At 35.8% G+C, this 72,089-nt stretch overlaps 4 protein-coding genes across 4 annotated transcripts; 2 read left to right on the top strand and 2 right to left on the bottom strand.

The window, feature by feature from the left end:
* Window positions 1-10,630: 10,630 nt before the first annotated feature.
* LOC131930372 (frizzled-4) lies at window positions 10,631-14,825 on the bottom strand. Its single transcript, XM_059286831.1, has one exon. It carries the CDS (start codon window positions 14,369-14,371, stop codon window positions 12,536-12,538), a length of 1,836 nt encoding a protein of 611 aa, XP_059142814.1. The 5' UTR covers window positions 14,372-14,825; the 3' UTR covers window positions 10,631-12,535.
* A 5,189-nt stretch (window positions 14,826-20,014) lies between these two features.
* LOC131930371 (testis-expressed protein 11) lies at window positions 20,015-32,776 on the bottom strand. The gene is made up of 30 exons (XM_059286830.1): window positions 32,547-32,776; window positions 32,245-32,372; window positions 31,510-31,634; window positions 31,188-31,272; window positions 30,215-30,294; window positions 29,121-29,151; window positions 28,713-28,762; window positions 28,349-28,477; window positions 27,750-27,830; window positions 27,449-27,586; window positions 27,212-27,307; window positions 26,612-26,693; window positions 26,440-26,521; window positions 26,076-26,227; window positions 25,822-25,907; window positions 25,586-25,726; window positions 25,358-25,460; window positions 24,961-25,055; window positions 24,264-24,394; window positions 24,070-24,101; window positions 23,710-23,796; window positions 23,320-23,390; window positions 22,714-22,833; window positions 22,487-22,568; window positions 21,645-21,797; window positions 21,366-21,474; window positions 21,136-21,235; window positions 20,872-20,942; window positions 20,648-20,741; window positions 20,015-20,110 (listed from the first exon to the last, which is right to left on the bottom strand). Exons 2-30 carry the CDS (start codon window positions 32,288-32,290, stop codon window positions 20,045-20,047), a joined length of 2,718 nt encoding a protein of 905 aa, XP_059142813.1. The 5' UTR covers window positions 32,291-32,372; window positions 32,547-32,776; the 3' UTR covers window positions 20,015-20,044.
* A 544-nt stretch (window positions 32,777-33,320) lies between these two features.
* On the top strand, window positions 33,321-37,316 carry LOC131930374 (uncharacterized). The gene is made up of 8 exons (XM_059286833.1): window positions 33,321-33,427; window positions 34,625-34,816; window positions 35,293-35,353; window positions 35,472-35,739; window positions 36,201-36,340; window positions 36,610-36,634; window positions 36,812-36,836; window positions 37,208-37,316. The coding sequence occupies exons 3-8, from the start codon at window positions 35,321-35,323 to the stop codon at window positions 37,314-37,316; spliced, it is 600 nt and encodes a 199-aa protein (XP_059142816.1). The 5' UTR covers window positions 33,321-33,427; window positions 34,625-34,816; window positions 35,293-35,320.
* A 971-nt stretch (window positions 37,317-38,287) lies between these two features.
* LOC131930373 (forkhead box protein O) lies at window positions 38,288-48,147 on the top strand. The gene is made up of 2 exons (XM_059286832.1): window positions 38,288-38,925; window positions 41,133-48,147. The coding sequence occupies exons 1-2, from the start codon at window positions 38,557-38,559 to the stop codon at window positions 42,579-42,581; spliced, it is 1,818 nt and encodes a 605-aa protein (XP_059142815.1). The 5' UTR covers window positions 38,288-38,556; the 3' UTR covers window positions 42,582-48,147.
* Window positions 48,148-72,089: the final 23,942 nt, after the last annotated feature.

Raw genomic sequence — 72,089 nt, forward strand, 5'->3', positions numbered from 1 at the left:
ATTTTAATAGCTGCGGTGCATGCAAAAAAGAAAAAAGTAGGAAAAAAAATAACAGAACACTACCTTGTTTAGCCTACAGGTGGGAAAAAGTAGCTGAAGTATAAAGGGATTTAGTATCCAGAGTTTCAAAATTCAGGTGTATGGAGCTTCTAGTGAAAAACTAAACGAAACTAAAAAAAGTTTAGTTTTACCTTACTCTCATTTATAATAACTGTAAGCTTTACTATTGTAAACTAAGAAAAGAGTCAACCTAATTAGAAATGGAATGCAAGTTTGAAAAAATTGTTTTTACCTGATGGATTACATAATGCAGAGTAATAGAGACACGCAATCTACGAATTATCGCCTTAAAAACAAGTATACTAGGTGAGAATGACGATTACACACTTGAGTTTACAGCGGACATAGAGTGATTGTCATTACAATATAAACAGCAACAGTTACAATTCTTCCATGAAGAAAAGTAAAAATAAATCTAACCATACTCTAACAGCGGTACCACAAAAAATGTGAAGACAATACATAGCATAAAATACAATGCATTTAAAATCAAATTTTGAAGAAAAGTTTGTACTTTCCAAATAGCAACGACTACAATAGAAAATTATACTGTAATCGAAATGGTTTCTTTATCAGCTTAAGAGCTGCAAGTGGGAAAGTATCTTTTAAAGAGAGCGTACAAAAAAATCTTTCGACACAATACTGCATCGGCAACATATTACCAAAAAAAAAAACATGTACAAAAACGCGAATTATTTACAGGCCAGCGAGGAGGTAAGACTGTCATTTCATGTCTACTAGCTGAAAGAACAAAATGGTGGTACAACATGAAATGGAAAAAAAACATCGAATTAAAAAATATCATTTCAAAGATCGTATGGTGCTAAGCTGGTAACAACCACACAGTGGTGGTACTATGGGACTGGGAGAAACTGGATTTATAAAGCATTAAACATGTTACAATCAAATCAAACATCCACACATAGTATTTAACTTTTCTACAACAATCCAAAAGCCTTTTTTTCTCAAAAAAATAGTGGGATTTAGAAAACTTCCTAAAATAATCTTTTTTCTTGTGGTTGTTCATTGTATTATTTTTTTTTTAAGGTTACTTAAAATAATATTCCATTCTCCTTCATTACAACTATACATTTATAAACACACATGTAACATGTATGTATATCACAGAAAATACCAGAGACCAATCCTAACAACTACAAAAACTAAAGATAGTCTTTAAAAGCCCCCTCCCCCCCCCCCCCCCTTTAATTTCAATTCTTTAACTTTGCCTTAATGTCTCCATATTTGATCAAGATACCAAACTATCATAAGGATTCAATTGGTTTTAAAATAAAAATATTCTTTAATTACAATTTTACCAACTTTAGTGCTAAAATAATTCATAGGGCTTAAATTTTTAACATTAACATTCTAGGATTGAATTAAAAACATGTTTGATCACCAGCTTAAAAATGCATTATCTCTGTTTAAGTTATCCAAGGGTTCAACAACATGAATTTAAAAAATTGACAACCTCACCAGTTGTAAACACTATACAACATACACTAAAAATAATACACAATAATGGTATGGGCGATACTTTTTAACTAACAATAACATCTCACCTGTATGATAATATATAGTAAGAATCTTTAATCACAGTAAGACTTTTTTTTAAAATGCATTAATATGGACTAGACCCTAATTTACCATTTACTTTCTACAGCTTATACAATGTCAAAGCCCTAGACGTAGACATATTGCAATAGATAAAATCGACAGAAAAATACTCAATGCCCGGATGGACCAACAACAAGGGATATCAAGCGGTAGATAGTAAGGAATATTTTGTGACCTTATAAAAAAGAATACAAAAAGAAAAGTAATTCCTGACCTGGATTTTAAATACATGAATTGAAAATATGTAGTGTGGTAATACTTTGATTATTCAGAACAATAAAATGTTTAAAATGTTTAATAAAAATGCTTACAAAGATTCAGTTTTTCAAGGGTATTAAAAGTAAACGGGAAAATGTAAGACATTATTTTTATGTTGCTAATAAAATTATGACTAAATCATGAAGCTGGTGGTTAGCATGCTAACAATAACATTAACCTTAACTAGACCACCCATTTCAGGCCCACCCACCCCCTTAGTTAAATTCATAACAATAACATGACAAATAACTACTTGTTAATCTACCCATTGCAAATAACTAAGAAAGTATTTACCATGGTTAAATACAAACAATAGCGAAAACAATGTTAAGTCTTAGTCAATATCAATGGGAGCTGAGGTCCTATTTAATGTAGGTGTGTTCAGCTAAAGGGAGAGAAACCCTAAACTTTTCACCACATGCCCTTGGCTGGAGTGGAAACAGTGTGTTGTTCTCGTATGCCAACACACACACGGCTAATTAGCACAGGAAACGTTAATTGTGTAGCCACTGTATGTACAGCGCCAGTAGGTAGATGGAAGTTTAGAGGTGGGGGGGGGGGGGGGTGAGTCTAGAGAATGAAGATTACTTTTTTAAAGTTTAGAATTAGAAGGAAGCGTGGGGGGGGGGGGGGGAGAGATCTAGAGCTTCAATATTATTTAGGTTTAGAAAATTAAGTCTTAACGAGGTAGGGACTCTGTAGAATTTTGGTGAATGATTTGTGTCAGATAAAAATTGAGTAAACAAAAAGTACACATGTCAGTCACTGAAATGTGCTGTGGGCAGCTAAAACATATGCTGATGTTGATTAAGTTTCAATGAAAATAACAGAATTATAACTAAGACGACCCCAACAAAATAAGAAAGTAATCAAAGTTTCGACCCCCGGGTCTTCGTCAAAGAAAAAAAAAATATTTTAAAATTAACTTTAGCTTGTATTCATAGATCATAAAGAAAGGGTAATTAAAAAATTTAAATATCATTAAAATTAATCTTTAATTATTTTCACGAAAGTAGGTCGAAAAATAAGTTGTGTTTTGCTTCTCTCTTACGGCTTTAGATAGACATATATAATCATGTTTCGTTTTAAAGTAGGGCCTCATAGCTTTTCAGAGTAGAAAAGTAAAAAAAAAAATGGCAGTCGTAAGCTTTCACTTTTAAACACATAAACCACTGCAATGTGTAAATAATTATGAGCGGACGACGCTAGCATTCCCCAGCTGTCACACTGGTTGTACAAAAGAAACGTCTTGCAGCCGAGAGCCACCAACCCGGCCATTGTAGGTTTTTTTTTTATTGTTCTTGTTATGCCTACTGGGCGCTGTATAATCCTAATATATAAAAGCCCAATGTGCGCACATCTCTCTCTCTCTCTCTCTCTTTCTCTGTCCGCAAAAAATTTTCGCCGGACATCACGTCAGAATCGGCAGCGATATATGGAGAACTTTTTACGGACTTTTGTTGAAAATAATATGTTAGATGTTTTAAATGTATAACCACAATTTTACTTAAAGAAGAAAAATAAAAATTAAAGGCGTATTCGAATGTAGAGAAACAGTATTATTTATGCAACCGGAAAAGCATTAATATATGTGAAAAAGAACGCATAAAACTGTGACGTCGCTATTGCTTATACATTAACTAATGACGTCATCTGCTGTGTTTTGAATGAAAAGAAATGAACTATTTCATTCAAATTTGATTTAGATCTACGTACACTATGAAATGTATACAATACAATTTTTCCGGCCTAAACTCATAAAATTTATTTTATTTATTTGGATTCTAGATCTAGAGATTCTAGATCTAGACTAAATCTAAATCTAAATCTACGCAATAACTAGATCTAGACGTAGACGCTAAGATCTAGATTTAGACTCTAACTTCTCTAAAATCAATTCCAAAAATAAATTTCTATATTAGGACTAAACTATTTCAAGACTTATTTATTTTATACAAAATCTTTGTTTGGAACTGGCTAATTTGGGATAAAAAATTAATTTGAAAGAATAGGCATATTCGCGTAAGTTAAGATTTTAAAATACGTGTTTCATTCTCCGTATTTTATAAGTTGCCTAAATAGCGGAGATGTTAGTGTACATTAAACCACGCAGGTGGTGCGGGTTCGAGACACAGTAAGTCAACTTGGTTAATGTATTATTTTTTATTATGCTCGGGCTAAACTTAAAAAAAAAAATTCTTTTAGAAATCTAGATCTAGATCTAGATTGTCGGGTGTCCGATAGGGCACTTCCCGGCGCCGCAGGCGCTTCAAATTTGGCATGATCTTGCCTTGATGCGACAGAACACGGGGGCCGGTTGGCCGAAAAGTCTACGATGTGGGGGTCAAAACTGACCTCGACTGACCGGTACCTTATATGAGCTATAAATCGAAAAAAAATGTCCACGGAGGAACCTCTTCATAACTCTTGAGGTCGTAGACCGACCTTCGGGCGAATTAATTAAGCATTCAAATTCTCAATGTTTTCGAAAGCCTAAGCGAAGCTGGGCAGCATGCCTAGTAATAGTAAGAAAAGGGGTATTGCAGCCCGGGCGGCCATTTTTTTTTAAAAATAAATCTTGCTGTTTAGAGATTAGTTCGGTGTAATACATTGATAAAGAATTATCGAGCTGAACTAGTTGTGAATGGAAGTATTTAATGCTATGAATGGGAAAATTACGATAAGCATTTGTAATTACTGTTTTTTAATATAGAGCCTGTGCAAGCTTGTTTCAAGATTGTTCCTTAGTGATAACAATTACTGTTAAATACTAAATTACTTGGACGATGACAGACATTTGGACACAGCAAGTGTATAGGAAAGAAAAATGGGAGACGGTGGCGAATTAAATTTACATTAGAAGACGAAAATAAGGGCGGTATATAAAGGCTATCGTCAAATGCATGTCACGTACCAAACGGTGTCCCAGTTATGGAAACAACAGCCAGTTACCGTCCCTTACTGGGGGATCCGTTGGGGGATCTTTCTTAGCTGAGCTATTAATACAAATTCTTAAACTCTGGGTCGGAGGAACATAGGGTTTCTAACATAAGCTTTACTTTCCCTCTCTAAAATAATAGTTATTTGCACTCTAAAATAATGTTTTCGATCCCTCTCTAAATATGTTTGATTTCACTTTCTAAAAAAAGTCTTTACTATCCCTCTCTAGAATGATCATTACTTTCACTCTTTACTCGTAAAATAATCTTTACTTCGACGCTCTAAAATAACCTTTACTTTCTATCCTTACGTTTGTTTTGTTTCAGTATTGGGTACGTCCTCAATAATATATTTTCCGCGAACATTTGACTCAAGAAAACAACTGTTAATTCGTTTTCAACAAGAATTTTTTTTTCTTTTTATGTAAACAAACCCCCCCCCCCCCCCCCCCCCCACCCACCCCACCAATGCTATGTTTATAGTGCCTACCATCAGCCGTGTGGTTTCGCCATTATGCAGAGATAGATGTACTGGCACAGGAAACCGCATTAATAGCAAACTAACGAGAGCGTCTGGGAGCAAGGAATGGGCAAAAGCGGGCCGCGCACCTTTCTGTCTCGTTAATGATGCATGTCTACAAACTGCGGTCATAAAATTAACGCAAGCATATCTTTTCACGTTAATCTCGTAAAGCGGGTCCGAAATTACCTGAATACAATAAGAAATTACACAGTAATCATGGGGGTTTGGTGAAAGGAGTACAGTACGTTCTCGTCTTTTTTTTTTTTAGTGTGTGTAGGAAAAGGAGCTTGATGGTTTGAATTAAATATGCTGATTATTTTAAGCGGGTGTGCGTGAGTGAAGGAGAGATGCAGAATTTTTTAAATGTGTAATTGAAAAAAATGGCACAGGTGTGTTAAATTGCTTTCACCGTGAAGAAGGTAAAACGAAGCTGAAGTTGTTCTAGCCTACATTTAAAATTAAGTAATTAATTACCTCAGACTACGGGACTGTGGGAGATATTTTTTTAATCGTATTTTCATACTGGTCCTTAGAAAATAAATTGTTTTATAATTGTAAGAGATATTAATTTTAGTTTGAAAAATGATTTATTCCAAAACTACAATTGATAAGAATTCTTTTTATGTTAAAATCTGTATTAAAAAACACTGCTCAAAGAGTGAAATAGGTGGTTTGTGTTTTGGCAGGGATGACTAGAATATTGTTGACATACAATCACCCAAATGTAAACAAAAGAGACGGCGATGCATGTGAGTAAGTATGGGTTGTGCTGACTGCATATTGGAAGACGTGAGTTGGTGAAGGAGGGTGTGTGTCTGCATCTTGGAAGACGGAAACACCTGTGGGCGGGGGTGACTGTGGTGGGATGAGAAAGGGTTAACGCAATATTGAATAAAAGACGTGGATTATTACGATATTGAAAGAGGATAGGTTTGTTACGATATTGATTGAAAAAAGTGGTTTGTTATAATATTGAAGGTGGGTGTGGGGCATTGAAACTGGGGATTCAATATGACAGGAAGGCGTTGAAGGGAATTACAGCTTTTCAGAAGTAGTGTGTGTGGCGGGGGAGGGGTGGTTAATGCAATACATATGGAGGGTGTGTGTGTGGGGGGGGGGGGGGGTACTGCAATACAAGGAAGTCTTGTCTTACCACGGAAACGAGTTTCCCCAATGTGTGTACACCTGGTGGCCTCCCAACGGTGTGCTGCCACGAGGACCCAGGCAAAGGTCAACAATTCGGACCTACTCTAACCTATGTTCAAATCTAACACTCTAAACGTTGATAATAATAAAAAAAAGGCCCCAAAGAGAAATCGACCGGTACACGGTTTAGCAAACAGGGATAAACAAACGCCGGCAACACAGCAAAGGTAGATTAAAACGCCACGTTTAATCATTGATAATAAAACTGTGCATTAACCCAGGCTTAGAAACACCTGCGTTGCAGAGCAGTTTGGGTTTTTTTTACTGCTGGATTGGGGTAGATATTTTTTCCTTTGTTAATCGCTGTGTGCTTTAAAATATAACAATGTGTTATGCTCCGTTTAAGTTAAATTGTATTTGTCTTCCCGTATAATGCATGTAGGCTTATACGATATCTAAAGAGAAAAAAAATGCATAAGGTAGCTAATTTAAATGATTTTTCGATGAGGAAAAGGGGAATAAAACGATTAATATTCGTCCGTTTAAGGCGATCACTATGAACTGCTGTTTGGTCTATTGGTTTTTTGACTAACCGAATAATACATACTCATTTATCAGCTGGTTTCGAAATAGGGGCTGTTTTGATAGATCAACGCTTTTGTTTTTTTTTTCTTTTTTTAAAATGGCAGATAATAATAATAGGAAGGGTGAGTACTAAGTTGTGATATAGGGAGTGATAAAAAACACCCTCCTCCCTCCATCACAAAAAAAAAAGCTTGACATTTTTTACGGGAGACAAACTCACGAAGCGTGACCAATGACAATCACATGCGTTCACCCTCCATAAAAAAAAACTCCCGCGTGTGGAAGAAACCTACAATTAAGGAATAAACTTCCTATATTGTGAGAAGCTCTAATAAAACGTTGGCCGATAACAGGAAGTCGAGTGCGCCGCCTAATCTAACAATCAGGGGGAAAAAACTGCTGAAGCTGGGGGGAAGGAGTGGAGGGAGGCCTAGCAGGAGAAGCCATGCAGGGGAGACCATTCCGTGTTTAGTCCCAGGAAAACAACTCACACACAGAAACATTCGTTCTAACATGATGCACAGTTGTGGTGCTCAAATAAAGGGACGGAATCGATGTGTAGGGGGTGGGGAAGGTTGGAGTAGTAGCAGTGAACCCGGCGTGTCGTGTGGTTGGCCTGCGTGAAGTTACTCTAATATGTTTTTTTGCCAGCCGACCCATGTAAACCGCCTGACTGACCTTTTCTTATGCCCTGCCATAAACAAGTCTATGGCATGGCTATATTTAAGCTATAAAAATAATTGTATCCTTTAAAAAATATATGCCACTAGATTAAATTTAAATCCTTGGGGGAGGGGAGTGGGGTAACTTTATCTTATTTTTTTTACTGACACCACAAGCTAAGGAAGCTAACACACACATTTTTTTTTTTTGCACGAATAGAATATATGTGTAAGCCAAGTAGGATTAAGTCCCTCCTTCCACAATGTTGCGTCTCCGGCCATACATAACGCGAAATACAGGAAATCAAGACATGTTTGGGAAAACATTTCTCCCTTCAACTGAAAGATCCATAAAACAGCAGCGGGAAGTCCCGCAACAGCGCGCAAGGGCCACGGCCACTACAAATCTACCAGCATTATCAGAGAGACTGGCGTGCTGGGGGAAGTTGGCTAGGCTTTCCTTAAATTTAACAGGAGACTAGGCCTGTGTACCTGTCCAAGCCCGATGCTTTATAGTATAATTGTTGCCAGGTTGTTTCTGTTTCTTTTTTCTTTCTCGTTTATAGGTTCAAAGGTTAGATCCCCGTGTAATTTAGAGGAACTATTAATTAAGCTCGTTCCTGTCTAAAATAGTTGGCTAAATAAACATAAATAACATGTTGAATACCCCATGGAATTAAGTTAGTTATGGCTATAAATTATGTTAATCCCTTAGATAAACTGTACATATGTAATTAGATGATGGTCGAAAGCTAGCTTAAATTAATATAGAAAAAATGAATGGACAACGATGATACAATTAGCATAGGACACCTGTTTGTGAAAGTCAGTGGAGACTGCTGTTTTGTTCAGTTGTGTGTGTGTGTGTGTGTGTGTGTTCTGCAAATAATTCGTCAAAGAATTTAAAGTTATCTAATTTCGTTATATAAGCTATAAGCCATCTAATCTAATGAGTGGAGCGAATTAAAAAAATCTATCTAAAAAAAATCTATCTAAGAAAAGTTACGAGCAATTCAGTCATTGTATTTCGAGTAAGCCTACCTCACTAAATAACGCACGCCTATAAGTTATGATCGATCGCCAACTGGAATCAGGATCGCAGTGTGAATGACTGAGCTATTTAAAATTACTGTAGCTTCTGCTGTGCCAGAAATGGTTTCATAATATACCGGTTCTGATGGGGGAAAAATAAGACAAAGGCATTGATTTTTTCTTCGGCAAGGATGACGAAATGACTGAACCAAGACGATGAATGGGGGGAAAAAAAGTAAGTTGTATATTTCTTCGAAGACTAAATATAAACCCCCCCCCCCCTCCCTCCCCCTCCCTACACATATACAACCCCCCCCCCCCCCCCACACACACACCTTTATCCTAACGTGTCGAGCAGTGCAGGATTTGGACGACGTAATGCGACTAAGTACTTTGCACAGCTATTCCGAACGGTATCGATTTTACTTGTAAAATATAGTTAGGAAACGATCAGGCTCGCATAGCGATCTCAAACATGGCCCAACGTCCCACTGCGGCCCCTACACCGCGGCTATCAGTTGTGTAACCGTTGTGTGATAAGCGGATTTCTCACCATCGACCCGTGGGGGGGAGAGGGGAGGGAGAGTGGGACAGGAGGGAGGGGAAATAACCCGTTATGTCAATGAATGTCAATATTAGTAACGCGGACAGAACATGGAAAGAATGGATGCTTAAACCCACCGTTTGACTAAGAGCAGAGAAGGGGAGAAAAAAAAACAACCCAATATTCAATAAGGCTTTCTCGAGTCGATATTTATAGCCAGCGTAGCATTGGTAAACGTATTTACATTAGAGAGAAATAGCACGCCGAATCTACTGCCAATAAGCTTCAACGAATTCGTCATTGCTTCTAGTGCATACCTCTGTTGAAGTATGTATAGAGGGGTGGGTGGGGGGAGGTATTCGTCAGAATTTTGCTGGAAGAAAAACTAGCGTTTTGTTTACAAAAGATTTTTTTCTTTTTTACAGAAGTGTGAGGTTCATATAGTGCTTACGCCTTCGAATAACACGCATTGGTGGTTCCACTATAATGAAAAGGTTAGACGTTTCGCCTCGCGCCTGTAAAATCATTTTCTATACATCTGGCCAAGCCAAGAACCGTAATGCTGCACAATACTTTTCTAACTCTAATCTGGACTTCCACCGCCTCACCCCCTCCGCGAGGTTGAGTTTTTTTTACCCTCTTTAAAAAATGTGAGCCTGGCATGTCATATTTTTTTCTTCTCCCCCCTCTACCTTCCAAATAATGCCAAACGCACCTCGCTCCCTGGTGAGAGAGAAGGCACAGGGATGTAACCCGCGACCAGACGTATTACATCAATGTCACACTGAAATAAACCATCATAATACTATCTCCCTTTAACTTTAACATACAGTTGGGGTGAATCTGGAAAAAAGAAGCCATTTAAAAAAAAAGAACCCCCCCCCCCCCCCCCAAAAAAAAAAAAAAGAAAACAACGAACTGTAAAACAAATATGACCAACAGTTGTGAATAAAAGACAAGATAGGCTGTGGAGGAATGAAAGAAACTAAGGACGAATATGTAGAAGCAGGTAAAGGTTACTGAAGATAACATACAGCTGATAGATATTTTCCTTCTTTTCGTTTGTCTGTTGTGCAGGAAGATGTGGAGCTTTAGAGATTTCGTTGGGGATAAAAATATCCCGAGTATAAGATATAGACGTATAACATGATGCTCGTCTATGTATGCTAAAAATAAACACACACACATATATATATATATATATATATATATATATATATATATATATATATATATATATATATATATATATATATACCGGTGTCTTGGAGTGTGTACGGTGTCCAACACATATAAAGAGCATGTCTATCTTGCGAAAGCAAAATAAGAAAACGGGTAAAAAGACCTGAAATCAAGCAAGACTCGGGAATAAAAGTCAGCCTTAAAACCCAGAAGGCACAAGAGTTTGACATTCTTATCGCGAACACAGTAGATAGTTTGTGATTGTTGCAGGGAGAGAGGAGGGGGGTAAAAAAACAGAAAGCATTCTGGGTAACGAATCTCTCTTCTGCCCTCTCTGACAGACGGGTGATTTATGATAACTCAGTTCACCAGCGTACATGCCTGGCTTGCTATACGAATTCTTAACTGGATTTGTAATGCTAAAAAAAGAACCCCACCCCTCCCTATGTTTCCTTTTATTTTTTTATTTTAAACTTAACGCATTAAAAAAACGTAAACTGTTTCAGTTTAAATTTAAGAATGAAATTTCGTATGCACTAAACTTAATATAACTTATCTATGTTTTTAGATACCGTCATTCAATACTATGATGGTTGTTTCCTGAAGTGTTGTGTACTACGGTAGATCAGGTGACTCAACAACAACGTATACCATTACGGGACGATTACGTCAACAAAGATCACCAACCTAGCTGCAGCGATTTCACCACCGAGTGCTACCACAAATAACCCGGGATGGGGATCAATAGTAATTAGTACAACTAGTCATAAGCCGTAACACTATTTCCCACTGGGCAATAAAATCATGGCAATTCTTAACAAGCATCAGGACCGAGGGAGGTGAGGTTGGATTGGATTAACAGAGATAAACAGCTGCCCCTAGTACGCTGAGTGTAGCTAATTCTTAAGCAATGAAATCTGTAGAAATGAAATCTGAATAATGATTTATGTATAAGGTTGGGGGTGGAGGGAATGGGGGGGGGGGATGGTTTCTCCACTTAAAAGTAAACTTAAGACTAATAACCCATTCATTACCAGAACTGTTCTCGTTAAGAACTACAGTAGTTTAAGAAGTGTCTGATAATGTATTTATACTCCCTATAAAAAGCCAGCCACATGGGTTTATATCTAGATCTAGGAGAGGAAATACGAGAAGGCAAAAAGTCTGCCGCCTGATAACATTATGCCTTAGGAGTTTGATGAATCGCTCGCCTTGACGATCTTCCAAAATAAACATGCCAGACGGGGCCGACCTAGTAAGGGGCGAGAGAGCAGTTTGGCTTTGTGTTGTTTTATAGATGGGAGATAATAAGGCGATGGGAGAGGTCGAATAGCAACGGAGGGGAAATCTTTACGAGGTGAGTTAGTTTACGGAGAAGGAGGGCGGGTGGTGGGAGGAAAGGGGAGACAGGTGTGTTGGGTGAAATTATGTTCAATAGCTTACAGTCACGCCAAATGTTTAATACAGTTTACCGATTTAAAACAAAAAAGAATTAAAACCCGGTCGATTTAGTAGCATGAAGAAGAGAGGGAGGAAAAAAAGCGGTTTTACCTAAGTGTGTCAGGGAGTGCAAAAGGTGGTCCAATAACAACACGGAGGTAAGCCATAAAACACGATTATCTTTCCTGGCTGAATGTCTGGGGGAACACACGAACAATGCGTACAATACCCGGTGTGTTAGACGCTACGGGTATTACGTGCCATTACGCGTCTCGGGCCGATTCTGCAGTGGTGTAATTTTTATGGGTTTAAAAGTAGGAGGCTACGACCTGCCGCTTCTGAACACAACTAATTTTAGACCTACGTTTAATTTTAGAATACAAAAACCCACTAAATATCAGCGAGTTGGGGTTTTCTGTTTCTACTATTTAAATATCAAGCCATCTGTACAACGAGTTCCCTGAATAGTTGTGAAAAAAATACATTAAATACATTATCTACAAAAATAAAAAAAAGACATCACAAACTTACAACGTTAAATATTTTACACAATAGTTTCACTGTCTGATTTCCCTCGTTTTGATTTCTCTGACCTGATAGCCCTGGATGAAGACGCACTTCCGGCCTTGGCGGGCACCTGGTGGTACTGATGCACCGGTACAGTGTACTCAATACTTTTCCTGTCTCTTCTAGGACCGAACACTTTTTTGATCTGAGTCCTCCACGAGCCCAGGGTCTTGGTGGACCAGACCCAGATGCCGCTGGTGATGCCGACCACCAGTGACATGAACAGTTTGAGCATGTAGATTTCAATGTTGGGCGAGGATTTCGATCGGATGGAATACCAGTCCTCCCTGGACGAATACTCGTACAGTAGACAGCCTATCACACACGCGGCCGGCACTGTGTACAATACTGAAAAAATCCCGATCCTCACCATCAAAGCCTCGATCTTGTCCTCTCTCCCGGGGGTCGCACTGCTGTTACTGGCCGTGGTTTTGTCCGAGGAGCGGGTGGATTTCTTGACGGAACGGAAAAGGGAAATAAAACCGGCGACTAGGAAAGACACCCCGACTACGAGGTAGACGAGAAGGGGCGCTATGGCGAATCCCATGAGAGTGGTGGTGTTTTGGTTGCCGACGTAGCAAATTCCGGTGAGTTCATCGGCGTCGACGTCTCTCATGACCAGTATGACGATTGTTTGGATGGCGGGAAGGGCCCAAGCAGCAAGATGGAAATAACTGCTGTGTACTTGAATGGCCTCGTGGCTCCATTTAAGCCCCGCCGCCAGGAACCACGTGAAGGTGAGTACTACCCACCACAGAGCGCTGGCAGTGCCGAAGAAGTACAGCAACAAGAAAACAATAGCACAGTCTGTGTTCTCAAGACCCTCTTGGATGAGAATGCTTTGGCTGCTTTGGCTTTCGTTGTCGCAAGCGATGTCGTCCCGGCCTGCGATGAGGCGAACGATGTACGCGATGCTGTAAATGTTGTAGCACATTGCCATCAGAATGATCGGACGCTCCGGGTACCGGAATCGCTGGGAATCAATGAGAAACGTTAGAATAGTGAAGAGAGTGGAGAGGAAGCAAAGACCGGCCCAAACGGCCATCCACACATTGGCGAAGTATTTGTTGTCATCTGTGAATGCGTCGTTCTCCTTGCAGAGAAGAGCGCAGCGGTCCGTTCTGTTGATGTAGGTATACTTCGTGGGGTTTCTGTACCCTAGATGTACACAAGGCTTGTAGTTCTGTTTAGGATTATCAAAGGGTTTAGTGTTGCCGCTATTCGATGATGGATTTCCCGCAATAGAAGGCGGTTTTGGAAATGGCTCGGTGGTTGGTTCCGGGCGATTGGGCCGACGGTAGGGTGGAACTGTGTGGGTGTCTTGTTCGTCATTAGGTCCCTCCATGCACATGTGTTCGTGGTTGTTTTCAACAGGAAACTTTGAGCAGTTCAAAGCGTCAGGCCAAGGATACCCGAATTCATGAAGAACCGGCTGACAACGGTCGCGGACGCTCTCACATAACGGCCTGCAGGGGCCGATGGTGTGCAGGACTTTCTCCGTGCACATGGGGACGTAGACGGAACACAAGAAGAACCTCAAACGGCTCGAACAGCCGTACTGAATCAACGGCGTGAAAGTCTGGAGCAACAGTATCGCATCCTCTTGGTGGTTGTGGTCGACTAAGTTGGGCATACCCGTAACATTGTAACCTAAGCCCTGGCAGATGATGGACCGGATAGGCTCACACGTCCGAACCGACTCGGACGAATGAGTGAAGTTAAATACAGATAAAAATATGAGCAGTGATATAACAAGTATGTGCTTACTGTGCATCTGGTGGTTGCGAGTTACGCAACAAACACGTAGAGCCATTGTAATGTAGCTGTGTGTTTTAATAGTAAGAACTATATCTAGATTCTATTAGGCGCGTTGTTTTCAGACAAAGAGTTGTAGCAAAACTTGATGTTTATAAGATCATTTCTACATTGATGATGAGAAAAACGTGAGCTACCTGACATCACTATGTGAGCAGTCAGAAATCAGATATCAACACAATGTGCACATCCTACACAACAAGTGCAGCTGAGTTACCGCATTATCGAAACACACTTCGGCCGTCGTTGTGTTATCACAATCACTTTCCATCGCGTATTGAAACTTGTTCAATAATCACTAGCACAGAAGTACCGAATTCACATACACTTGGTGTAAATACAACTAAAAGTTTATCCAGTTTTCTACAGCTCTCACGTTGTTGATAAATCGTGGGCTGGAGAAGAAATACAGTCACTGGCACAAGCAACGTTTCAGACCCCTCTTGCTTTGTGCCGGGTAATCACGAAACTGGTGGTAGTGTTTTGGTTCTCGCGTACAAAACATTCAAACTCTCGCGAGGTCTAGTCCCGTTCACACGCACCGCGTCCAATCGGCTGGCCGCTATTTCCCTCGCTCCTCCCTTCGCCTTGATTACCCGCGCAGTGGGAGTACGCATCAATCATTCTCGTTTGCTTGTCAATCAAATAGCGGTGTCCATTTCCCACCGGGCCTTAACCAGACGGGAAAGTAATAATGGTGCTATTCATTCCCCAGTTTTTTTGGTCCCCGACGGCCTTTTCACCAACAGTATGCAAAGGTCTAATCTGAATGGCACTTGATGTGATTGATATAATTGTGAGAACAATATCCAAACAAATTCAGAAACCAGTGTCCCCCCAAACACCTAAAGAAACCAAAGCAATGCGGAAACTCAAGAAAAAGTCCTCTGAGACTTCTGGGCTGCCAAACCTGAACTAAGGCATGGGCTTGCTACAAAATACACCTTTTTTTCTTTCATTCAATGTCCTGCTTTCTTTCACACAACCTTAAGCCCTCTGTGTGAAATCGGCGTCTGCACCAGTGAAAACATTCACCTGCAACAAACCAGAACTAAAACGTCCATAGTATGGAACAAAGTGCTTTTAAATAGGGCTTCTTTCATATGCGTTGCCACTGAGCGAATGTGCGTTTAACTACCCTACAGCTATAAATTCGAGATTTGATCTTCTTGCAAATGATCCATTTGACAATATAACCAACATCGGTCTGAATAAAATGCTCATAATTATACGGCTCAAAAATTGCACCGTTTCCATTTTAAGCATGTTATGTCTTCCTCTCTACAAAACTTATTTACCGAAATTAATTTATTGCCAAGAAATGCAGTGGTAAGTTTTAAGGACTACCCTACACAAAGCAGGTCTCGGCTTAACAATCTTCAAAGTAAACAAACTCAACTTTGCCTATGCGACACAGGGGCATGTTATATGATAACTTTATACTTGTTTAAATGTTTATTTGTAGACAAGGTATGTTTTTATTAAAACGGTAATTTACTTTAAGCCAAAAGACTCAAACACACGGCTACAAATAGGCCTACACCTTTTGGCCTGCTAATAAACAATCAGCATACCTGTTATCGATCAAGCCGTTTGCCTAATTATTATAGTTTGGCTAGTGCCTTTTTATTAATATTTTAAATATGTTGTTTGTTTTTTTGTTTTTTTTGGGGGGGGGGGGGCGGGGCGGCGCAACATATGCTTGAGAAGGTAAAGATATGTGAACGCTTTGCTACACATTAAGCGTTGTACAAGATTTCAATTTAATTTAGCCAAGACAACTTTTCTCTTATAGCTATACTTATTAGAGCCTAATTCGATTGTGTCTACATGCCTCATAACAATCTCCAGTTGAGACATGAAGTCAAAACCTTTAAACACTTGTTTTTAGACACTGTGTTATGTTATGCTTACATAAAACACATTATTATTCAGAAAGAAGCTTCACAACGGGAGTGGATACGACACACTTTTAGAAAACTACAAAGGATCACCATTAACACGCACTAGAGCTAGAATGAAACCAACATGACATATGATGGTCTGAAAACTCATATAAACAGGGTATCGTATGAGCGAGTTACATTCAATTTGGTTGGAAAGATCACGCGGTGGCTGGTGGCTACTTATGAAGCAAGCAATTATGTTCTTTTTTTTTATAAAGTAAATGCTTAATAACCATACAGGTAACTATTAATAAATTAATTTCACTGCTACAAGTTAGTTTTTCTCAAACGAAATTCTATGAAAATATTTATAGCAGTTCATGGACACAGGAGCGATGTGGTTGAACGATAGCGATAATGGCATATCGAATATCAGTATTTAAAAAAATCAGGAGTCTGTATATAGTGTTAGATTATCCCTGAGGAGACTACTAGAAAGGGGCCTATATACAGGGATGGTGTTTATTAAGTATCTGCCCTATTGATAATCTAGTCTTAAATGATTTTTTTCTTCTTCAGACACGGTAGCGTGGTATATGTCTGTGGGATCGGAGCTGTTTTCATTGTTACTAACAGAAAGAATATCAATGGGGATACAATAGACTGTGAGCACATCACAAATGTCTAAGGATTTTAAAACTGTTTCAGTGAGTTAACGCATGCTTAATATGTAGTGTTTACAGTGGCGGGGATGAAGGAGGATGGGGCATTGAATAGGGGAAACACAAAATTCACTATTTGTACATGAGAATAAAAAAAATTCTTATTACCACATTGTATAGGCTCAGTTCTATTACACAATTGTAATAATTTTAAACAATACTAGGTATTGTTATGTGTCCGTTCACGTAACGTATGGTGACACACGAACTGTAAACCGGTTGCTTTATGGTATAAGGTATGAATGGACAATAGCTCGTGTCATGTTAGGGATTTCCTTGTGTGACTGTTTCAAACGTTATACGTTTCTACTCAGCTTTCTCACGCGGTTACCAAATGTTACAAGCTATTGCATGCAGAATATAATACAAACTTTTCAGTCCCATCGTAGCTAGGCCACTGCTTATATGGTTTTCTTTGTGAGATGGGTACACGTACTAGATTATTCGTTTTCTCATGCTTTGCTTTATAAGGCAGCTACAAATTGTAATTCTTTCGCAAGGTTTTCTTTGTGTAGTGGGTACAGAATGTACACGCTTTATAAAAAATGTTAGAATTTTTTTACATAGCTTTTCTAGTCAGTTACAAAAAAAAAACTGCAGGATTTGCGTGGGGTGGTGTAATACCTTAGCCAACCTAGTTTTTAAAAAAAAAAAAAACACAACACGCAAAACATCAAAGCATGGGACAAATTCCAGCACAACGACTAGCGGAAAATCACCTAGATGCGAATCCTGAGATTAGAGGCCAGGCAGAATTCGCGTAAAAAAGAATTAGCCCTATATAGCAGCTTGTGAAGAAAACAAGGACGCGCCTACCCCCGTCAAAGATTTCGGCACTGGACCGTGACGGGGTTAGCCTGAATTCTGGTTGTCAACGATAACAATGGTGTCAAGGGTGGAAGTGGGGTATTGAGTATCCGTATCAGGTGAAACGGTATAGCCAGGGGCCTTTATTTAGGTACGCGACCGGGACAAACCTATTCACCAGGAAAAACTCCAACAGCTACAAAGTTCCTGTGCGTGTATCATGTTCAAAAAGTTTTTAAGAGGGGAAATTTTTTTTTTATTGCATATTAAGAAACCCTCTGGGAGTAGAAGTATTCCATTATTTAAAAACAACTTTAGACTACCTCTTCAAGCACAACTGTTTAATAATTTTACTACAAAAGGTCAAAAATAATCAAATGATTTTTTTTCTTAAATGTCAATAGAAAGTGGAAATAAAAAAAAAATCCCATTTAGCGAAAACTAAAAGTATAAACGTTGCACTGCCGAATAACAAACTATTTGAGTTTTTAAGAATATTGTTCTTGTTTAATTAAACTTTTGTCGCATTTCGTGGATAACTTCTAGAAGTTCTAGGCATCGTTGTGATATACTAGGAGCAGACATTGCATAACCCCTAAGGATTAGAGTTAGAATGATGCATGTAGACACGAGTTCATCATTGAATCCACACACTGGACATATGACACATAACAGGCGTAAGTAAACTAGGCGAGAGGCTTTGTGCTGGACAAATGATATCGGCATTGGAAACGTAGTGAACTTTTCTTCGTCTGTCTCACTAAACCATCGAGCCAGAAGATTTTTTTTTTTAAATTCTTAACATTAAAATTGCAGCATGATGTCTTATCTTTCGAGACTACTAATGCCTACACCATTTAGACATAGTAAAAGTATCAAATTTAAATATTTTCTTCCCTGTTCTTGAATGCTTCGCACCAGTTACAAATCGCTTTTTTTTGTTGTTGTTAAAAAGAAAGGCAATACAAAGTATTCGCCTATCAAGCACATTTTAAAAGCAAGAGAATAAACTGTAGTCGGAATGAACAGGGATTTTAAATAGTTAATAGAGAAGATAAGATCGCGATATTTATCGGAGGATGTCGAATTGCTGTTGTTCCAAACAGTTGAGTTGAAGTATAACATCCACAAGATAGAGACAAAGGCTTGATTGTTTTAGTACTGTAACAATGGCGACGTGACAAAGCGGCTTACGCTGTCCGCCGCGGGGGGCTCGGTAACATTAACAATAGAGGAGCGCCCGTTCGGTGCAAGTGAATAGATTTATTACACGAGAATGAGTACGACTCAATGACTATACAAACTAATTCAACCTGCCATCTATTTGGTTAGAAGGAGAGGAAATATTTTTGTATTACCCAACTCGATGAGTGGGGGAACAGGCGAATAGTTAACAAAAGCCCTATTGTCATTCGCTGTTTCTAATTTCAATTGTGACGTATCACAAAAGAAGTGTCGACACGTAAATAGGTCCCAGTCAATGGGGATTAACATGTAATTTTAAAACGTACAGTGACATTTATAGCCAACATCCTGCTTCACAAAAGCTTGATAACCGTAACAGCTTTCTCTTAACTTTAACACGGCGCCATGAAGATTAAATAATTATTATCTAAGATGCTAATACGGCATTCCCCCAGAGGGAGAAGAAACACAATAAGGGATGTTGAGTAAAAAACTGTAACTGAGCTTGTTCATGTAGCAGCCGTGGGATCGTGGGACTGTAATTGATTTAAAAATTAAATTGGTGTCCTATTACCAAGGAGCAAACTGAAGTTAATCAACAGATAATAGGCTTTTATGAATAGGGAAAAACTCTAAACGGTGTCATTAAATAATTTACTTTCAGGTATTTTTAAAAGGGTACAAAATTTCGTAGACAGTTTAACCGAACCTATGATGTACCCAAAATGTTAGTCAAATAGTCGATATAAGGGACGTAACTTGGGAATAATAAAATACATTGAGCAAAGTATAATTATCTTCCCTTAGAAAAAAACAAGAATTATGTCCGATTGTGTTATCGAGGTAGGACTATCTAATTTTCACATGTATATAATAACTGCCACAGTTTAATGTAAATATTTTGGGAAGTGAATTATTTTTAAACCTGGTATATTACAAATACTCAATTTTAAAAAATCATAAAAAATCCATTGAAAATAATCAAATTCTTTATTTATTTTTTTAACAATTTAAATTGTAATTTAACTAAAAACAATTTTTTTTTAATAAGACAAGGAAAGATACTTGGATTTATTCTTCGACTCCTCCAGAATGGCTTTCAAGTCGAGTTAGAAGTTCACCATACAGTGACATCATCTAAAATAGGATATTTGCCCCTAAAATATCACCTAATGGCTTATAGTATGGAGATCTAGAAGATGTGATGGGCAGACATAAATGGAGACCAATCACATACTTTAAGTGAGCTGAGTTACAAACTACTAATACAATGTCATTTGTAATTTACAAAATTAAAACAGCAAGTTTATAACTACCACATATTCACATATAATGCAGAGCGTAGAGGATAAATTGGTCACCCCCATTTGTTATGATAGTGGAAGTTAATTTGAACAATTGTTTTTAGATTTAAATTAAAACAGTTATGGGGATGGCACATGCATATTTTCAATTGAAAAAAAAAGTTATCAAATAATATAAACAATAAGATCAATAAAAAAATTAAAAATGTGATTTTTATTTAATTTAACTTACTTAATTTTTTATATATTTTCTAAACTGACAAATAGGAGAGAAAATAAGTAGGCATGTATTTTAAATGAAGTGTAAGGTTTTTTTTTACGTCTAGTCAGAAGTAGACTGTATTTTGGAAAAAAAATTGTATTTTCTTACCTGTTCCTCATATTCCTCTTTTGTGGATGATAAATATTTCAAAAGTCTTACACTTAAACTGCACCACTGTTCCGCCTCAGTAAATTTGCAACAGCTGAAACAGATTTTTAGATCATATTGACTTACAATCACATATAATATACATCAGTGAGGTATTTTGTAAGTGTTTTAAGAGGAAGACTATAGATTACTTGTTTACTGATACCACACAGTGTTATACTAACTTGTAATACTGTAATCCATAATTCCATGACTTTGTCATCAGCCATACTATTTCTATTTCAGGATAACAACCCTGAGGATATTTTTAGAAATAGTTAAAAATGATACTGAAGAAAACAAAAGGCAAGAGAAACTTAAGAGACCTTATTGATCATCAAGATGTAGTTGAGATAAAACAAGATTTTTGTAATGCATTTCATTTTTAAAAGTAAAAGATTTTTAAAAATATTTTCTTACATATCAATCATTACTGTTACATTCAGTACCTTAGCTTTTTCTATAACATCAAACGTTTCTTTTAAATAAGTTAATGCCTCTTCTTCATTTTCTTTCATTGCCAGTTCAATAAGGCTGCGTAAATCTGCACTATAAATAAATATTAAAAGCTTAGTGCAATATGAAAGTTTTAAATTTTACAAAAACTCTTATAGGTCATATTAATAAAAATTCTGTTCAGTTACAAGCAAATGCATATCAATAAAATTGATTTCCTTACCTACATTTTGAGTAATCAGGCTTTTCTGAAGTAAGGTGCATTCTGATAGAAACCTTGAGAGCTTTCACACACAGCTTGATATTATTGGCAGGAGAATCCATTGCAAGGGCTAAAATAAGAGGCCTGAACATTCAGCTTATATTTACAGTTAAAAATTCAGTCCTCACTCAAGTTTATTCATTAGTGTAAACAGATATTGAACAACATATCTATTTAAGCTGGAGTATCATAGTGCATACAAATTCAAATCACAAAGTAACTTATAATGTTTTAGATGACCTGCAAGAGTGTGGAAAAGCTTTGGATCTGGATTAGGACACAGCAATGCTCTTTCTAACACAGACTCTGCTTTTGGATCATTTAATTTTGTGAGTGCTTCAAATTCATATATTATCAAAAATTTGTCAGCAGCTGATGAGCTTTGTAGAAGACCTACATTAATAAAAATGGTTATATTTGAAAGTATATAAGTTACTTTCAGTTATTTTTTTTTTGTTACAGATATTATTAATTAAAAAAGAATAACAACATTGATGAATAAAATCAATCACTATAAGATTAGACAAATTAACTTTAAAATGTAAACTTTAAAATTTCCATTCTAAATTATAATGTTATGATATTTTAGTAAGTGCAAGAATACAAAGAATCTACATTTTATAAGTTGTAGATTTACATGTTTTAAAGTGGCATCTTTATTAAGAAATTTATATTTTAATAAGTATCTTTAAGGAACTTATTGGACATTTGAAGGTTGGGCTGTTTCTAAGCTGCGCAAAAAGAATTCCACAGAATTACCCATGGTATCTTATGACTGCTAACCCGAAAGTCTCAATGTCAGATTCCAGGCTTGAGTATGTATTACATCACTGAGTCCATCCAGCTCTGATGGGTACCTGATTCACATCAGGCAAACAAAAGCAGTTGGGCATAGTGATGACTTGTATGCCAAGGTCAATTAAACAAATGAACTCTACTTTATATGCCCCATATGTCTTAAGCACAAATGGGAAAAGATTATGACCACATCTATCAAATTCACTGTAGATTCACTGAAGCCTGAAAAGTGTTTAAACTGATAAATAGCATTAAATCTCTACTAATATATCATATTTAATTACCTTGTGCCCAAATGGAGTTTTTAGTTCTTCTTTCTTCTTGCTTATACTCTTCAATATGCAATAAAACCTCCTCAAGAAAATCCTAAGGATAATGCATTAAAAATGTAATCTATGACAGCAAATGGAAATAAAATGAAAATGGTATTTTTAAAATTGTGAAGTACTTACATTTCATTTTATTACGGAAATAATAAAAATGTTAGAATTTTTAAAAATGTATCACTTACAGTTTGTTGTGGTTTGTTGTCCTCGTCTCTTGATAATGTTAGACAAGCTGCACAAGCCATTAGCAAACAATGTTGTTTACGATTATGATTGGCAATATCAGCTGAACATAATGTTAGAAGCTGAAATAAAATTAAGGACAGGATAATCCCACTTGAAAGCCATATGATAGATAAAGACAAGGCATTGATTTTTTTAGATTAGAAGGATGCATAATTTTTCTTTTATGGTGAAGGTAAGAAAATTATTATAAGTGTGCTTAAGCAAATTTTTAATTGTAACTTTAAACAGTTAAATTATTAACTGTCTTTTAAAGATGCTCAAGCTAAAGGGATAATGAAACATTGGAATTAAAATCAGTAACTCCTTAAACAAAATAAAGCAACAACAGAGATGCAGCTATTCTTAAGGAAACAGAATGATATAAAAAAAAACTAACTTAAATAAAATAAGAACTGTACTAATAAAAAATTTGCTTGGATAGACATTATTCCCATTTTTTGCTTGCAAGAGACAAATACAAGAAAGAACTCATAACTGTAGTCCTACTATTCTCATCTATGTTGATAAAAAATTTATCTAAAAAATATGTATAATAGGAAAATCACCTGAAAACAGAGAATAAAAAGCTCTTTCATTTGAGACAAGTTATCTTTGGCATTCAAGGCCAAATTCCAAGCTGTAGAATATTTGAAGAATATATAAGAATAATTAGCTTTATGTTGTATTTAAACTAGTTTAATATATAAATAATTAATTTAAGCTAGTGTAACATGCAATAAAATAAATTTGATGTGTACCATAACAGATTTTGTTTAGCTGAGTATTTTAATTATTCTTTAGCTATTTGTTATTCTGCCTGAATGTTTGCATAAACTGAGAACACTTAATGTAATACCCATGCAGCTAATATAACACTGAAATTAATGTATTTTCTTCTACATGGGATTTTAAGCTAAAATAAATTGACATTTCTTATATAAGTACTCATTAATTACCAATTTTCATAAACCAAGAAGCTTCCTCCTGAACTTCTGCTGAGACTATGTCCCCCTTATTTTGAGCTACTACAAGTCTGTTATAAGCTAAAACATTATTTTGAAAGTAAATGTTAACTACATGAATATTTAAATGCTTATATTAAATTACAACAGGGTAAGCAAAGTGTTTTTTTGATTTGCAACATATTCAGTTTGAAAATAAATGGGGTTTTCGTTTAACAGAAAACCTGGTTATTTCAGTAAACACAGAAAGCCATTATTATGTAAAGGAATTATTTAAAGTTTAATAAATGAGGGATATTCAAATTAATGTTTTCAAAACATTTTTATAATACTACTAAAAATAATGCTACTAACCTGTTCTAATATGACCAACTGCATTCTTAATACTGTGTAGATTGTTATAAATTATGTTACAAATAAATGGTGGAATAAAATTGAACTGTTCAACTTACTAAATAAATTGGCATTTTTACATGCATAAAACATGATTTGTGGTTTTAATTATTCAATAATTAAAGTTTGTTTAACACCAAAATGTAGTTATCTACCTTTGTTTTCCATCCATCTGTGTAACAAGTAGTCGCAGAAGACATCTTAAAGCAGTTATTACTACTTTATGATCAACACTGTGAGCTATTAGACTCTCTAGAGCTGGTATAGCTAACTCAAGTTTTTCTTGCTGAAAATTTAAGGTTTAAACTCACAGAATTTTGTAATCTAATATGACAACATTGAAAAGAATGTTTAAATGATATTATTATAGCATACATTTTTTGAGTATGTATGTATGTGTATATGCATTTTTATAACAAATAGTACATATGAGAAATTGTTTTATAACACATTTTCTAAAATTAGAAAACCACAATTAGTAGTAATCGTAAGCAATGGTTTTGTTAAAATAATGTTCATATTATAGATTTAGTTCAATTTATTCTTTAGGTTAGTAAAACAGTATTGATGTGATGGTGTGATCAACTGGTAGAGCTCAACTCCTAACACTTAAGTCTCGAGTTTGGATCCTGGACTAAAATCTGTAAGGCGTCCTGAGTTCACTTAGCTCTGTTGAGTACCTGACTCATGTCAGGGAAATAAAGACTACTAGATATAGAACTGAACATTTTCCCTTCATATGCCAAAATCAAACGAACTGATGTACTCTACTTTATCTGGCCTACTGATCAGAAAGGGTAACATTAAATTTGAAAACAGTAATATAAAGATTAAGGCTGTATTAAAGATTACCTCTAATGCATTATGGGCAGCTAGACATATAATATTTGAATCTTCATTTTTGTTCTTTGATACACACTCAACAAGTTTATTTAAACTTGCCATAGCTAAATAACAATAGATAAATAGTATTTGTAAGTTGTTATCATTAAAGTAAATAAGTTATGAAATAATACTAACGCTTTATGTTAAAGAAAATTATTTAATTTTGTTTGATGGTTTTTCTTTTACAAAGACTGTCATCACTAAAGCAGCTTTCAAGTAAATAAAATGTGAACCTTAGTCAGTTCCATGAGTTTATGAAGAGGGAGTAATTTATCAAGCAGTTTCAATTTTATAATAAAAAAAATTGGGTAGTAGAATTCAAGGGTTAGATAAAAAGTATAAAAAAATAAAATAAAAGTGTAACTTTTTGTCAAGTCATCCATCTCCAAAGAAATTTTGAACATTAAGAAGTAAGTATGAGCATTATCTGGTTCACATCTCTCTGACAACTCAATAGCTGAAAAAGCCTTAAAACAAGAACAATATGATTAGCAATGTCTGAACAATAACAATAGTTTAAACAAAACTCTCTTGGAGGTCTAAGAGAAGAAAACAGTAGAATGTATTACTAAAAGCTGAAATGATTTACAACCTTAGAGGTTTCCCCTAGATGAAGGTAGCATGTGGCCAAATTTCTCTGCAGCTTTCCAAGATTTGGTTCACTTTGAGACATGGATGGGTAAAGACTGAGAGAATAATTATACCACACAACAGCTTCAGCAAAATTATTATTCTGTGAGAAATAAGTTAGCAGAAAAAGTTCCAATAAAAGACTAAAATTATTTTTTTATAACTAATTTACTTAGGAAATATAAACAGATTGTTTACCTCATACAACTGTGCTGCTTTTGCCCAAAATAGTATATGAAGGCGTTTAACAGTGGCTCCATCATACCTATGCCCAGAATTATGGGCTGCGTAAAATATGTACAGTTTTATTGTACTGAAGTTACACTGATTACTGATAAATTGCAAACTAAAACTTAAATCATTAACAACAATACAAACTTCGTAATTTTTTATTAATTTATTTATTTAATACCTATTTAAAAAACTAGGAGTAAAAAATAGTGTATGTCTACCTATTATACATTCTTCTGTGAATGCTTTAGCTTTATCTGTATTAGACTCTTTTAGGAATAAATCCATCATTGTTACAACAAGCGTCCCAACATCTGGCTTCATCTCAAACTTTGCAATTATGGTTTGTCTTAAATCAAATGCAGCACCCTCACTAGGAAAGAAAACATTAAAAAATTCAGTTGTTAGCCAACATCCGATTTTATTTTAAAAATTGAAAATCAATGCTATTTTAAAAATGTAATTATATTTTTAAAAGTTTAACAACAGCTTTAATGGGAATGTATTCAGAATTGAAACTTTTGAAGAATGGTGAAGAATTAAGCCTACTCCTAAAAAATCATTAATAAAATACAAAAACCACACCTAGGTTGCTTTTTTTCAAGCTGCAAAGCGTTGAGTAATAAATCCATATTAGAATCTGGATGATTCAAAAGGTCATTCAATGCTGAAAAATGTAGATTTAGTTAATTTTTTTCACTCTCATTTGAGTTACAAGTAACTTGAAAAGATCTAAAAACAGGTAAAAATTTGATACCTTGCTTGATGGTTTGTAATGAGCTTTGGGTAAGCAGAAGCAACTGAAACTTTAAGTAAATACCAGCAACATGGGAATCCTCCTAGAAAATATTTTCTGATGCATGTCTATGGTTTACTAATAAAAACAATATTAATTTTTTTAAATGAAATAAGGATAATAAACAAGACACTCTATTTGGCTACTGGAACATAAATTTAAAGCATGATCTCATGAAATGTAGCTTGAGAAATCGCACATTTTAATACAATAAGCATCACTGACATTTTCTAAACTACATTATTCATTTTCTTTAATGTTATTTATTAGTAATTAAATGGAACTTGGTCAACAAAGTTCTGAAACTGCAGTCTTGTCTCTCACATAAGTATAATTTTATAACATGAAAGATGAAAAGCAGTACTGCTGATTAGTGATTCAATTGAAAAATAATAAATAATAACATTAGGCCCTTATAAGAACACAGAATTAATAAGGAGTTTATCGTAAATTTAATATATGTACAAGATCAACAACCAATTGAACACTCCACAGCATATATAAAAACACTATTACTTAAACCAAAGTAATCTCAGTATTATAATGATTTGAAAAGCATACTTTATTAGCTAATTCTATTGCAATTAGAGCATTGTCCTGCCATCCTTCACCACCCCACTCCATATAACAGTTTGCTAATAACCGTAAAGTCTGAGCCTGCAAATATAATAAAAAAATATTTCATTATATCCAATGTATATTTGCATGTTTAATTTTAATTAATAAAGTTTAACAGACAGTGATCTTCATTCACATATTCAGTTAAATATTAACTTAGTTTAAAAAATATATTTCTACCTGCATTTGTTTGCTTATGTTTGTAGCATCCTTTCCCAAATTGTAACTTTCTCTAATCCAAGTAATGCTCATTTCAAAGAGTCTTTCCTGGTAACAGTCAACTCCAAAATTATAACTGAGTTTGCTCAAATACCCTGCCTATATCAAATTTAAAAAACAATTTAAAATTTGAACACTAAAATATCTTAAAAGTTTTTTTTCATCTTTTAGTTTAAAAAAAAATAAAGTAGGCAAATTCTAACTTAATTTAAGAAAAAAAAACTAAATTAATTAAAAGATAATTTTTTTTTTTAAATTTCACCTCATCAGGAAATTGTGTTAACATTTCCTCTGCTTTTTCAAAAAGGAAGAAAGCTTCTTTGTGTTGAGACTGTAAAACTCTCTGAAATTTGTTCTCACAAAGTCAAACTTTTAAAAAAAGCCATCATGCCATATATCTTAAGAAGTAGAGTAAATTACTCTGACCTTTAAAATTTTAGAAAAAAATGTTATTAAACTAACAACAGATTAGTTTCTAAGAACACTGATTTTTAAAGTTGCAAAAAATCACTTTTCAACCTAAATTAAATGTATTGCTTTTTAAGTTTATCAGCATGCCTGTAGATATGGCCTGCTTATTATCATAAAAAATTATGAAATCTGTAATGTAAAACCAGACTGAACAAGTATTTCATTTGGAGCTCTTTATTTTCTAATGAAAAGTTGTGTCTACTAAATTAATATATTTTTTTTTAAATAGCTCATTATAAGACACAATAGTGTGCCTACAAACAAATGTACTTTTTTAATGTAGAAACTTTTAACACTGTTAACTCCCCTTCATAAGCAAACTAAAATAATACCACATAGCCAAATGATTAATACATAGGACCATTTGACAGTTACACATTATATTATTACCATTTCAACTTTAAGGCACTGGTAACAAAAATAGTCTTTATCCAGGTCATGTTTTTCTTTTTCAACTACACCAGAGAAAAGTAATGCATTTTTCTTTTCAATCAAAATGTGCTGTAGTTTCTCAAATAACTTAAAAATGAAAAAAGTATATATGGCAATTAAAACAAAACAAACTCTATCTATGCAAGAACTTAGACATTTTTTACCAATAAATTATAAATATTTTAAAGAAAACATTTTGCATTCTGTATATATTTGAAGCTCTTTGAAATCATACTAAACTAAAGTCTATATAACAAATTGCAACATTTATAAAACATACAAATAAACTGATTAAAAATAAAATTATTATTTATAAACATACCAAATTAAAAGTATTTAGAACTTTGTCTGCCATATCTATTTCCTTACAATCTATACTCAAAAGAAGAATCATACATTGGCATTTAACAAAAGATACTTTACTCTACTTAATAAGTACAAAGTTAAAATACTGGAATATTGTCTAAAAGAGACCATGCAGTTTTTTGTTATGAAAAAAAATCCTGCTAAATTAACTAGTAAAGCTGATATCATTTTGTTTGTTTAATGTGTTGAAAATGCCACAAAGAATTACTAAACATAATATTAAATTTATAAAACAAGTTGAACTACTATTAACACAAAGATACATTTTTTAAGCTTTCAAATAAAACATGACTTAAGTATGTATGTGTACAGAAGCAAATAATACTTTCAACCATTCTTAGGGTATATTTTGATAGCATATTACCTATCCAAGCTCTGGCTGTTTTCAGTGCCATCTAAAAATAAAACATACAATACATATTATTTCAAAGATTCTTTTAAAAACAGAACACAGATTATTATAGTATCTTTTAAAAAATCAGGAAAAATAATAATCATTAAAAAAGTTTTAAAAAACCCACGTTTTCTGATTGAACTAAAAAGTAGAAAATAAATGCTATACATCACAATAATGCAAGCGATCACTCTACTATAAGCGATGAAAAACGTGGGGCGCCGAAGTAAAAGTTATATTACTATTGATTAGATAATACTATTGACTTTTATTAGGGAGCTTGTAGAGAGTCAACAGTATTAGAAACTGTAAGAAAATCACGGCGCCCCACGTTTTTCATCGCTTATAGTAGAGTGATCGCTTGCATTATTGTGATGTATAGCATTTATTTTCTACTTTTTAGTTCAATCAGAAAACGTGGGTTTTTTAAAACTTTTTTAATGATTATTATTTTCTACTTTTTAGTCTTTGTCTGTTTGTTTGCATTGAAATCTTGCTATCGATTTTATCTTTTCACTTTTTTTTGGGTAAACGAAGACAACTCGTAAAAAGACAACTCGTAAAAAACACGTTGTGTGAATACGTTACTGACTAGAACACATAGATTTGAACCCGTGTCGAGTGGGTTAGCAATCGTGTGCCCAACCACTCGACCATATCGTCTCCCCCATACTGGCCACCAGTTGTTACGTTCTGGTTGTTTGTAGACAAACACCGCGTGACAAATACTCAGTAAGCAAAAAGAGGGAGAGTACCGAACCTTGTTTTCATCAAATTACAGTTACTGGGTTATGTCCCTTTTTCCCCACGTTTTTTGTACAATTATATAGGGGTATAACATGATCAATAAAATGTTTCCATGGATCAATTTAGTAATAATAACAGTTGAATATTCTATTGTCATCCGAAACAAAGCTTCCCTGAAAATTTCAGCGCGCTAGCTAACTGGGAAGTGCCCGAAATTTCGATCGCAAGATTTGATTGGAAAAACAAACAAACAAACAGAGGCGAAAGCAAGTTAAAGAAAACGTGGGAAAATAGGCCTAAATACCAAGAAAACTTACAACTATTTGCTTCTTTAGGTCCCTTACATCAGTAGTTGACTCACTTACAAAGGATATAACTTGAAAAGAGATCTGACGCACTGAAACAATGTTTGATTATTCATGTAAAATTAAAAACGTTACAAACATTATATTATTATTTATTTATTTTATAGCAATTTTATTGTACAAAAATTATTCAGATAGGTCATAAGGTATGTGTACCTCCACCACATTTTAAGTATTTTGCACCACTTACAATTTTGAGATAAGCATAAAATATTAAGAGAGGGTCTTAGAAATGAATTTGGAGTTCCAATTTGTTTCCAATTAAAATATTCTTTGTACTATCACACTAAATATGAAAATACAATAAAATGTTTGAGAATCTACATTAAATCTACTATAGCTAAATGCCTATTGGTTTAATTCTTAAAATGTTATTCATAGTTGAAGTTGAAATGAAAAACATCATACTTTACTGCTAACAAAATAACTAAAAAATTACTCTGATGTGTGAAATTACTCAGCTCATGGTGGAGTGTTATGTCCAGGGACAGACAGGTTTACTAAATAGAGGGAGCTTCTGGTGCAAATAATTGAGGGACGGCTTGGTCTAGTGGTAGAGGGCTAGGTTGCTGACCCAAAAGTCTTAAGTTGGAATCCGGGTTCAAGTCAGCAGAACCTCAGTGAGTCCACCCAGCTCGGATGGGTACCTAACTCTTGTTAGGGAAAGAAAAGGCGGCTGGGCATAGTGCTGACCACACAATCCTTTTATATGCCGAGGTCCCTGAACTCTACTTTATCTGCCCCATGTGTCCTGGCCTGGAATAAACGGGTAAAGATGATGATGATCCATATAACTATCTAAAAAATGTTTACATTTGAGACTTGCCACTGGTCTTACGTGGAGCTGTGCACTCACTGCTCCACTCTGACTATTTTTCTATGTCACATATATTATATATGATAATTTAATAACAATACCACTCACTCTTTGCAAAAGCATGTATTTGAACATTTTTTTTTGCATTAAGAACAACTGCTTTATTCCATAGTTTTGTTGCATAATGCTCTAACTGCAAAAAAAAAAAATCAGTTGGCATTTAATGTGAAAGATACTTTAAAAAATTGTGATAAGACATTATTTTAATTAAGCTAACCAGAAGTTCTGATTTCATATCAAGTAGCTTTTTCTTTCTTTGAAATTATTTTTACCTTGAAACCCACTGATCTAAAATTCATATTGGTAAAAAGAATATGTTAAACTATGTTAAGGTTATTACATAAAACTATATAAACAAAAACTGATAAACCTCAGTTCTCTCCTGTAAATCAAGACAAAGGATGTTTTTCAGAGAATTCGATAGCTGTAAAGCTTTTTCCAGTGAACTTGTCAAGGTAGATTCCATTTTATCATTGCAAATATCTTTTAACATGGCTGTAAGTAACATCAGAAAGAAAAAATGATAAAAATCACTTTGGGCTTAACAAAAATATTAACATGCAAACAAATTTAATTAGGCAAAGCAAGCTTTAAGTAGATTTAATTAAAGATTTCTTTTTTCTTCCTCTCCTTTGTTCTTAATTGTTTTGTTGGACACAATTAAGTATTACATGTCAACACGTTATGCGACATGGCCTGTTGACTCTATTTCAGCCTGCTTTTCTTTCTTGATTTCCTTCCGCAGCTTTTGTCCACCCAGAAACAAAATACAAGGCAGCAGTTGTTTGATTTGGAAGTTTTCAATTCTAGATCTAGATTATGTCCTTAGCGATTGAGCCTCATCTGCCCAGTGGTTTGAAATCTGTTTAGCAGCCATGACTATGCCAACCCCTAACTAAAAAATTTAATTTAATTATCCTATCACTGCAAAATTTTTACACATTATAATATAATTCTACACTTAGATCTAAGATTCTAAAAGTGATAGTCTGTATCTTACTATCTATTCTAACAGCTAGATTCTCTTAATATTTTATTTTTTGTTTTAGTTAAAATAATTAAAGCAATTTTTTAGCTTTTAAGTTTTTCCACTAGATCTACGTACCAATAAGTTGTGATGACGATCTCTCATTAAACAAAGAAGTATCCATGACTGTCAACTTGCTTCTTAAAACCTAAAAAAACTGTAGATCTAGATCTAGTTGTAGAGTAGAATGTAGAACTTTGCCTTTTCTGAAAGTTTTTATAGATCACAATAATTAACAAATTCATTATATTTATTAGATCTAGATTCTAGATCTGGAGTCTAGATCTAGATACTGATAGATCTAGATCTAGATCTAAATCTATATCATTAAAAAATCATGTCTATCTAGATTCTAGATCTAGATCAACACTGCAACTTACTAACTAAACTAAAACTGCTGAGTGCTGAAAGTAGTGAAATGATGACTGATGTAATGTTGATGTTGGTTGGGTTAAAACATTTTTTATTCATAATTGCCACAAATGGAAAATAATGGACCATTATTACTGGCCTGATAGATCTAATAATGGTCTAAATCAGGGGTCTCCAAACTACGGCCCGCGGGCCGGATGCGGCCCGCAAGGTCCTCTCATCCGGCCCGCGGAGATCTTTTTGTCCACGGAAAGAAACGTTTGTTGGAGTTGACTGAGGAACTTTGCCCAGAAAAATCACGACATGACTGGAAGAAACTGGCCCCCGAACTGAAATTTGATAGTTAATGCGGCCCTCGGACTGAAAAGTTTGGAGACCCCTGGTCTAAATAATGACCAATCAAAGTTTTTACTTTAAAACGTGATAGGCCCTAAGGCAAAAATTGTCAAGGCTAGGGTAACTTGTTGGACATAGCAGAAGAAACTTTTAAAAGTAAGGCTAGCAGACGATATTCTATAAAATATTGCCAGGTGTTACAAAGATTTACTAGCCTAGTATAAAAAATATAAAGGGATTTTTGTAAAAAAAAAACTATCTACTAAATATCAATTATAAAACTAGCCCTAAATTAAAACATTAATAGAAGTCGAGATGCTATTTATAAATTTTCAATATTTGTGTTGATAGCATTTTTTTTCCATTAATAGCTTTATTTTATTTTTTTAATCAAATTACACTCTGGCCACAATCGCAAAAATCGACCACGAAGAAAACAGCTGTGTTGTAGTTGTAGGCCTGTTGATTGTTCGATTATACTTTGATGTACAATCTACTGAATCTAGATTTCTAGATCTAGATCTAGTTCTGGATTCTAGGGCTAGGATATTTAGTAATTTACTACTAGATCTAGATCTAGACTCTACTTTAATTAATTTATGTTGTCCTAAACTAAATAATAAATAATAATATTGTTAGGCCTAAATGACAAATGTAACTTATATTTATTATTTATAATACTTTACTAACTTAAGAGTTTAAGAGTTACTGCAATAGAAACAATAATAATAATAATAATATTATAATAAATAGTAGATCTATAATCTATACTATAGATAGATCTGGATTCTAGTAATAAAAATTTAATAGTAGATCTAGTTTGAATAATATTTACATCATTTTACACTTTTTCTGTTTCCAGAGTTTCTTCCAGGGATCTCTTCGGGAGGGGGGGGGGGGGGCAAAGCCCGGAAATTTTTTTATCGCCCCCCCCTCCCCCCCGAACGAAATGAAATTTATATAATTTATATAGAAGATATATACTTTTAACAGTGTCCGCCCCCCCCCCCCCCCCGAAGAAAGTCTACCGCCCCCCCCCCCCCCCAAATTCCAAGTGCCCCCCCCCCCCCCCGGAGAAAAAAGTCTGGAAGAAACACTGGCTGTTTCTCTTAGTCTTGCTTGTCTTAATATTAATTTAATACATAATTAGGCCTCTAATTATAATTTATTATAATAATAATATTACTATTATTAAAAATAAAATTAGATGTATTAGTGTATAGAATTTTAGATCTAGAAGATTAAGCTAATTAGTAGTTGATCTAAATTATTGTAAATAGATCTAGTAGCTAGTACTTACTAGATTTTAGAACTGTGGTAGATAGAGGCAGGCCTAAAACTAGATCTACTTAGTAGTACTTACCTTTTTCAGGAACCGAACCCCACTAGTAATCACTAGTTTCATTGCTATTGCCTAGTCGCCGAACCTTTCTTAATAATAACAATATTAAACTATTATAGTTCTATCTTGTAATAGTTATAGCATAGGGCCTATTATTATGAATATTCTTAATTATATAAACTAAGTGACTACTCGGAAAAAGATTTTGCAGCAGAAAATACAAAACTCAATAGTTCTTCACATGCGCTGTGATTTTAATAGCTGCACTAGGGTTAGGGTTAGTGATAGCATTAGGGTTAGGGGTGTACAGTTTGTAAATGCACGCATGCTCAGTACCATTGAAAACATCGCCGCGAATGAAGGTGGTAGTTACTCTCCATTTTGTGACAATTACCTTTTCCGATTCAGGCCTAAAACATATGCAACAGATGAAATAGAGTTCATCTGTTTCACAGAACTTGTGCGATTCAGGAACCAATCTTAGCTGGGTGGACTCAAGGTCGTCTTAATCCTGGGATTTGAATCTCTTGACTTCCGGGTTAGCAGTTGTGAGCTCGACCATTTGTTGATCGCTCCATTCCATTTTTTTGTGAGATTAAAGTGGGGGTAAATTTTTAGCTTAAAAAGATTCATGTCATTTATGGCATTTTAAATTACACTTTGGAATTTAATGATCTTTAGGGAAGAGACCAATTAAATAGTAGCCTATTCAAGACCTTAGGCTAGATCAGGGGTCGGCAACCTTTTGAAGCTGAAGAGCCAAAAGTTACAATTTTCAAAATTTCCCTGGTTTTAAAGAGCCACTAACATTTTTTTTTATTTTAAATATTTTATTTTTTTATTAAGATTATTAGTATTTGTTCAAAGAGCTGGAGAGCCGCATCTTGATATCAAAAGAGCCGCATGCGGCTCATGAGCTGCAGGTTGCCGACCCCTGGGCTAGATCATAAATACTTGTATGGTCAGCCATGTAGATTCAGAGACATACTGTGGACTCAAGGTGCTAAACTAAAAAAGCTTTTGGTAAACTGAAATTGTCTGTTTGTTTTTTCAAAACCATCATTTATATATTTTAGATTAAATTCCATTCAGAAGTTTGATGTCATGCTACCACCTACACAAAATCAATCAAGTAAGGTTAGTTTTACCTTTTTCTTTAAATACACTGCATTTAAAATATTTTGAATGTACTGTTATATTAAAGTGCCTTTGTGCAACAGTCTAATAAAAAGTTGGCATTGTTAATCTCATTTAGACAGATTTGGTTGTCAGCTGTGTCAACAATGAGATTCTGACACCCGAAGATGTAACCTCAGAGAGTATGACCAGCGCCTACAGTGATATAGGATATGGTGGGAGTGAAGAGGGTTATCTCCCTGATTGCTATCAGGTTGAGCTGGAAGGAACACAGACAAGTCAGGGTGTTCTATCACTTGAGAACATTTCCCCTGATGATGCTAGTACTGTAATTTCATCAGATGACTTGGAGGAATATGGATTTAATCCTATACTGTGTCAGTTTGGTAAGACAGAGATAAGTCTCTACCTCACACTAATTGTTCTCAATTTTTCATTGAGTTTTCTCATAAAAAACACAACTTAATTTTACACCACACAATTCCTCAATACAATTTTTATTAAATTATACATCAATGTCATGTGACACAGTACTAGGTTACTGTTGGAGAAAAGTAAGGTTCATTTAAAATTTGTACCTGCATGAATTGTGTTTTACTAGTTAAAAATGAAATAAATGGTACATTTTAATGTGGCTGCACATTTGCCCACTTATTACAGTTATACTTTAGCCATCATTGTGCAGTGTTTTAAGTAATTTATCAACAAATCTTGTCATTTTCCTGTATCAAAGTATGTTTTCCCTAACTATAACGATCAAACAAAATAGTATTGATGCAGTAGCAGCTTGTATGCCTACTTTACAGTTTTAAAAACATATTAATTAACATGTATGTATTTTTTTTAGATGAATACTTTAGAAAAAAGCTAGACTCAGAGTTGCAAACATTCCAAGAAAGTATGCACGCAATGTTATCAGAGCAACAGATACACATACAGAGAATCATGCAGTCAGCAGCCACTTATTCTACTGGTGAACTATATGAGGTAATCTGTAGCATTAGTTATTGCATGTACCCATCTTTAATCATTACCTGACCATTGTTTTTTAAAGAACAGAAGCTGCTGGTTTTAAATAGCTAGGTTCAACTTAAGCCTTCCATTGCATCTGGGTTTGAATTAAATGTTCCTATACAGTTGTAGACCATACCTTGGCTAGTAAAACCAACATATTTTCTTATAACATGTGTAATTACACCTAGAACATTCATTTTTACTGTTGATTATTAATTATTTTTCTATCTTTTCATTTAAAGAACAATTATTCAAGAATTCCAAATTGTAAGTATAACATGTTACGTTTTTTGATAGTCTTTAAATAGAAATAGTAGAAATATGACATACATAAGACATTGTTTGGTCTGTACTAAGACATGCTTTTATCAGTTATTGTCAAGCACAAGTTTTGTGTGAAAGTCTGCTAACATTGTAACAATAATTTTTTCTTATTATTTTAAGATGAGATGAAGAGTTCTCTAATTAAGTAAGTAGTTTTTTAATTACGATTTTTAAAAATTTTCTTGCTTTTCTTACTTTTATCCTTTTTTTTTGTTTTTTAAAAAAATGTGGTTTTGGGGTTCCTTTGTCAACTGTGAATTTAGGAGTAAATGTTGCAATTTGTTTTTTACTCTCCATTATTTTAGAGCCTCACCTTAAACATGTTATTAGTTTTCATTATGGAAAAAGTGGAACTAAAGGATTATCAATACTTTTATTAAAATTCAATTTCTGGAATTAAATACTGCCATCAGTTGTAGATTACATAAGTATCACTTTTTAATGCTGATTCAGTAATAAAGAAAAATTGAAATGTAATATAAACTAAATCTTCACAGAATTACTATTTTATTTCAGCTGTTCTTGTCAAGATTCTGGAAACAAAGCCAAAACTAGTTTAATGCTGGAACTCTTGTCTCTCTCCTGTCAACTTGGTGCTCTTTTGAGCTTACCCAAGTTCTCCTAAAATAATGTGCAAATGTTTTAAAGGGGGTAACTTTATTAAACATTGTTGCGTTACTGTACTTTTTAAAATGGATATTTGAGTTTTAGGACACAAAAATAATTTTTTAAACATACTAGGTTAATGTAAATGAATCAATGTAAATATTGTTAAGCTATCCATTTAAACACATATTGTAATACACTAGAAAAGTTAATTTATTTCTAATACAAATGATATTAACTGTTATATTTGAACATATTCTATAAAAAATAATAAAACATTAATTCATGTATTTGTGGATTGTCATAAGTATTATTTGTTAATGCCTTTATCGATTTATTTTTTAGGCATATCCCAATCACCACCGGTGTTTTTAGTCATTGAACATAGTTATTTTATAAGGGAAGTAATCCATGACTGACGATTAAAAAGATTGTTTTATTTTGTTATCGTTCTTGATTTGTTCCATTTTACAAATCAACCTTTATAATTTTAATAGAAGAGTATGTGCGCTTATCTTTAGTTCATACCATAGTTATAAAAAAAAGGAGGCTTGATGTTTAAAAAATGAATACATGTTTATCAAAAGAATATAACGCTGTATAGTATTCAAGCTATAATAAAGAAAAACAACAAAAAATAGAGCTCCTATATTGTATTATTTATAGGCCAGTTTAAGTTTAACGTTTCGTGTTCTGTACAGACTAACCAACAGCTTGTATTATCAAGATTATAGATCTATATTAATTGTTAATTATCTCATCAATAATTTTCATACGTGTTACATTGGCTAATATTACTTTAAAATTAACTCTTATTACAGCGAAACCCATAGATCTAATACTTTTTATAATAGGTCCCCATGTATATTTTGTTTAAACAATAACCTCGTCAGAACCCCATATTGTACGGAAGTTTTCATTTCGACTGCGCAACAAACCACTGCGCACGTGCGTGCGCCAGTGGCACATGTCTATGCAAATCACCCGTGACAACAAATAACGTCATACGCGAAGGTGCTCTCACTGCTTTTAGTAGTAGTGCAGTTGTACGGGATGCACACGTATTAGCCGTAACTGCTTTATTTCTTACACAAGCTAAGTATGTGAGTGGTACACATAATTTCTGGATCATTATTACCGTGCAAGTGTTGTTTCAGTATTGGATATTTCATTTTGATTAGTGGTGTTACAACTTTAAAACCAAACTGTCATTGCTAGTGAAAGTCTTTGCCGAGGCAAAAGGATACGAGGGCCTCAAAATGGACGCAAATAATGAAATAGAAATTGATTTCGACCCAAACTTTGAACCCCAAACAAGAGCTCGTTCTAATACATGGCCCCTGAGACCTTCTCGGGAATTAGAATCCCAGAGCAGTCCTGGGGCAGATGATGGATGTAACGGAATAGACCAACATAACGGTGCTAAAGATCCTCTCGGATTAACTGCTAAGAAAAGCGGCTCCCGTAGAAATGCTTGGGGAAACTTGTCATATGCCGACCTTATTACAAAAGCAATTCAAAGTTCCCCCGAAAAACGATTGACACTATCACAAATATATGACTGGATGGTTCAGAACGTGCCGTATTTCAAAGACAAGGGGGATAGCACCAGTTCTGCTGGATGGAAGGTTTGCATTTTTTTCTTGCACTTTTTAGACTAGACATTATTCATAGACTAAATGGGGGGGGGCACTGTTAATAGTAGATCTATACTATATAGGCCTATATTTTCTATAGGGCCTATAAATTCCATCTCGTTGGGGGGGGGGCTGGAAGAAGCTGGCCTAAGCCTATCTAAAATATTTAATATTTTAGGATCTTGTTTAGTTGCCCTCACAATGTCAATGTGACAATCATCACCTAATGTTGGTCTTTTGGTTATGGTACTAATCAATAGGACCTAACTTAATAATTTAACAAATTATTACCAGTGTTCACTGGACCTCTTATCTCTTAACAGCAAAGTTATCAACAGCATTTTATTTTAGTAAATTATGAGGACAATAATGCCTTTTCACTCACATAACTAATACATCTAGTATCTAATATATAGATCTATACTAGATCTATATAGAGATCTAAGCCTATTCTCACTCATAATTTAATTGGGCCTTTTATACATATTGTTACTAGATCTAAATCTAGTTACCCCGCTATTAATTTTGATTATTTAGACTATTGGTCTGGTGTATTCATATTGGTAGGCCTATAAAAGGCTCTATCTTCTCTTCAATAAAAAAAAAATCCATGAAACACAAGACCTAGAGTTACATAAGATCTATTTTCTAGATCTATTATTAAGTTGTTATAGCTTAACGTAAAACAAAAATGTATCAGGCAAGTCATTTTACTGGTCTTGGTCTTAATATCTCCTTTACTGCTCTAGTGGTTAGGTTACAATGTAGATACACTGCTATTGGCTAACTATAGTATTGAAACCATTAATTTGGTTTATAATCTAGATTTGGTATTGTGAGAACATTTTTGGTGTAAAACTACAGTTATAGTAGTAAAATAGTTCTTAAAATCAGGATGCTGATTTCTGGTTGTTTGAGATGGCAATGTTGCTCTGTTTACCCATTATTGAAATATGTTATTATACTAAGTTAATGTAATGCCTGCTGCGCCTTTATTAGAATCAAATGTTCCTCTACAAATAATGCTTCAATGCTTAAACGTTGCATGCATGCCCTGTATTAGATCTAAGTTGTATCTTATTTGAATTAACTCAATTGTTGGTATCCTCAATCCCTACTCAGGTTTCAAATTAGACCTATTTATAATTATTAATGGTTTAAGGTTAGGCACGTTTTCTGCATCTTCAGACTTGTTTTTAATTTTTAAAATGTATAAATAATTAAAAGGAATACGTTTAAACCTCTTTGCAGGATTTCATCATATAGAGATCTATGTACTTTAATTCAAAGTTTGAATAGTTTTATTATATTTTATTTGGCAGTATAGGTGCTTGATTTATTTTTAGCTTGTTAGGTGTACTATATGAAAACAGGGATGGGGCACAGAACCAACTTGTACTATTAGCAGGGGTTACAGCATAAGGTTTTGGCCCCTTGCCAAAGCTAAACCTGTCACTCTGTGCAGAAGTGGGTCATGGTGAATGTTCATTTTTAATCAGATTAAGATAGTCAGCTTTTATGTTTGCATTGAGTTTGCTACTTACTAAATGTTTGATCAGCCTATAGTTAGGAAAAGAGCTCTTAACATTTGTAATTAATGTAACGCCCTACTGGTATTGTGAATGCAATACATATTGATTTTTGTTAAAGTACAGAGGCATATTCTATTTTTGGGTATGGAAATGAAGTGAGGCTCAGGAAGGGGTTTCTTTTTCATCTTAGCTGTGTAATCTGAATTAAGTTTTTGGTGCTATGCCTGCTTTTTTTTTATAAAGATTGTTATTTACTTAGTTTGTAATCAACATCACATCTAGTTATAGTTAAGAGCATTTTATTGGATGATGAATAATATAGTTCTTTCATAGCAACAATTATTAGGCATTTTCAAGTTTTAGTATTTTTCCATGTAAACTTTAAAGTATAGGAGATGTGAATTCATTGTCAAGGGTTATCATATATGTTCAGTAAATTATTGTTTGATAATAAACCATAAAGTCTAAAGGTACCCATAAATATTACTTACTGTTGCAATGTCTAGTGTGTATATCTTGGCAGTCTTTTACTGTGTTAGTTAAAACTGATGATGATAAAGATTATTTAATCTTGGCTGTGTAAATAATTAGATGGTAGCATAGTGATCATAATTTTTACACTTTCTTACAAAAGTCTTAATTTGTTTACTTTTTTTTTTGTTTCAGAACTCTATCAGACATAATCTTTCCCTGCATAGTCGTTTCATGCGTATTCAAAATGAAGGCACTGGCAAAAGTTCATGGTGGGTTCTGAACCCTGATGCTAAGCCTGGCAAAACACCCAGAAGGAGAGCAGGAAGTATGGAGACTAAGAGTTTTGAGAAAAAGCGAGGGCGAGTTCGAAAGAAGATAGAAGCATTGAGAGCTGCAGAAAATGGAGGGACCCTCTCTCCTGGCATAAGTGATGACAACCTTGAATATATAAATATAACAAACTATGGAGATTTCAGGCAGAGGGCCAGTTCAAATGCAAGTAGCTGTGGTCGTTTGACTCCAATACAATCTGCTGTTGAGCCTGATGTTGATGACAACCAAGGTCCACCCATGTGGGATCAGGATGTCAGCAACTCACCACTGTATCCTACTGGAGAAAGCTATTCTGATCTAGTAGATCTTGTGGTAGATGGTATGAAACTGTCTAATCAGGACATGGTGCCTGGACTGAGAGACCCCTACATTTCAGGGGGATCAAGGGACTCTTATGGTAATGTTGACCCATCATCTGGCATGGAGAATCAGTACACACATCTACCAGCGCCACCACCTTATCCTAAACAGCAGCCAATGAATGGCATTGACTACCAAAGGCAGAACTATAACAATAATTTACACCTGCAGTGTAGGCCAAGCCCAGTCAACAATGGTCCTCCAAATTTTCTGCAGAATGAGTTGAATGATGAATATTCTGACTCCCTTACTAAAATAAAGCTTGAGGTAGAAGAACTTTCTCCAGTGCACATGACAACATCAGGGACGCTGTCTGTAAATACACAGCAGCTTAACTCTCCAGAACGATCTCAGCAGGGCAGTCCCAATAATGGCTCCTACAACACACACCTCAGCCCACAGCCTCAGGCGAGGCTTGTCAATGGACAACACTCAATGAACATGCTCAATTGTCAGGTCTCACCTCAGCAAAACAGACATATTGTTCCACAACACCAGCAGCCCATCACCACGTCAGAGCAGGCTTCTATACTGCGCTTAGCCCTTACCAAAGGGGGTTCTGCTTTTAGGTCTACCCCAAACACAACCAATTCATCTCCCACCTACATTACGTTGAACAACCACTCACCTTCCAGATCTAATTCAAATACAAGCAATATGAGCAATGGTCTTATTGGAGCCAGAATGAACCATCTCTCTAATAATGTTGGTTCTCATCACCCTTTGAATGGTCACCTACGTGTGATTAATGAAAACTACGCTGATAATATTCTTATTAATAGTAATGGTATTGGAGTTCCGCCACTGGACATTGATGCAGATGTTATGTGTGGACTGGACTACGACATGAACGAGGTCATAAAACAGGAACTATCACTTGAAGGAAGCTTAGATTTTAATTTTGATGCTGGGCCCAATTCATCTATTGGACAAAATGTAGTGCATTAAGTGTTTGTGTTCAGATGCTAACATTGTGGTTTTTCAGCTGCTATAACTTGACATTGTAGATTCTCTTGCTGGATTTTTTTGTTTGTGTTTTGTAAAGAGGAATGTGTTATTCAAGTATGTGATACTTTTTGTACAAAATTTTCATGTACAATTTTAAAACATTTGAAATGGTACAAAGTGTTGGTCAGTGAGGAATTTTAAAAAAAATTATGTGACATGGATTCATTTCATGTTGATTTGGATACTTGTACAGAGATCCTTTACACACAATTCTGATGTCGTTATTAAGGAACTGTTGTTTTTTTTTTGTTTCGTTAAATGTAATTTCTGGATTGTTTATTCGGTGATAAGTGTGCTACTAATGTCACCAGTTCCTGTGCTCTCTATCTCGATTGGATATGCTTAATCTCATTGGTAAGGTGGCATGATTATAATTTGAAAACGTTATGAACTGCATAAAACAAACTGTTAAAAATACAGTGACATAACCCAAGTTGATGCTAGTTTGTTTTCACAACACACTGAGGTATGGTAATTCTAAATTTACAGTGGTTTGTTATTTTGTATATAAATACCTATGTCAGTTGAATGACTATTTTATAAACAACACCATAAGTTAAAAGAGAAGAGATAAAAAACTTTAATTTGAAACTTACCTCCAAAACTTAAAAATTAACATAATCTGCCTGTAGTTAACATCAATGCCTCAGTTTTTACCCCATTACCAGCTACATTAACAAGCTGTTGCTGTGGTTTCTATTTTATCCTGCGATAATGGATTGTTGGATTTTATAGTTTGACCACATATTTGTTACTAAGATTGTGATACGCTATTAAACCCTCTATTGCCGTAAAACTTTTATCATCATATTGATAAAACTACAACATTCTTAAAGTGGAATATTTGAGAAATTAAAACTAAAATATATACATTTTTATCCCTTATATCAGCTTGTAGATGGTTTTTATTTTGGCTGTGTATTGAATTTATCTTTTCTTTTTAAAATCAATTTTGTTTTGTAATCAAATTTTTTTTACAGCAAAGAAAATGCCAGAATTTTTATTTCATAATTTTTCAATCAATTTAAGCTTTTCTCTCTCCATTACTTGAGCTTATTTCTTTTTGTTCTTTTTTATTGCAAATCTATAATTTACAATAGGTACTGATCATTTTAGAAAAAGTATAGTTAAGTAAGTTTTTATGCCTGGCATATGGACTTCAACTGTATATTATTTGCAATTGCATGCTAAGAACACTTAATTAGTGACTCGGTTAAGTTCTTTGTTTTTTAAGTTTAGATTTTAAAATCCTACTTAATGTATAGTTAAATTCATAACCTTTTGCTGTGAATTGGTTTATTTCCACACTAAATTATGCTTAGAAAGCAAATTTTTTTTCTAACCTATATTATTGTATATAATCCTTATGTCCTTTGTTTGAACAGGAGATACTATTGTTCGTGATGTACCCAAATAATTTTTTGTTCCTTTTTATTTTATTTTTAAAAATCAGATGTGATTTATTTTTGAATGAGGTTACTTTTCATTTTTAAAGAGACAATAGTTTTAAATTTTATCAGTACATTCATTTTGTGCATTTTGTATTGGCTGTAAATTTAGCTTTATGTCATTGATAATTAAATCTTGTTTTGTGATATGGCAAGAGGCAGAAGGATATAATGGAATTTGTTGCTGTTGAAATTATAATCATTTGTAATTAATGTAATGGTTGTTGCTCATCTTCATCTGTAAAAAATATTTTTTTTTCCACATATTCTAGTTCAGTCTTAAAAAATATGTGATAACTGTTAAAAGAATTAACAAAAAATGTGTTTTTTTTTTCATAAACACTTTACACATTTCTGAGCTTTTTTTGGAATTAGTTTACAGTTGAAGAAGAAAAGGATTTGTATTTGTCATGTATCAGATAACATAATAAGGATTATCAAACTTCTACTTTTTAATAAGAATATATACCGGTACCGATCATTCATTTTGAATACATTTCACTAATGTATGTGGAGAAAAATGTCCCTGATTTACTAACAGAGATTTCTGTTTTGTCGTTTTTAAAACAAAAATTTTCAGTGCATACTATATTACTTGTAAATATCGTAGATTAGCTCAAACTATTCTAATAGCTACTTACTTTTGTATGATTTGAATTTTGCAAAGCAGCTTTTATTAACACTTTTAAATAATAAAATGAATCTACTGCTAAATAAAACATTTTTTCTGATTTATGAACTGTTTTACAGTTGTGAATAAAAAAAAGTTTAGTAACTACCAATTCTATTATATTTGTCATCATTTTTAATTTTTTTTAACTTAACAGTTGATAGTATTTCATGTTTATTGGAGAACATTTGTAAGCTATCTGTTAAAGATAGTTTTAAAATGTATGTCAATATTTTAATTTTTGTTTCTATATAAGAACTCACAGTTCATTCAAAGGGTGTATCTCACTGCTTATTTATAAGAAAACTACATAAGTAAGCTGATGGCCATAGTTTTATCTTCAAACTGTATGCTGCTTTAATTGCAGTGGTTGAATGTTCATGTTTAAAGATCACACACACACACAAAGGCAGTTAAAATTTTTGCTCACAAAGCTTGAGCAATTTTTTTTTCTTGCTTGCTGATGTAGTAAAAAGATATGGGCAATATTGACCTGCTACTTCAAATATACCATATTCTTTATAGGGTTTTAGTTTTATATATTGCAAGTGAGCTTCCTTCTACCACATTTTGTATTGGTTTGCTTTTCTTATAATACGACTATTTCATCTCATCAGTAGCTATTGTTAAACTCTTTAGAAAATAGACTCAATAGTGACATCTGCAGTTGTTAAAATAATGATTCGAATGTTAAAAAAATATTATCATGGTTCATGAAATATGCAGCACTACTGCTCTGACTTAATATGGACAGACTTTTTATAATTGATAACACCTTAGCTACAGTAGTTCTATATTATCAATAATTATTACTGATTCAGATTTATATCCTAAAAAGCAATACTAACAACTCTAATTTCTAAATTAAAAAAAAAAAAAAACTGGTACAAGAAAAATGTTTTAAATTATCTTGGGATTCTACTTACATTGAAAACATTTGCTCTAATTTCAGACTCTAAAAAAAGCATTCAACTAGTGTTAATTTTAATAAATTCTGATGTAAAAAATGTAACATTTATTTTGAACTGCAATAAAGCTGCAATGATTTTTTATCAAGCTGTATCAAGTTGAGGTTATAAATGACTGGTACATGTTTCAGCATTATACAACTGGTATTTTTGTCACCTTGTTAAAAATCTCTTAGCAAAAGGTATTGCTGTGTAATGGTATGAATCAGCTAAGTCTTTTACTAAAACTGTTTATATTATTTTTAACCACTTAAATAATTTTGTCAGACTACTAAAAACACAGCAAACATTCTGTGGTGTACTGGTATGAGATGGCAGTGATTGGTTGTTCTCATCATTGTTTCAGTCATTTTAAAGCTTTTAAACACTTTTAATACCATCTTAACTTATTAAACTTTCTTCTGTTTTGCATGAAATAGTTTGAGGTTTGCCAGGAGAATGAATAAAAAAAATTTTTTGTAAATGTGAATTGAAAACTGAAAGATAAACTTAAAAAAACAATGTACACACATACACGCTGCTTTGTTCATGGCTAACCATTCTTTGTGACAAAAATGGCATCATTAAAATCAGTTATTCTTAACGTAAGCTGGCTAGAAACTGCACCACTGTTCAAGTTATTTCTTCCTTTCATGTCTCCTCCCCACTCATTTACTTAAACAGAAAATTTCCCAAAGTGCTTTTTTAATTTCTCCATATTATGAATCTTTCAAGTAATTTATTTTCTTGTTCTCAAAAACCTTTTAAAGAAAAAAAAACTAGAAAGGAAATGTTGGCAAGGTTTTGTTGCTACCTCATGTTCATGTACTATTTGTTATAGTGCCTTTTTCCACATTTGATAACTCGTTTTGAGATGCATTTTCTGTCTCTCACCATTTGAGCTCCTTGGGTTACTTGTGCAATTAGTTGCATGCCTTTTGACAAATCCACACTGTCCCAAAACAATGCACTAACTACAGAACCAGGCAACAGACTTTGCTAAACATGTTTACAGAAACTCAGCTTCTCTTTACATGTCTTGTCTCCTTCACTTGTTTCATTGCTGAGTAGGAGATCAATAATGTTGGACTGGTTAGTTGGTTGAGAATTAATTAAAAGTTAGTACTCAAGTGATACATCTGTATTTAATTTGCAACAGGCTGTTGGTCAGTTGTAATGCATCTGGGGCTGTTTGTTCCAGCCCACTTACAGTTGACCTTGGTCTCCAAAAACCTTCTGCTGTTTAAAGGACTTGGACATTCAATTGTTAAGCTCATCTCAAAAGAAACAAGATTATATTTCTGCCTGATTTCAATTTATTGTTTATTTTGGAAAGTATCTAAAGCATTTTTCAAATAAAGCAATAACTGGAGAAATGATTCAAATCTTTATAATTCTTTTATTAAAAAAACAAGGATTTAATTTATTTTCATCTATTGATAAATTTTAACAAGAAACATTAACTCATTCAAATAACCATTTTTGTTTCTAGCTCTTGGTATAATCATGACCATCTTCACCCCATATCTTTTTTACCATTTCTCAATTTTGTAGACTCAAATTCTTTACTACATCTAATGTTTCATATGTTCAAATTTGTTGGCAACAAAAACTAAACCTCAATTCATTTTTTTCTTCGGATACCTATTCATTGCACCAAAACCTGGGTATATTGAAAAGAAATATTTTCAACTGTTACAATGTGGTTTCCACACCATGAATGTTTGTGTTTCAATCCAAACTGTCTGTGACCTTTCTAAGTGCTAAAAATATATGTATTGCATACATTAAAGTTATTTTTTAATGTTGTCAAAATGCTCCATATAAAATTGTGCTCCTTTTGCATATTATTCTTGTGGGGTTTTCTTTTTGTAAACAAATTTTGTATATAATATATATATATTCAGAAAATTTTTATTTGAAGTGTTTTCAATTGTTAAAGTGCAGGTTATTTTGTTTCAACATAAAAGATTACATTTTGTTCCTCTTGTTTTATAATATGAATAGTTAACAGTTTACCATTTAAATTTTTCATCTATATTTAAAAGCATCATTTAGAGAAGGGTTGTTTTTTTTCTTGTGTTTGTATAAAAAAAACCTCATCTTTTCTGCTCATAATGATTATACTCTTAATATTTATTCTGTGAATAATGTCTTGGTTTGTAACTTCAACATCTGCTGGTATCCACCTCACAGGAATAGTTTGCCTTTTTGTTTTTTTAATCAATCATTTTGTCAATGGAATTAAGTGAATGATACCATACAAATTCATCATATCATAATAATTTAAATATTGTCAGTGTATAAGTTAAAAGAAAACTTGATGGCCATAATACCCAGTGGTGATCAGCCTCAGTTATTTTAAAACACTTGTATTGGTTTGGTCTCCTGCCTCTATGTACAGCTGTTTAGAAAATTAAAGTGAAAGTACCATAAAAGTATACCTCTTTTTATACAATTCTTGTGTGCTCTTGTTTGTGTGTTGTCAAGATGGTGCAAACTCTTGATTTGTGTAGGTTGTCAGAGCCCTATAAATTAGTTAATTGTGTAAATGGATACTGTGTGTATCAAGATGCTGAAATCAAGATTGAAAACGGGCTCAGACTATTTAAAAATGCTGGCTGTGAAACAAAGTGCATGCAAAATTTTAAAAAAATACAAGAAGGATGGGGCCTAAACAACCATGTTTTATAACTTGAAAATGAAGCTCTAATGTTTATCACAAGCTCAGAGTTGAGTTTGTTGACATTGGTCTTCCCATCTCTGGTGGATGCCTACTCTTTACTCTGGTCTTCCCTCTATGGTGTAAGAGATAAAAGCGGGAGTGAGCTCCCTTGACTTTTGTGTACCTGTTGTATCCCAGAAAAAAATGCGCAAGCAGAATAATAGGCAAATACAAACTAATTAAATTATACTTGGATTTGTCATATTATTTAGTGGAAATCGATTTACAATTTTTATTGCACGATTACAATACTCCCTTTAATGAGAAAGTAAAAGCTAATCCCTTTTTCATGTTATCAATAATACTACTTAATCCGTTTAAAGTAATTCAAATGGTCAGGCTATTTTGGGATAGTCTTTGGCCCAAATAAAATATCGACTAGAAAAAAAGTTAAGATAAGTTGCACAACACCATCTGTAAGCCATTTGTCTTTGAGATAGACTAAATAATTGAGCATACGCGTTTTTTAAGCTGCTGAAAATAGACTTGTTAGTTTGTTAAGGTTCTCTAGGTCATGTCGAAGTAGAGTATGTCTGGTTGTGTTGCTTTTTTTCCCACGACACAATGACTGTTGTGTTGTTGTTGGTTTTTTTTTTATTTATTTAAATTGTATTATTAAACATCGCTGTTATAAATCAAGAATGAGAACTATTTTTTTTTAAAATATGTTATTTGCACTACTACAGAACAAAAAAAAAACATTTAGGAGATTTTCACATTATAGTATTTTAAAGTCAGCAGGTCATAGCACAGAAGAGTTAGATCTACACGCTTGTGTAATGTGTGCTCGGCTAGTGCTACAACTAGAAGTTACCGCCATAAAACGCCAAGAACTTTTTTTTTTTAAATGTTCTTCAGTCTCTACCACCAGCCGTACGTTTTAACGATGGCTGCAGAACGATTTCTAAACTAAGGCTGGGGAAAAATTCAACATGGCTGCACACTGCATACGGCAGGCGAGCCTAAAAAATAAATGCAAGAGATCGCGGAACGTATCAAAATGGCGGGCAACTACTTGGCGACTTGCCAGCGCTTTTTTCCCCCCTTCTTTGCATTAGTTGGCGCATAGAGTCAGTGAAAATACTGAAAACACCGTTGTGAATAAAGTAAGGGGATGGTGTGTGTTGGGGGGGGGGGGGGGGGGAGGGGGCAAGAGAGAGAGAGAGACAGTGTTAAATTAATTGTGCGGAATTAGAAAAGTAAAACTGAATAAGTTAATGTAAATTATTCTAGCTATTGGCGAAATGTAGGTCTTCAAGTTAAATTAGGAAGAAAAGAATACTTGATGTTATCCTTGTAATGTAATTACATCGTTGATTAAATGATTGGGATCTTAAAAATTGGGCATTGATTCGAGCCTAAATAGTATCACATTTTGATTTCCCATGAGCTTACTCCTAAAGTTGAATTTTATGTGTAGATGTAATGTGGGCACATGGTTGGGCTTCTGTTATAGGTGCAATTTCGGGATAGGGTTGGACTTTATGAAGTCTATTTTTGTGCAGGTAAAATTTTATTAAGACAGAAATACAGAAAAATGACGCCCTCCCGCCCTCAAGTAACCGCCATTGTCCACCCTTACGTAAAGTTTAGTTTACAGATAGGATGGTGTTAAGATTTAACTCTTTCAGGTTGTGAAATTGAGGTGGCAGGACAAAGTGTCCAACATAAACCTATGCAGACGGACACGCTCATGACAGTACAAATGGGTGGGACCCACTGTGAAAGGGCGAACTCATGTGACACGCCAGGCGCTAGATTGGAACTCCCAAGGAAAAACGAAAGAGATGGCGCCCACGGCCCACGACAGACCTGGAGACGGAGTCCGGACAAAATGAAAGGTTATGGTTGATGACCTATGCTCCACAAGGATTAAAGAGGATTAAGGCAAGTCAAAATTATCTCGTTTGCGCTTTGTATACGAAATCTCTCACACACCCTAAGACCTAAGAAATTAACATAATAAGCTTAAACCACATTAAACCAACACATTAAATTTCTTGATTGGTAATGCATTTAAAGTAGGTTCGCATAGTTATAAATGATTATTAATTATGATTATTATAATTTATTCTTCTTTCTTTTATCTTTCGATATTTTTCTGTTCTTTAAATTCTAGATCGGGGGAGATTATATGATTATAGCCTTATTGATTTCTGTTAAATTATAAAGTAGGTTTTTTTTCACACGCGAGAGGAAACAAAGGGCTGCACTTTAAAAACGATCCAATGAAAATTGTTGTTTTTTAAAACAAGAAGCACGCAAGAAGGCATGTGCAAGGCCATGTATTGAAAATTTTAAAATAATCATTTAAACAAAGTTAACAATCGTATCTATTAAAGTTACAGCCGCATCAACTCCTCTCCACGCCAAAAGTATAACAAATTAGAAAAAAAAATTCACTATCCTAAATTAGTAGAAACAAATACGTTTTAAAACAGATTTCTCTACAAATTATAAAGAGGTCTAGAAAAAATTCGAATGGAATTTGTGTTTTAAATGAGATTTTTTTAAAAGAAGACCCACCCCTCTCCAATAATTTTGCATTTTCGATTTAGTGTCACCTTTCCCGCCACCCCCCCCCCCCCCCTGCTGTTTTGTTGTTTTAAACTGATAAAACATTGTTTCGACGTTAAATTTTTATGATTTTTTCGTCGTGGTGTCCCCAATAAATGGTGTCACCCCAGAGCTCCCCACGCCCCGCCCCGTGACGCCATGGATACAAATCAATGCTCGCTCATTACACTCGTAAACTAAACAGAGCACACTGCAGTTAAAGAAATAGATGTCATTGTAATACGTTTATAGCTGTTCATTTAGTTTTTATAATTACAGTTTTATAGCGACGCCTTTACTAGCCTATATGTAAAACAAAATAGTGGCGTAGCCAGGGATTTGTCATGGGAGGGGTTCAAACATTTTTCCATATGTATAAATGCATAAATATAAATGTATATATATATATATATATATATATATATATATATATATATATATATATATATATATATATATATATATATATATATATATATATATATATATATATATATATATGGATGTGGGTCCATGGGAGGGGTTATAACCCTCTCTACCCCCCCCCCCCCTTTGCCTACGCCACTGAAACAAAATATTATAGCTGTGAATCATCTACCGGCTTCTGGTACACAGTAAGCTTGGGATAAAGGGATAATCCTGATTATTTTTGCTCCAAATCTTCCTATCTTCTTTCCTTGTTGAGATTTTCAGTGCGCTGGGTTTAATGTTATGGTTGTGTTATATATTCAGAGTTTCAGATGTGTTCGGACAATTGTTAAGTATATACTAATTCAATTCAATATTTTTTTTTCTAATTATTTAAGGGTTGAGGGAAACTAGGCCAACATGTCCCTTCTGAAATTTTACCAATAGCTTTACAAATTTACATTCAGAAGTGTTATCAACAGAATAGCTTAGGCCATGTAAAATATATTTTTTTTAATAATAACTAATAATCAAAAGATTAGTTACCTTTTGTTGGTAAGCATAAGGTTCGCCCCCCCCCCCCCCCCCCCCACCACCACCAACAACAATCCCAAGACAAGTGGTGGTTCTACTATAACTGCATCAGTAGGAAAAAAAACCTGAATCAATCGCGCGTTTATGAACCCGCGTTTTTCACATAGACAATGTCAAGGCTGGCCAAAGTCCAAACGACATTCTTGGCATTAGTACTGTCCGCTGTCCATACACACTTGTAGGCTGATTCTTGTCACGTGACTACAGGTCGACTGTACTCCATCTAAACGAAACGATTTCGTGGGTCTATCGGCTTCGTATGTCCGTTCGATTTTTACTCAATATAAAATACGGTTTAAATGTCCTGCTTGATATCTAGAAGGTATAAGCATACCTTTTTCCCGCCCATCTTAGCAGGCGATTAGGAAGATCATAAGACCACTTTGGCATAAGGCCAATACAATCTTGCAAATTTTCTTGATAAATTAACATATTATATTAACGTAAACTTTAATGTATCTCTTTGATTTCGAAAAAATAAAAGACCACGATGAATATATGTATTAAAAGCGTTTTACTTAATTTATAAATCAAGTAGATTGATATTTAATTTAAAATATTGAATTAACTGAAAAGGCTTAAGGATTGTTTTTCTATACCTCTTAGTTTTCAAGGTCACTACCCAAGTGTCCGTATTATAGCTGCGATGTTTTCGAGCCATTCAAGATGGCTAGATTAACTCTATTTACTTAAAGCCCGCTGTTATTTTGGGCCCTAAATCTATGTTGTTCCGAACACACACGAATGTGTTGCACTGTTAAATAGAGAGAAAAAATAAACCACGCGAATACGTCATAAATCGGTCATGCTATAAATAGACATAACCGCGGCGCGGCCTAGCGGTGATTTTCATTACGTCACAAAGTCACGTGAGACGAAGGCGGCGATTGAATCTTTTATGAATGAGTTGTGTTGTGTATAATGGGTGAATTTTAAAAAAACAAGCCGTTAAGAGTACGGGTATTTAAAAGTGTAGCGAGTGATTAATAATAATAACGCGGTGTCTAGTGTAAGGTAGGGAGGAGTTCAGGAAGCATCAGTGATAAAAGGGGTTGTCTTGTCTTAGACAGAACGCAGGGTACAAGAAATGATTTTTTTTGGGTGTGGAATTATGAATAAAGAGACGGGTTTGGTGCCGTTTTGATCTATATTTTAGAATAAGAGGCCATTTTAAAATATATTACTGCTTGAGGACAACTATTCAATACCTTTGGCGTCAATATAGCGAGGCATAGTATTTTCTGAGACGTGGAGAGTTACACAAACTAACAACCACCAACTCTAGACTTAAATGTACGGGTGTCTACGTCGCTTATTGAAAATCAGATGATCTGAAAATAATTAACAATGCTTAATTAACTGTGGAGCAAAACTGTGTATGGCCATATTGACAGCTTAATTAAATGTGGAGCACACAAAAAACTGGGTAAGACCCTATTGACAAAGAAAATACAAAAGCGCAAATGGGGATGGATTGCACATTGTTTCTTTCAAACATTTTCTCTTCTTCGGAAATGATGTTGTTGATAGAGTTTTATACTTATATACATATTTTTTTGGACATTTATCTCTGGGAATGAGGGGGGGGGGGTAGTGCCTGAAAGAAACTTTGTAAATATAGAGCTTGGGTTAGAGTTAAGACTATGAGAAAAATCAGATGTAGCTCATCAACAAAACATTACTTTCCTTTGCACAATAACTCTCATAAAAAACGGCAGTTTTCTATGCAGGTATCACAGTTGGGATCTGTAATAGCGTTACGGTCGATGCAAGGGTAATCTCCAACGTCGGCTCTACCTTTCGACAACACCACACCATATATTCCACTATAGAGCTTTACTAGAAGGCCAATTTCATAAACCTGAGCTGTCTGCGTCATCATTGCTCTCTGTATGGCAGTGGGCACAGTCAGAAATCTAGATAGTAGCATAATAACTAAAAATAATCAAATAAAATTCTTATATAGGCCTATATACGGTATATATATATATATATATATATATATATATATATATATATATATATATATATATATATATATACATATATATATATATACGGTACATATATATGTATATATGTATATATATATATATATATATATATATATATATATATATATATATATATATATATATATATATATATATATATGCATATATATGTATATAATATATATGTATAATAATCAAATAAAATACTTATAAAGGCCTATATACGGTATATATATATATATATATATATATATATATATATATATATATATATATATATATATAAAGTAAGGTGTGTGTGTGTGTTTAGCTATTTATTTATTTATAGGTCATTACCTTTCAAATCCCTTTTGTTCGTCCGTTAGCCTGCCTCGCCCACAAACACCCGCTTGAATAACAATTTCGTCGAATCCAATAAGTTCTAAATTAGAGAGCACGGTAATCGAAAAGTTCAAAGACATACCTAATCTATGAACTCATTAAATATTCCCTCAGATAAACCTTGTTTACCCGGGCCCGGGTCACCGGCCTGACCCCCTCAGTGACCCGTGGCTCCCCCGTGTACTTTTAGCCTCTGCTCCCCTTCATTTATTTCTGATTAACATCAAAGCCACTGTTTGTCGTCTGATGACAAGCCTGTTTGATCATTGTTAGGATCACATGATCTAGCCATGTCCGTTTGCTATTAGTTTCCAATAATAATTAATATTAGTTTCGAGAATTTTAATTAATTTTGTTAGTTTCCTGATTATGATTAATATTAGTTTTCGTAAATTATAATTAAACGAAACGCAATAAAGTTAATACGTAGGCAGTGGGAGTAGATGACGTCACACCTCGAGGGGTGGATGTTATTGTTTTAATTTAAATAAAAATATTAAAAACCTGTAGACTTAAAATATATTATTTTTCAAATTTTAGGTCAGGGAGGGTTATGTGGTCGGGCCTTTGTGACAAGGGAGTGGGGAGGGACCCTAACCCCTTCGTCCATTTCCGAAGCAGGTCCAGGCGAAATAGAATTTTGTAAAAATGTATACAGAAAATATATACTTTAACCAGTGTTATCCTCCTTCCCCGCTTGGAAATTTTAAGTGCGCCCCCTTCCCTGCGAGCAAAATGTCTGAAAGAAACCCTGCTTTTAATGCGTATCGCCTACATGTCACCGGATCACATATCGCTAACTCCTTTCTCTCATATGGACCTCACCAAAAAAACGTGACCCTCCCCCTCACTTCACCCTCCCAATCACTACCATACGTCACGGACGAACAATCATTATTATTTCAATGCGCCAATGATTTACCTGTCAACACTTACTAATTAACCTGTTGATTGATTAATGGTTTACTATGGTTCATTATGTGTAATGTAAAAAAAAAAGTCTCAAGGACGTTGGTAGGTCGGCGGTTTTTTATTTCTTGTTTTTTTTTTCGTTTTATTAAACTCAGTGGCGTCGCTAGGTCGGGTGTCACCCGGTGTGGCACATCGCGGTGTTCCCCCCCCCCCCCAAGACACATAGGCCTATAATTTTAATATATACCACATACGAGTACATGTATGTGTATATGTTTTAATCACTGCAGACTTAATAATAACGATGTTTATCTACAGTCTGTACATTTTGCAATTTTTTGCCTTGGTGTCACCCCCCCCCCTAAATGGTGTCACCCGGAGCGTTCCGCACCCCCGCCCCGCCCTCGCTACGCCCCTGATTAAACTGTAATACCATCAAACATTTCAAAAAGTTCGCTATTTGACAATATTACTAACCGTAGTCCTTACCGTAACTAACACTACTTGAGGCTTAATACTATAAAAAATGGTGCCAATACAATTGAAAATGTGTATACCGAACCATTTCTGTATCGAACAGTTGCAGTACCGAACATTTACCGTATCGAACATTTACAGTAGCGAATATTTACCGTATGGTAATAAAAATTTACGATAGTAGCTGGTTCAACATACAGCGTTTTAAAAAACCCAAAAGTAACATAGCAATTAAGATAATTAATTACTTGGATTAACGCACCTAGTACTTTTTTTATAAAGACAAAATTACTTTAGCTAGAGTGAGACTAGATATAAAGAAAAAGGAGGAAAAGTTGTTTTTTTTTAAAACACACCCCTCCTCATCTGTTAGGCTCATAAATAATTCAAGGCTTATGGGAGAAATTCACACATACATCAATCAACCAAAACTCAAGAGAATACCTAATCTCACGAAATATTACCCCCACCTCCGCTTCCCTTCTTTCCCCCAAAATATACGAAACTATTAGGCAAGAGGCGCAATTTACTTCGTAACACTAGACAAGCAGTTGTATGGGAGACCGTTTTGTCATCTACTGAACGGAGTTCACCTATGGCACACCGCTTGACCGAATGCAGTTTTATTTTTTACTGTAAATGGTAAGAGGCATTGAATAACGTTTTATTACTATTGGTAAGGGTGGTGAAGGGGATTCCAACTTCTGTGACATTGTAGGACGAAAGGGCGTGTCCAGAAAGTGTTAAGTCACATGTTTGCATTTTAATAAGTATTTAAGTAGTTTTTAAAATAGAATTTTAGAAGGGGTTCTTAAAAAATTATTTTTTTAATTCTCGTAAATCTAAACAATTCATAGATAAACTTAATATTGAGCCATCATAGTTATAATCGTTGAAAGGAATTGATAGTTCAAATAACATAAATAGCAATTTAGGGTGTGTGGTGGTGGGGAGGGGGTATTCGTTAAATCTAATCTTGTGACATGTGGAGGGGTATAGGGGACGTTTTGTGATGAAGTATGGCGATGTGGATGGTAGTGATGGGAGGGGGGGGGGGGGAGGAGAAGCCCCCAAAAAGCTTACATCATTTATGCTTATACAAAATGGCTGTTCTCTCTCTCTCTCTCTCTCTCTCACAGACACACACACACGAACACATACACACACGCGTTTGAAGCCTCACATGCTAAAAACTAAGGGATATACACTATCATGTAGACTGTAGACAATCATTATCAGAGATACCCGCGACACGAGGGGGGGGGGGGCGGGGGGTCGGCTACTCCTGCAGAAATTAATATTACGTTAAGAGAAGAGTAGTTTTACGAAACACCGTTTTATCAAATACAGTAGAGCGTTAATAAACTATGGTACACTGGTTGACCGCGCAGCTGAATTTCTTATCCTACTACAGAGATTAGGTACGAGCACTGTAGGCTCTTATCAGACTTTAGATTGTACAGAATAATGTATGAGATGCAGTGGTTCTTAAAATATACAATAATACCCTTTCGGACCTTTTGTGTTAATAACCTTTTTGTTAATAAATCAAGCGTATAAGTGTAGTAGAGTTCTTATTTATTTATTTATTTATTTACATGACATGTAATGGGATTGTGTGGTCAGCCACTTAAACTTTTAAGAGCATATCAAAACTGGGTGGACTGAGTGACGCCTAATGAACTCTAGCCAGTGAACTTTACCAATCACCGTTCTATATAAATTAAGCGACTGCTTTAACCAGCTTTGGGTTTCTTTCAGCAACTACTGCAACCGTTTGGAACAACAAATCATTGAGAATTTAGTATCACGTCCACCTTACCTAAAAGTTTAGTGGACCGCCCCCCCCCCCCTGGACACACCGACCCTCCCCTAGACACACACACACACATATATATATATATATATATATATATATATATATATATATATATATATATATATATATATATATATATATATATATATATATATATATATATATATATATATATATATGTATGTATGTATATACACATACACACACACCAGCCACCAAACGATCTGTCCAGCCACCCACAGTCTACAAGAGATTCTTCACTCTAGTCTGCCGACAGTATCTCTTCATATTCCAAGGTCTCTGAAACAGATGAACTCTACTTCATCTGACCCACGTGTCTTGGGCACGAGCGGCAAAAGATGAATCCGGTCTGTCTGTCTTAAGTGCATAGCACTCAGATGGTTGTGCCCGCAAGAAAGAGATCGACCCCTAAGAGAAACCCACGACAACAGCGGGACTCAAAACTCGCCTCACCCATGATGGTTCCCATGGAAGAGCTCAAGCGCCCAGCGCACCCTACGCCGTTACCACGGCAACCAGAGTTCCACGAGGCATCATCCTCTGATCGTGCAAGAGAGATCAATTCTGAGCTTTGAAGTCGAGGGAATTAAAACACAATAAATTGAGAGCTGTTGTTTTCCCTGGACAATAGAATGCACTTTCCAAATAGTGCCGGCGGTTTATTTATGGTGGCGTATTAATTCTAGACTACCAAATAGTACTTCCCCCAACATAAACACTCAAGTATTAATGGCTTTGTTATGAGTTCTTTAGAGAAATTCTTCACGTCTTACACGCAATGTAAATCATCGATACCACACGTAGGAGAATGTTGGTGTTTTTTAAATCGTGTAGATATCGCTGCGGCCGGACTAGACAGTTAATTTTTCCTAGAACAAAAACTCTATATATGTGGATCAGTGGAAGCTGGGACTAGTAAAAAGGAAGGCGTTGCAAGGTTGTGGTGCAGTGTTGGTGAGGGGTAGCGGCCTGTCTCGTGCTGGGGTGTGTGTGTGTGGGGGGGGGGGGGGTATGCCTGTCTCTTGGTGGGGGGGGGGGGGGGGTGGGCCTGTCTCAAAATGGGGGGGGGGGGGGGAAAGGCGGCGGTCTGTTCCGTGCTGGGGTGTGGGGGTGGGACGGGTGTATGCCTGTCTCTTGATGGGGTGGGGGGGGGGGGGCGCCTGTCTCATGCTGGGGGGGGGGGGGAGGCGGCGGCCTGGTCCGTGCTGGGGTGGGGATGTAGTGTCGCGTGCTGGGGAGTGGGGGGATGCTTGTCTCATGCTGGGGTGGGGGCGGGCTTTCATGTGCTGGGGTGTGGGATGAAGTGTCCAGTGCTTCTGTGTGGGCAGCTTTTCCGGGGAGGGGGGATGCTTGTGCCGTGTTGGGGTGGGGGTGGACCGTGCTGGGATGAGGTTGGCCTGTCCCGCGTTGCAGCCCGCCCAAAATTAAGAAGAAGACGGTAAAATAAAGTTGAAATTTCCGTTGTTACGCCACGGAATAGGATTACCTAGAGGCTGTTGTTTTAAACGACACAATGGGGTTTACACGGGAACAATACTTAGGACTACAAATAGTACAATATCAATGACATACACGCACAGCTTATATACTAATATTAAGTTATAATAAATTATAAAGATATTGTCTGTCAATTATATCGCAGAAGTTCAATAAGATAGAGAAATTTGTTCTGAAATAAAACTACACACAATTTTATGTCAGCCCTTTCTTTATAATGGATCAAGGAACAATGTCCTTAAAGTACATAATAGACGTAGTTGAACCATCTCTGACCTCACAATACCTTCGTTTACCGAGGTAAAAAAAATAGATTAACTCTACTGTATCGATCTATTTAACCGTTATCCCACTTGACATATATCTTTGAACCCTCGGAAAATTGTATGACCACAACGACACATTGATTCAGCGGACTCCATATTTTGGATGGCTTCCTCCAGTTCATGTCAGCCTACATTCTTGGTCTCTCTGACGATAGATCTTCTCTCGTCTGGTACAGATCCCAGTCCAGACCCCCCCCCCCCCTTCGGCTACTGGTTTACGCAGGGTTGGGTCAGTCCACACTAGGGTACTAACAATCAGTAGCCTCACAAGGCGGGTGACACCAAATCTAAAAATATACTGTCGAGATAATGGTTTATCCAGTTGAAATGGGAAAATTCTAAATGGGAGGGAGGGTCAGACCAAACTGAAAATATTAAAATTACTGTCTAAATAATGTTTTATTTAGTTCTAATAGTAAAATTGTAAGGGGGGGGGTGACACCAAACTGAAAATATTAAAATTTATTGTTGAGATAATGGTTTATCCAGTAGAAATAGGGGGGGGGGGCGGAGTGCTACCAAACTGAAAATAAAAAAGTATCAGAGAGAGTGGTGTGAAACCCTCAGTCACCACACCGAGTCATGCTTGACATTATGAGACCTTTGCTTACAATTCTTACATAATTTCACCCACTTTAAACTCTAAAACTTTTGGTTGTCTCCATAATCTTCTATCTTTAAAAATATTTGATGGCTCTACTTGTCAGATTCCTGAGGGTGGGGGGTGGTTGAGAATCAAGTAGATCTATACAATTCCATCACGACAACCATAAAAAAGATGTCCGCCTTACAATGTAACAAACCATTTAACGTTGACGTCTGGGTTGAGTTGAATCGGCTTTGAAAAATATACCAAAATAAATCTAAAGCATGATGAATATTATCGGCCTCATTTTAGATTTTGATTGAGGGTTGTTTTTTTCCCTTATAAATTCTTAGCAGGTATTGACTTTCGAAACGAAGGCGAGGGGGGAGGTTTGTCTGTATAAGTAGCGGCCTTTGTGACGTAACCCACTAACTAGATGTGTCCAGTTCAACAAAAGGAAATCGATAGCGCTGTCTGGCTCACGACTGTATGGCGTGGCCAGATTTTTTCGACAGTTCATTTTCTCGGCAATGTAGTTTTTATTTGACGTAGAGCATCGGGGATGTTTTTCTTTTTGCTGTTTTTTTTTTCTTTAATTTTTTCTTCTGTAGCTGAAAAGGTTTCATGAATAGGCGATGAATGTGATTTGTTATTAACGTTAGCTATGCCAAAGTAATACAGAGAAGGGGTTCTTAGGGTGAATGGGTCCAGAGTTTCTTCCAGGCATCTAAAGAAAACATATACTTTTACCAGTGTCCGCCACCCCCCGCCCCCGTAAAATGTTGTCCGCCCCCCTCCCTCGAAAATATCCAGCCTCCTCCTCCCCCCCCCCCTCGGAGAAAAAAGTCTGGAAGAAACACTGCATGGGACCCGATATTTAAATGGATACCGTTTAGCTCGGCTAATGATAGGTAGAGCTTATCCAAGGTGCTTAAGATGATGTCAATCCGTTTATGGATTTTAACTACGTGTTGAGAATAAGAATCTCAGATGGACAGCACTAGCAGAGCAACTGATTTTTAAAAAAATAAGAATTAGTTGGTCTTCTCGGACTTAACACTGTGAGGAGCACTGTGGAGGGTGGAGGAAAGAGTGGAATGGGGAGGGTTAGAAGGACACTTGTGGCGCCCTAAAGGTCCAGCTAGTCTACAGGACAGAAGAAATATATTTTTTATCTTCAGCTTAAGGCTGTGTTGACCCCCTCTAAAAGTAGAAGTATTCCATGATTTTCAATACAAGTTTAGGGTACCTCCTCAAGTACAACTGTTTAATAATTTTGTTATACAAAGATAAAGAAATAATAAAAGATTTTTTTTAAAAAATATCAATAGAAAATGGAACCGACATTTTTAAAATAAATAAGTATATGTTTAGCTATAAGTAAAGGACGGCGTGGCCTAGCTAAAGACTCTAGACTGTTAACCAGAAAGTCGAGTTCGAATCCGGGTTCAAGTCATTGGCTGGGCATAGTGCTGACAACACTGTCCCTTCATATCAGAGGTCACAGAAACAGGTAAACTCCAACGCGAAAGGGAACTTGTATAGCTGTGTTGTGGAGTGTAATTTGTAATTCAACATCATCATTTCTACCAACAAAGAGTTGCCAGGCAACCGATTCCACCCATTCACCACACACCCTTTCACCTTGAAGACTCACTGGTGGGTTGTTTTGTCCTAGCTCACAGCGCCCTGCCCGACACACAACCTCTGCGGACCCCCAAGACGTCAGGCCATTATGTGAAACCTAACACCCTAATTAAAACTCTTGACCGGCAGTTTGTTTTCACGAAACAAAAGTTTACCGTCAGGACAGCAAACAGACTTTGTTCTGCCCCGACACTACGCACACAGTGATAAAACCAGTGGGGTTCAAAAGGTCATTGACCTGCCACAGCTTATCAGGGGAAAAAACAACAAGCCTGTATGCTGGACTGATAACACTGACATCATCTGATACGTGTTTAATTATTTTTCATACAGAATTTTTTTTTAGAACAAAAAAAAAAACAACATTTAAAAAAAATAATATAACAGCAAATGATGTTTGATCTTCGTTAGAATAAACTATCCAATGGATATTTTATATAAATCTATTGGCTATCTATTTATATAATTCTCTTCTAGGAGACGTTAGAAAACAAGCTGTAGGCGCGCCTTAAGTCCCCTCTCTTCCTCTCTAGGAAGTCTGGTGAGCTGTGGTTCACGCTAAATGTTTACAATCATAGAGCCGGGTTTAGTGACTGCTATTAGGGACAGATAATTTAGTTTGAAATCGATTTTAAACTTAGGGGAGGTAGCAAATATTTTCAGTGATAGCAGTGGTACTGTCGAATTCACAAATTATGAATTACTGAAAAGTAGAAAATAAAACAACTAAATAGCGGCGTATGATATGCCGAGGGTCGGCTCGTATATACATAAATAGTTAAATCGATTATAAACAAATACATGTGCGCGTTTGTGACTCGAGCTGCCGTGGTAAGAACCCTCCCATAGCCAGAGATGGAGTAGCCCGTCGGTCTACCGGAAGAAATCCCGGTGGGTCCCCGGGAAAAAAAATTCCGGTGGGACCTATAGAAAAAAAATCCCCATGAAACAAACTTGGTGGGACTTTAGGAATAGTGCTGTCAGTCAGAGTCCTATTATAGTTTAGATTTTTTAAAATAACGTATTTCTCCTTTTTACCATTTCTATTCCTTCATATCAAGGCATAAAACGCAGGCTTTGATTGAGGAAAAAAAATGCACAATAAAAAACTTTCAATCTGGCGTTATGGGCTCCTTTTAAAATTCCCCGGGCCTCTTGGACACAGCCAGTCCATCCTTGCCCATAAAAACACAGATCTTGGGAGATATTATCGGTCTCTGTCCTGGGATTAGGGTTAGGGTTAGGGTCCACACGGAAAAAAATACGCGATTCGATATTGAAAACAATCTATTGCAAAGGGGGTTCCTAATAAGGAAAATTACAAATTACGTTCACTTAATACAAAGGTGTAAATTTATGGATAATATAGCTGATACTAGGATTTTGGTTACTTCAAGAATTATGATTAAAGATACGAATTTGGACCAAAGTACGTTGAATTGTCTAGTTTAGACTTCATTGTTTTATAAAGGTTTTTGGCTTAAAGACTGTTATTAACCTGTTACATTTGTTTTATATTTGGTATGGCTTAGCCCTTAGTTCAAATAAACTGTTTGATTTAGTAACTCATAAAACAAACACTAGATAAAATGTTTAAAGCTTTTTTGTAACATTTTAAAATAGATTAATTGTACCTACTTCGTCCACTTTTAATTAACTCGCCCTTTACAATAATAAGATAGTTATGTACATGAAAGATAATTCGTATGTCACCAGTTATTACAAGTGTACAAGAAATAAAATCTAGCTCATGATAGTTCTATGTAGTGATCCTTATGTTGTCCCTATGTTAAGTGTGGTGTTGGGGTTCTTTACAAGGCCGTAGAGTTGAATAAGCTGGGAAGATCAAATATTATTTCTTTTTTGCTGAGTAAGCAGAAAACAGACCTTAAGTTACGTCAATATTTGTAGGTCATGTGAGGTCAGTAGGTTAAGGTTTTTGGTGGCGAAAAGGTGGTTAAGAAAGGAGGAAGAAAAATTTGTGTTCAAATATTTTTAGGTGGTTATTGGTGGGTTTATATGTTTATACTAACCAGGCATTCAGACGGCTTTAAGTGGCTAATGGTGGGTTTCTGTATTTATACTAATCTAATGTTTAGATGTTTACAAGTGGCTAATGGTGGGTTTCTGTATTTATACTAATCTGGTGTTTAGATATTTACAAGTGGGTATTGGTGGGTTTCCGTATTTATACTAATCTAATGTTTAGATGTTTACAAGTGGCTAATGGTGGGTTTCTGTATTTATACTAATCTGGTGTTTAGACGTTCACAAGTGGTCATTGGTGAGTTTCTATGCTTACAGCTGGTGACGATTGGTGACCATGACGGTAGGACTGGTTTAAAGGGTAATAGTTATAACCCTTTTTCTTGCTTTAACGAAAGACAATTCATGGCAGCTACACTACCCCTTTACAGCGGAGAAGAATTAGTGCTGCACATTCAGATTACGGGTGACATTCATTATGTCATTATGTCATCTGCCCTGCCTTACCCCCTTATTCCCCACCCCTGCCACGTATATATATATATATATATATATATATATATATATATATATATATATATATATATATATATATATATATATATATATATATATCATATTACTAGGACGCACTTAGTCGCATCGGGTGAATGCATTTCATTGATCGCACACTACTTCTTATGTTACCCCCGTTATCATGCTCAATATCTACTGACTACTAGCCTAGCCCTGCGCGTTACATATAGTCGTCAACGCTTTGCTATCAGTGAAACTGTCAAGTCTTCTAGTTCTCGTCTATGTATAGAAAAAAAGAGCCTAATGTCCCCAGTAGGTCAAGCTCTAATTTAATAGTTTAAAACAAGCAGGATACGTGGCTCGTCCATGACACACTGACCCACTACACACTGCACTGACACACCACACGGCGACGGCTGAGGGTCTTCAGGGTTTAACATACCACACCACACCACACACAATTAATAGGTGTCTGAAACCCATAACACACTACACATCAGTGGCCAGTAGTTTCAAGCCCTCAACACACTACACACTTCGCATACACAAATTGTCTCAAGCACATAACACACTACACATCAATGATGAGCAGTCTCAACCCCATAACACAACGCATATCAATGACTGGTAGTCTTAAGACCATAACACACCAGTGGCGTAGCGAGGGGGGGGGGGGGCGGGGGTGCGGACCGCACCGGGTGACACCAAGGCAAAAAATAGCAAAATATAGAGAAAAATGATAATTCCAGAGTGTTAAAAAGTCTTTTAAGAGCAAATTTGACAAATCCCGACAAGGGTGGGTGGGGGGGGGGGGTGCAAATCGAAAATTGAAAGTTTGTCCCCGGGCGCCGGGAAGGTTCGCTACACCTCTGGAGGGGTGACACCATTAAGTACCGCACCGGGTGACACCCGACCTCGCTACGCCAGTGTAACACACTACACACTGATGACTAGTAGTCACAACCCTATGACTTACTACACACTACAAAAGACTCACTGAAAGTCTTCTACATACAACACACTTCTACTATTGACTTTTTTTTCAATCTTCAACATTGAAAAAATAAACTTTCATGCTCTTTATTGTTTCTACAATAAAGATCAAACAAGTTTTATTGTTGTTCTTCTGAAACAATAAGGTATTTATATTCCTTTGACAATATACATTTTATGATCAAGCCTAACGGCCGGTAGCTAACGCTAATATTCAGAGTTAGAATTGTGTAATGTCACCGAATAAACCCAGATATGTTGGGTACACATCAATAGTTGGTAGATGCGACAGTTCTTCTCTTCTCTATAAAAAGACTAGCTTATTCAGGCGACTTTAAATCTCCATGTAGAGTGAAATATTACCTCAGTAGCCCCGCACTGTTTTCTCACCACACCCACACCCCACCCCACACCTTCCTAGCCTCAACCACACTAGCTCTCCACAATCCCGACACATTATCATTAACCCACTTCCCCAATCGCACAACCTCTTCGTCCACCACCCACATTCATACAATCTTTTCTCCTACTCCTCGACTAACCCCCCCCCCCCCCAAATCTCACAACAGTTTCTTCCCCCACCCCCTACCCCAAACACAGTCGTCCTTCTCCTCCCACCCTCAATCATACAACTTTTTTCACCCCCAACACACTCCCCATCACACAGCCCCTTCCTCCACCCTCCTCCAATCATGCTGCCTTTTCCTCCCCTTCCCCCACACCAATCTACACTTCCCCTACCCAATATACACTCCCCCACACCAATCTACAATCCCCACCCCAATCTACACCCTCCACCCCCACCCCAATCTTCACTTCCCCACCCAAATCTACACTTCCCCACCCCAATCAACCCCCCCCCCAATCTACACTTCCCCACCCCAATCTACACCCCCACCCTACTCACCATAGCCCTACACTACTTCTTATCCCTCTCACCCCTCCCCTTGTCATAAACTACGTCAACACTCACCACTGCCCTACTGTAAACACAACTCAACTACCGGCTCGGCCTCAGGTCGTGAGTACTGACGGGTAGTTCGCCAGACAGCAGGGTCGTTGGTTCGTTTATTCGAGTCATCAACAGCGCTGGAGGCTATGTGTGTGGATCACAGTGGATGGGGGAATGGGGGATGGTAGGTGTGGAAAGGTAAGTGTGGGGAATGGTGGGTATGGTGGATGTGGGCGTGATGGATGGAGTGGGGGATGGTGGGTGTGGGGGGACGGTGGAAGTGGGGAATTTTGGGTGGGGAAGTGGATGTTGGGTATGGGAGATATTGGATGTGGAAGTGGGTGATGGTGGGGGGGGGGGGTGGATGTGGAAATAGTGGGAGTAGGGCATGGGGCAGGTTGTGAATGATACCAGCCTTCATGCGACAATCCAAATCTCTCTCCCCCCCCCTCTCTCTCTCTCTCATTCTCTCCAGTAGAAGAAACAAAAGTTTATGTGTCATCCGTGCAACGTCCTGGTTAGCTTTATTTTGTTGACCCCCCCCCCCCCCCCCCTCAAGATTTCTTTTCGTGGGGTGTAGGATAGGTCAGGCTTTATTAACTTCTGGTCATTTATAGTTGTATGGTCATCGATGTCATGCTACTCATCTTCCAGGCACCTCTTCGGGGGGGGGGGGGGGGGGGGGAGGGGGGGCGAAGAAAGTCTACCGCCCCCCCCCCCTCCCCTGAAAATGCATACATACCCCCTCCCCTGAAAATGCAGACTGCCCCCCCCCCCCCCACCCCGGAGAAAAAAATCTGGAAGAAACACTGCTCATTTGTTCCTTTCCGTTTTCATCTGTACTCTCTATATAAACAACATCTTACTCTTAACCTCCATATTGACCTCTAACCTCCATTATGACCTCCGCCCTCCCCAGCTGTCCTTTACCTATCCTCCTTATAAGCGTCCATCCTAAACGTTTCATTAATGCATTTACCATCCATTTTTTATTTAATTTAGATTCATTAATAAAGAGAGAAAAAAACCTACAGAAAATTGAATTCAATCTGAAAATATTGAATTTCAATGAATCAATCTCTGTGCGTGTATTCGCATAAACGCCCCCTTTTCTTTTAATTAACAAGTTAATTAAAATATTTTAATCAAGTTAACAAAAAAAAAAAAAATATAGGCCAACCATTTTTTTTAAGCTCCCCAACAATTAAAAGAAGGATTCAGCAGATTGAATCAAGCTGACGTGAATCTTCTGGAGGTTTGCCAAAACATTTTCTAAAAAAAAACCTTTTATTTGATTCTTTTTATTTTACACGGTTGGTTTATGTGAAATTATTTAACGGGAATCATAAGCTGATTAAGTAATGTATACTTTAATACAAGTCACAACAAGACGATGAGTACATAATGGAAGATTATATCAATAGCTTATACCAAGATATTGTTGTATTTTATAACATCACGACTAACTCAACTTTGTCTAAACAAAATATTTCTAAAAAAAAAAAAAATAAAGAGTTAAGATGTTCTAAATATCTGAGTATCATTACTGGCGTGGGCACAGATGCTCACTCACGTCAAACTAAACACACACACCCACACACACACCACACATTTATCTGATGAGTAACTCGAGCTTTAAATTAATAGACACAGCTCAACTTATACATGCAGATCTAATTATACAAGGTAAATAATTAGAAATTAAAAAAAAACACGACCAAATTGATTAAGGCCAAGGCCGTAATGTGCAGGTCAGCCAACAGAGAATGAATGTGCACATGCTGTTGAATGTCAATTAGTTAATCCCTCACCCCTCCCCGCCTCGATAAAACAATTTTGGCGACTCAGCACATTTCTCAACACATCTTTCCTTCCATATTCTAGTCTGTTCCCCACCCCCTCTATTTTTTCCCCCTGTGTTTTAGAAAACCTCGTACATATACTAGCCAGTTACAACTAATAAAGCGTTAATTCCCCGCCACCCCCCCCCCCCTATTTTTACAAGCTTTTATTTCCCACTGTATTTAAAAAAAAAACAACGTACATACACTAGCCTGTTAAACTAATAAAGCGTTAGTTTAATTACCCCCCCCCCCCCTCCCCTATTTTTTCCCACTGTATTTTAGAAAAACCCCGCCCATACACAAGCCAGTTACAAGTAATAAAACCTTAGTTCCAGGTCTGGTCTGTTGTTAATTAATTGCAGGTCGGTTAATGACACACGTCCGTTTGATTCGAGTCCCGGCCGTGATGTGGCGGATGATCAAACATAGCGTATGCGGTGGATGCTCTCCCGGGCAAGATAATCCACTCTCTGGCGCACATCAAAGGTAAATATATACCTGAGCGACATGTTTATCTTATTTACTCATCGTTTGCAGCTTACAATGTGCGGGGGTCGGCAAGTTTTTTTTTCTTTTTTTTTTTTTTTTTTTGTTTGTTAATTTATTAAAAGCCATTTAATAATTAATTTCTACTAAAAACATTGACGTGACATACTAAAAGATCTGATGGTTTGTTCTGACGTTTAATACTGCTTTAAATGAATAGGTTTTACAAGCTACGTTAGCATTAATTTACTAGCTGCTAGAGCGTACACAGTGGCGTCTCAAGGTCAGGTGTAACTGGGGGTGTCACCCCCCTCACTCGGCCTCCAGGAATTTAGCATTTTAAATTTATAGTATCCCTCTCCCCTACTATACTATAACTTTAAGTGGATAAAACATAGTTTCGACAGAGAATTTTACGATTTTTCGACTTCGTGTCACCCCCTAAATGGCGTCACCCAGCAAACCCCCGCCTCGGCTTGTGTCGCTACTAATTGTCAAATTGACGAAAAAGCCGCATTTATCCTTGCTTCACGCCGATACGTGTACCACTCCAAGTGTACCCCCCCCCCACTAAAACAAACTCTACCTTCCCCCCCTTCCGCCGAAAGAAATAGAATTTATATAGAAAATATATACTTTTACCAGTGTGCCCACCCCACCCAGAGAAAAAAGTCTGGAAGAAACACTGGTACCACTTGGCCCCCACAAGGCCCCACCCCACACTCACCCTGCCTACACCCTGTCTTCGTGTTAGGATGACAGTACCCCCCCCCCCCCGTGTCTAACGAGAACCTTGTCTTCACTACCTGAGTTAACCATTGCTATGTACATGTATGTGACGTGGCATAGCAATAAAATCCGATGATGTAATAAAATTATTGTTCAAAGTGTTAAATTATCCACATCCACGAATCAGTGTGTACTTTCCTTTGTCCTGAAATGAGAAAGTATAAATACGTTTCAATTTATTTACCATTATTCAACCCCAATTTTATCATCCATTATTCAACCCCAACTTATCATCCATTATTCAACCTTAAAGTAATGATAGGAAAAACGAGCAGCAGGAATATTATTTCCCTTGAATAAATAAAGCACGCAGAAAATAACTCACATCCATTCTTCTGTCTGTCTGTCTTTTAAACAGTTCAGTCTGTTTACCACAAATAAACATATGTAGCCAGACACATTGTTCAAATATCCATCGAATTTTGTTTTTTACTCGGCAAAAAAATGAAAAAAAATATTTTAAATCTTTGGCTGAGGCTTTGTGCCTGACCCAATTATTTTTCCTTCCGGGGTTTCCAGACGATATCTTGGAGAGACATTGGCTTGCTGCTGAAGCGCTTGTTGAATCGTAGTGTAGTTATGGAAGGGGGGGGGGGGGGCGACAGTGAGGATTGCAGACTGGAGAGTGGGGGATTAGGGGTCGGGGTGGTTGGGTGAAGATTGGGGTTGGGGTTATATAGGTTATATAGATTAAAATTAAAGTTTTTAAATCCGAAAGTTTAAGTAAAAAAAAAATGTTAGTCTTTTTACTCAAGATAAATACAGGATAAATAGTCTCTAAGACTTGAGGAAATCTTGATCAGGCTTTGATTATCTTTACAGGCTCTCTGTAGTAACTACTGTGGTCATTTTCCTCCCTGTTTACGATATAGTTCAGCGATGTATTACCAGCATATCAATACAGAACAATGCGGTTCGAGTAGCCTTTTGGTTGCTGCTTGAAAAATAAAAGGTTTTTAACCTTAAAAATGTATACGCTTCAGGCTACATAATTATGAATAATTTTAAAATTTGCAATCTGTGAAATGGACGGGTGGGATAGGAAGTTATTACATGCCCCCCCCCTCTCCAGCTGCCTTTTCTTTTATATTTCTTTAGAGCCGGGTCAACCGTTAAGATATTCATGTTGGGTCACTTAGCTTGAATAAGTGCCCAAATGATTTGAGGAGGGGGGGGGAGATAAAGACAGTTTGGTTTGGGGCTGGCGACACAATTCTCTTGTAACCCTAGACATGTGATCACAGGAGACTCCATGTTTCACATGAGAGGGACTATACTTACATTCATACACACACATATACATGCCCACTCCATGTTTCATATGAGAGGGACTATACATACACGCACACACATACACACGTATCCATACCCACACTTATACACGTTAACATACATACACGTAATACACATACCCACACACATACACACCTATACATACACACACACACCTATACATACACACACATACACACCTATACATACACGCACATACACACGTATCCATACCCACACACATACACACCTATACATACACACACATACACACCTATACATACACACACATACACACCTATACTTACACACACATACACATCTATACATACACGCACATACTCATCTATACATACACACATATACACACCTATACATACACACCTATAAGTAGTATATTAGGTCGCTTTTGGAGCGTATTCCTGGCGGAGGTGGGGAGGGTGAGGAACAATGACATATAGTAAAATACTCGGGAGCAGGATGCGCGGGTGGCGCAAAGACATATAGCAAAATACTACGCCAGCTGCCGCAGCCTGGCGCATCGGGAGGGTAAGGGTGGGTGAGCAGGATGTGGGGGTGGCGCAAAGACATATAGTAAAATACTACGCCAACTGGGGTTGGCGGAGGTGGTGGGGAAGTAGGTCACCTTTTGGTGACCTTGTGACGTAATTAGTAACATTATGACGTAATTAGTGACTTTGTGATGTAATCATTGACCTAGTTACGTAATTTTAATGCGTTTTTTAATGAGTTTTAATGAGTTTTTTAAATTTTTAATCAATTTTTATTGACTAGTTACGTAATTTGATTATTTGTTTACTTTTTAATTAATTTTTATTGACCTAGTTACGTAATTGGATTTTAATGAGTTTGAATTTAATTTTGTAATTTTAATTAATTTTTATTAACGAGTTACGTAATTTGATTATTTGTTTGATTTTAAATTGTTTACTTTGTTTGTTTACTTGTTGTTTATTTGTTTATATTGTGTAATTTTTATTCAATAGTTACGTAATGTGATTTTAATTATTTTTATTTTGTTTATTTTTAATTTTATTTTATTTTATAATTAGTTAAATTATTATTAACTAGTTACGTAATTTGATTTTAATTACTTTGTTTATTTATTTATTTAATATATTTCTTTTCTTTGATGTTTAATTTGTTGGTTTGTTTGAATGTATGTATGTTTAAATAAAAGACTAACACTAGCCGTGTACTTTGTGAATAACATCCATTAAAGATAACGATCAGGCGACAGCTGTTACGTATCGATCCGCGATCCTTTGTTGACACACGCTGCGCGGTTTTTAATGGGTTTTATATCGATCGCAGCCGCTGGCCCATTACAGCTAATTAAATTGGTTATGCTTCACCGCTTTTATGCGTTGTTCGCCGACCCGATCCCACCGGGGGGTATGGTAATTAACACAAAGCCAGCGTTAAGTGTGGGAACACCTGTTACCATGACACGCGCCTCGTAGTGATTAATGGGTTTTATATTGATCCCACCCACGGGCCATCACAGCATGATGTCCCACCTAATTAAATTTTGTTATGCTTCACCGAGTTTCCCCGATCGATTTGACGGGTCATGATAAT

Source organism: Physella acuta, unplaced genomic scaffold, assembly GCF_028476545.2.
Source record: "Physella acuta isolate Inbredline_101_S28 unplaced genomic scaffold, ASM2847654v3 ptg001765l, whole genome shotgun sequence".
In the NCBI taxonomy this organism is placed as follows: domain Eukaryota; kingdom Metazoa; phylum Mollusca; class Gastropoda; family Physidae; genus Physella; species Physella acuta.

Excerpts from the sequence above, each read along its gene's own strand:
- LOC131930372 (XM_059286831.1), bottom strand. The coding sequence starts at position 14,371 with ATGGCTCTACGTGTTTGTTGCGTAACTCGCAACCACCAGATGCACAGT.
- LOC131930371 (XM_059286830.1), bottom strand. The coding sequence starts at position 32,290 with ATGGATACTTCTTTGTTTAATGAGAGATCGTCATCACAACTTATTG. Across the intron at positions 27,587-27,749 it reads TAACACAATTTCCTGATGAG|GCAGGGTATTTGAGCAAACT; the intron begins GTGAAATTTAAA and ends AATTTGATATAG. Across the intron at positions 20,742-20,871 it reads TATGGATTACAGTATTACAA|CTGTTGCAAATTTACTGAGG; the intron begins GTTAGTATAACA and ends AATCTGTTTCAG.
- LOC131930374 (XM_059286833.1), top strand. The coding sequence starts at position 35,321 with ATGCTACCACCTACACAAAATCAATCAAGTAAG. Across the intron at positions 36,341-36,609 it reads CTACTGGTGAACTATATGAG|AACAATTATTCAAGAATTCC; the intron begins GTAATCTGTAGC and ends TTTCATTTAAAG. Across the intron at positions 36,837-37,207 it reads ATGAAGAGTTCTCTAATTAA|CTGTTCTTGTCAAGATTCTG; the intron begins GTAAGTAGTTTT and ends ATTTTATTTCAG.
- LOC131930373 (XM_059286832.1), top strand. The coding sequence starts at position 38,557 with ATGGACGCAAATAATGAAATAGAAATTGATTTCGACCCAAACTTTGAA. Across the intron at positions 38,926-41,132 it reads CCAGTTCTGCTGGATGGAAG|AACTCTATCAGACATAATCT; the intron begins GTTTGCATTTTT and ends TTTTTGTTTCAG.